Consider the following 72,089-nt stretch of genomic DNA (forward strand, 5'->3'; position numbering starts at 1 on the left):
TGTTTTTTCTCTTCAAACTGTTGTGTTTAATTTGTTAACCCAAGACGCACCTTTGTTGAATGATAACACAGCTTTAGAACAGGATACTCCTAGCGAGATCTGTTCTGAAGCCAGGTTATGATATGCACAACCCACCTACGCTTCAACAAGCAGACACTTTCAGTAGACTCAGCACGTGAAAATGAATACAGAAACAGCCTATGCCTCTCATATTTGTTGCAGATGTCCAAACTGGGATATGTGTCCTGCAATGTACATTTCTTTCTTAGGGTGCGCAGTGTATCCAATCGAAACTGCAGAGCCCAACTTCCATTATTCGCTCAAAAGGGTTTCTTACTGACTCACTATAATACATGTTTCAAATTTAAAATGATGGACATTATGCTCCCAAAATGCTCTTTGCTTTTAGTATTGGGTTCTATGAAGACATACTGTATTGCGTGACATGGCGGGGGACACGCCCCACGACTGAACTTCCCCCCACACCCCATAGCCCCGTACCTCCAAGGTTGTGAGAGTTCCGCCAGTAAATATTTTCCATTTCCAGCACTGTCTTGTCTCTATAAAAAGGTGACTCCCAATTTTTTCTTTTCGGGGGATCAATTTCTCAAAACGGGAGACCAATATACATTTTCTATAAAAAGGTGAGAAAAAGATTAGCCCTCTCTAGACCGGTTGAAGGTAGGGTTGGTGGTGCTTTAACATAGTTATCAGGTTAACCAATTAGCATATGAATCCATAATGGATACACTTATTTACGATGTATATACACATATCTTAGAATCAGGCACAGATCTTATTAAGTGCAAAAGTTTTCAATTTATTAATAACTCATTAAAACAACAAGAAAAAATCAAAAGGAAAAATAGAAAAGAAAAAGGAAAAAAGGGGGGATAAATTCCATACAATCATTAAAAAGATCACTCATACAGGAGTTGGTTTTACTAAATTAACATAGACTCTCAGATTGTTGACATGTTTCGGCCATTACAATTACATTAGACACTATCTCTATTGTCGCTTCCAGCATCAATTTTAGAGCCTTCTTCAGGACAGGCAGATTTCTTCAATTCGGTAGTAATACTGTCTTGTATCTCATAACTATTTTTCAGATTATCAACAATATGAGCAGTTTTGTTCCTTCTGGGCCATAATTGTCCAAAGGAATTGTGATTTTGACAGTTGGATACTCTATGTCACTTAGCACCCACAGTTTTACTCAGCTCTGGCGTTAAGTACGCCTTTCTTGTTCTTGTAAACAGTGTCTTCTAGATTTTACTCGGTTAACAGCACACTGCCGTAATCTAGCCTTGTTGTTTACAACTTGCCAATTCTTTCATCAGTCGACCGTGACAACTACAGGAGAAGAGCACAGACTCATGACGCTTCCCACCGTAAAACTGAGGAAAGAATTACCAAGCCGTAAACAACAAGGTTGGATTACGGCAGTGTGCTGTTAACCGTGCAAGCATAACTTGGCAAGGCGAAGCGTTTAACGCCAATCTGAGAAAGCCTGATGAAAACGGACCATAGTGCCCGTCTAATTGGAGAAATAAGTGCTGCGCGCTTGGCTAATCAGACATGTGAAGTACTAAAGACTGTCCACAATCAAGAAATAGTTTCGCCTGCGCACATAATAAAGCCTGACGAAAACAGACGTCACTTATGTCCCGATCCTAAGAAAGAAGTTAACCAAGTTATACAATACTGAACAGGGAAAAGTGACAAGTAAAATCTAGAAGACACAGTTTACGAGAACAATTAACGCCAGAGCTGAGTAAAACTGTGGGTGCTAAGTGACATAGAGTATCCCACTGTCCAAATCACAATTCCTTTGGACGAGTATGGCCCAGAAAGAACAAAACTGCTCATACCGTTTGTTGATAATCTGAAAAATAGTTATGGGGTACAAGACAGTATAAGTACCGAATTGAAGAAATCAGTCCATCCTGAAGAAGGCCCTAAAATTGATGTTGGAAGCAACACTAGAGATAGTGTCTAATGTAATTGTAATGGCCGAAACATGTCGTCAATCTGAAAAGACTGTGACACATTAAGAGTCTATGTTAATTTAGTAAAACCGACCCCTGTATGAATGATCTATTTAATGATTGTATGGAATGTATCCCCCTTTTTTTCTTTTTCTTTTCTATTTTTCCTTTAGATTTTTTCAGTTGGTTTTAATGAGTTATTAATAAATTGAAAACTTTTGCACTTAATAAGTTCTGTTTCTGGTTCTAAGATATGTGTATGTACATCGTAAATAAGTGTATCCACTATGGATTCATATGCTAATTGGTTAACGTGCTGACTATGTAAAGGCACCACCAACCCTACCTTCAACCGATATAGAGATGGGTAATCTTTTTCTCACCTTTTTTTAATAGAAAATGTATATTGGTCTCCCGTTTTGAGAAATAGATCCCCCGAAAAGAAAGAATTGGGAGTCCACCTTACAAAACATCAGCACTGTCTTGGCCTTCCATTTTTAGTTTGGTCTATTAAGTGTCGCTTGCGACACCTATAAGCTGAAAATCTTGCATTAGAGTACAGATAGGGAGAAATGGCATATGAGGAGGGACACAAAGCTTGTAGGTGTTGTTTTTTTTTATTTTCATTTATTTTATTACAAACTTTTGAAAAAAAAGGACAGACCTACAATATAAAAACAAACAGGTCACTCTAGTGCACAGTGACCTACCACTGCCACCGACTAATATACTATAGGCACCAAATCATAGCGCCTCCTTCTGAATTCTAAAACTGTATGGTTTCATCTATATTAATGATGGCAATATTCATGCTTCACGTTTCATTCACAATATTCGTTAATGGACTTCCAACAGTCTGCTTTCAAGGTGTTTCAAGAATTGCGTGAGTGCAATTATCAATTTTTTGTTTGAGCTACAATGCATTCTTGCTCACCATTCATCGGCACTTAATGTCGATGCCATGCTCAGTTCTTGATCGAGATACCTAGTTTTGTTTTGCCATGACCTAAAAATACAAAGATCTAAATGTTTCAAGGTTTCCTCTTCTTTATTACAAAACCGACATTTGGAGTCTCTTCCCAACAGCTTCTTTCTGTAGCCTTGGATTTCTCTCGTCTCATAGAGGTTTAGCCTGAATTTCAGGTAGTTCCGCCTTAAGTGCTTGCATGGGAACATTTCCATATAGTGTGGTACTCCATGAAGTTGCTTTGCTTCGGGGGGAGAGTTTCTCATGCATTTCTGGTATCTTCTCTTCTCATAGGTCTCGATCCAATCTAGTTCAAGCACTTTTCTTTTCACCAGAATCGGATTATTTATTAGTGTTTTTTCATCGGATCCTATATGGCACAAAATTTCCCTGCATATTTGTCTCCATTTTTGCATTGGGAGTTGGTTTCCCGTTGGACCATTGTAAGTTAGTATGTCGAATTGAGGAATGCACTTTCCGATTGTTTTGCTGCACAAAATCAGCGTATTCCATGTTATTCTCGTGTTCAAGGAAGACATTCTGACTTCGTATAGAACACAGGCAGTGGGACAGCTTTGGGAAATTTGAAGTATTTGCTTCCAAAACGTTCCTTCGCACTGGGCCCAGATCTTACTAGAGCAGCCAAACATGCATTCTGCCCCAAAGGTTAATGCTGGAATTACCTTGCTTTTATAGAAGTTTATCACAGCTTTATACGAGAATTGTCCATATCTTCTCTGTATCAAGGTCCCTTGTGCTGTTAATTGTTTAAACTTGCGTAGGATAAACGTTGCCATGGGCTTGTCTCTTATGCTTGGGCTGATGTATGTTCCCAAGTATTAAACAAAAGGTCACCTGGTTAATGCCTTGCTCTGCCCAGGCGGGTAATAGCATATATGAAAGAAAGTGAGCAAGGTCATGGGATACCTGACTGATAAATGAGAAAAGGACCCACTCCTATCGGGGTATCACTAACTCTTGACACAGAAGAATCTGGAAAGAATAAATGAAGTACTACAGTTGGAATTTAATGAAACTGTAGTATAGGTTGATAGATACACTTTACTGGGTTTTACACAAGATACAAAGGTATTTCCACAAATATGGTACAATAACCACTATGATGTAAAGCAAATGCTGATTGATTGCCGCGTATTAACAATGCATACCCATCCACTGAAAGATCCTTGGGAAGGATGCCAGTGGATTTAGTGAAGTGATAACATTTGGTAATCAACGAGAGCATATCTGAACAAAGTAGAGCTGAACAAGAACAACAAAGAACAATATAACGGTCTACACGTCTGTGTTTCGCCCAGAAGGTGAGCGAAATTAAGCTCTGATGGTATGGCCTTCATCAGGACAGGATATTCCAAACACGGGAAGTATCTTGTGGGGTCTGTGGAGATAAACAGACGGGGTGTATTAGGAGTGGGCACTAAACGTAAGTGTCTAGCACAGGTATGGGTATCAGTACAAAGGGCCGGTGCTTACCGGGACTTCGGTGCGCTGAGAATCAGCTAGAAGCAGTGTCTTGGGTACACTGTAGGATTTGTGAGATCCTGTAAATGGCCATTCCTGTAACAAAATGAAATGACAGAGGGGCTGTAAGAGTCCGCCCAATGAGGAAGTGCATCAGATGTAGCGATGGTGGGAGCAGGGCTTACCTTACTCACGCCTACAAATTCCCAAAAAACTGGGTAAGGCGGGCTGGCGTGTTGATTACGCGACAAAAACCGCAGGCTCAGGGGCTGCAGGAAAAGGAGAAAAGACACCAGGGGCTAAATAGGCGCGCTTTAGGTGAAAATCGATGCGCGGGTGGCATCGTGAGGCGTGGACGGTGTGAGGGGTCCACCCGGGGTTCTGATTAAGTATGTGGGCTGGCGGGCTGTGGAATATATGGGCCACACTATTCACAATAAGTAGGGCGTGTGAGGTGGAGCCCGCTTCTAAAGGTGAAAGGCAAGTGGTAAATAGGAGAGGTATCACAATGGTGACTAAAGGATACAACATAGGGTAGTGCTGCCCGAGTGAGGAGGACATGCAATCGCATCGAGGGTGAGGCGCCTGGCAGTACTAGAGTTACAGGTACTCACCGGCGGTGTCTGACAGGAAGGCTGCTACACGAAGCGTCGGCGTCCGCGGTCATTGGCTGTGTGCGGCGAATGAAAGCTAGCTGCTGGGGTGAAATAGTGCCGGCCGGCCGGCCATGTTGGGGTGCACGAAAAAGAGGTGTCTAATTGCTTGCCTGCATGGATGTGCGCCGCGGTGTCCAGTACTTGCTAAGGGGTGACCAGCCCCTATGGTGAAAAGAAATATGCATCCCACACTGGGGCTGAAGGAAATGAAGGGCCATGCCGGAAAAAATGTGCACGGCAGGCGCCAATATCTGAGCAACTTGCCGCTGTGTGGTAGGACCGTGTGCATGTAACGGTGCGTCGACTGCAATTGGCGAAATGTACCACAGAAAGTAATTCAAGGTACACAGCAACAATGCCCCAAAAGAGTGGTAGGGCATATTGAATTGGCAAATTTAGGATTACGCAGGCATATATTTAGAGCAAATCCAGCACCATATTAGCGGGTGTCCTGACATATGATTTCTAGGTTTCACACGTAAGAACAATCTTTGTTTACACATAACAACACTTGTGCATTTAGTGAAGATCACAATAATAAGTCCATTACATTACGTGGTCGACTAATGCTTGTGCCGCACTGCATTAAGTGATGAACACAATAATAAGCCCATTACATTACGTGGTCGACTAATGCATATGCCGCATTGCTCTGAGTACATTGGAATTGGCCCAGGAGAGGTCAGACCTGAGCGTGGCAGAGTGACTTAACAAAGCCTAGAGGCCACACAGTGATGAAGTGAAACAATGAGATTAAACATTTTTTTTTAGAGAAAATGTTTCCACTCGACACAGATGTTGAGACCTTTATGGACAGAGTTAAGTCTATGTACCCATTTCTGTTCCAGGTGGGTTAGAACTCTGTCGATGTCTCCTCCTCTGGTTGTGACAGTTACCTTCTGAATCACCAGCCATTTCAGGTCCATGTTGGTATGGTTTTTCTTGAGGAAATGGTCCACAAGAGGTTTATCGGGCACTTTGTTTTTGATGCATGATCGATGCTCACAAATTCTGGTTTTTACTGGTCGCATGGTTTTACCCACATAGATTAGTCCGCACGGGCAGGTAATAACATAGATAACCTGCTTAGTGTTACAATTAGTGTGATCTTGTAGGGTCCAATTGACATCATTATGATGGAAGGTTTTGGTGGTTTCTGTGAATTGGCAGACTGTACATTTGCCGCACTTTTAATGTCCTTGAACCGGAGGCAGATTCCACAGGGTGTTGGAGGACCTAGTTGGTTCAATGAAAGTGTGTACAAGGGATTCTTTGATATTCCGATTTTTCTTAAATGCAAACAGGGGTACTTTGTGCAACGAGCCTTCGTGTTTGATGATCGGCCAGTATTGCTTGATGGTTTTCTTGATGAGGTCGCTAAGTGGGCTGAACGTAGTGACACATACCAATCTGTCCAGTTCCTTTTTGGGTGTTTTCGTAAGACAAATAGTGCGGTCAGTATTGGAAGCCGGCTTTTTGGCATTTTTAATGGCCTTTTTCGGGTATCCTCTGTCGGTGAGTCTAGCTTGGAGATCCATCGCATGTTTGTCAAAAGTAATCCGTTGGGTACAATTTCTTCTGATGCGTAAGAATTGTCCATACGGTAAGTTGTACTTCATGCTCCCGGGATGGTAGCTGCCGAAGTGAAGCAAAGTGTTCCTGTCTGTAGCTTTGCGGAACAATTCCGTGTGGAGTTGATTCCCTGACCTATAGATGTGAAGATCTAGAAAATCAATTGCTTGGAAGTCCCAATGGATGGTAAATTTAATGTGTTGGTTACATTGATTTAGCCAACCATAGAAGGCGATGAGGTCTTCAGACTCGCCTTTCCAGATGAGTAGGACGTCGTCAATGTATCTCTTCCAGAGGACGATATGCTGTTGAAAGGGGTTGTTGGTGGAAGAAATGTTTTCAGTTTCGTAGTGGGCCATGTAAAGGTTCTCTATGTCGGGGGCGAACGTGGCGCCCATGCTGACCCCTTTGGTTTGTATGTAGAGTTGGTCTTTGAACAGGAAGACATTTTTGGTCATGGCCAGTCTGACACATTCCAAAATGAATTCGGTGGGTACAGCAGTGATGTTGGTTCTGGTGTCAAGGAAAAGTTTTAGTATTTCCAAGCTTTCAAGTTGAGGTATTGACGTGTACAATGATTCCACATCGAGGGTAGCAAGGATGTAGTTGGATTCCATATTGATCTCATTCAGCATGAGGATAGTGTCAGTACTATTCTTGAGGTATGACTCCATCTTGTAGACAAAAGGTTTGAGAAAGAAATCGGTATAGACCGATAGAGGTTCAAGTATTGAGTCGCACGCGGAGACGATAGGTCTTCCGGGAGGATTGGTCAGGTTTTTGTGCACCTTCGGTGGTATATAGAAGGCTGGAATGCGAGGGTGTTTTTTGTTCAAGAACCGATATTCCTCTTCGCAGATCCAGGATTCTTGAAGTGCGTGGTGAGTCAAGCTTAAGATTTCTTCCTGTAGTTCTTTACTGGGATCTCTTTGTAGCCGTGAGTATGCATTGACGTCACTCAGTAGCCGTAGACATTCTGTGTCATAGTTGGTGGTGTTTGAAATGACTATCCCTCCGCCCTTGCCGGCCGGCTTGATGGTAATAGCTAAGTTCTCTTTGAGTGAGGAGAGTGCCTTCCTTTCTTCTGGTAGGAGATTGTCTGGATAGTAGTTCTTTTGAGCAAGTCCTTTTCGTACAGCATTGGTGACCATTTTCTCATAGGTGTCAAATTCGCAAGGAATGGTGTGCGGTGGGGGCATGAAGGTGGATTTGATTTTTAGTCCGGTCGTGTTTTCTTTATCCTGTTGAGGGTTGTTTGGTCCGGCGTTGGAGGGTTCTGGCACATATACTTGGAAGAAATATTTGAGACGAATGTTTCGAAAAAAGCGCTTTAGTTAGACCTCTGTGTCGAATGGTTGGGCCTTCGCTGCCGGGATGAATGAAAGTCCTTTTTCGAGGAGGTTAGTCTCAGTGGTGGTCATTGTGTGGTCGGATAAGTTGAAAATGGGGATCCTCTCTGTTGTCCTCGGTTGTTGTACCACTGTCTGGTCCGCATTTGTTGGCCTTGTTGAGCTGGTCTCCGTTTCGGGCGTCCTCGTTGCATGCCTCTGTGAAAAAAAGGTTGCTGAGGGTATTGTTGCGGGTATTGTTGGTTTCCTGGGCCTCCACTGGTGCTACCGCCACTGCTCGACGAGCTTCCTGAGAAAGTGACACCGCAATTTCTTCTGTTGAACGGGCCTTGTTGTTGGATTTCTGTATAGTAGTTCTCTCGGAGGTAGGGATAGGTCTCGTCTTCGGCATAACTTTGCAGATCTTTTTTGAATTTTTGTGCTTTTCTTTCTAGGGTAATGACCTTAAATTTATCGATTTCAATCTCAAGTTTTTCAAGTTTTAGTTTGGCATCTTTTATGGTGGCGTCTTCTAGGAATTTCTTTTCAATTTCCAACAGTTCAGCTCCTTGCTTTTTACATTCCTCGTCTGCTGTGTCGATGACGAGAATCAACCAATCACGGCTGCATTTGTTGCCTACCCCGCTGAAATTTTTGTTGAACTTCGGGTTGTCGGTAAAGATCCATAGTATATTTTTCACTTGTAATCCGTCGGGTATTATGCCTGCTTTGAGGTACTCTAGCATGAATTTACCATGCATTTCGGTACGGAGACATTATTTATTTATTTATTTATTTATTTATTTATTTTTCAAGGACATTACAAGTGCGGCAAATGTACAGTCTGCCAATTCACAGAAACCACCAAAACCTTCCATCATAATGATGTCAATTGGACCCTACAAGATCACACTAATTGTAACACTAAGCAGGTTATCTATGTTATTACCTGCCCGTGCGGACTAATCTATGTGGGTAAAACCATGCGACCAGTAAAAACCAGAATTTGTGAGCATCGATCGTGCATCAAAAACAAAGTGCCCGATAAACCTCTTGTGGACCATTTCCTCAAAAAAAAACATACCAACATGGACCTGAAATGGCTGGTGATTCAGAAGGTAACTGCCACAACCAGAGGAGGAGACATCGACAGAGTTCTAACCCGCCTGGAACAGAAATGGGTACATAGACTTAACTCTGTCCATAAAGGTCTCAACATCTGTGTCGAGTGGAAACATTTTCTCTAAAAAAAAATGTTTAATCTCATTGTTTCACTTCATCACTGTGTGGCCTCTAGGCTTTGTTAAGTCACTCTGCCACGCTCAGGTCTGACCTCTCCTGGGCCAATTCCAATGTACTCAGAGCAATGCGGCATATGCATTAGTCGACCACGCAATGTAGTGGACTTATTATTGTGTTCATCACTTAATGCAGTGCGGCACAAGCATTAGTCGACCACGTAATGTAATGGACTTATTATTGTGATCTTCACTAAATGCACAAGTGTTGTTATGTGTAAACAAAGATTGTTCTTACGTGTGAAACCTAGAAATCATATGTCAGGACACCCGCTAATATGGTGCTGGATTTGCTCTAAATATATGCCTACGTAATCCTAAATTTGCCATTTCAATATGCCCTACCACTCTTTTGGGGCATTGTTGCTGTGTACCTTGAATTACTTTCTGTGGTACATTTCGCCAATTGCAGTCGACGCACCGTTACATGCACACGGTCCTACCACACAGCGGCAAGTTGCTCAGATATTGGCGCCTGCCGTGCACATTTTTTCCGGCATGGCCCTTCATTTCCTTCAGCCCCAGTGTGGGATGCATATTTCTTTTCACCATAGGGGCTGGTCACCCCTTAGCAAGTACTGGACACCGCGGCGCACATCCATGCAGGCAAGAAATTAGACACCTCTTTTTCGTGTACCCCAACATGGCCGCCCAGCACTATTTCACCCCAGCGGCTAGCTTTCATTCACCGCACACAGCCAGTGACCGCGGACGTCGACGCTTCGTGTAGCAGCCTTCCTGTCAGACACCGCCGGTGAGTACCTGTAACTCTAGTACTGCCAGGCGCCTCACCCTCGATGCGATTGCATGTCCTCCTCACTCGGGCAGCACTACCCTATGTTGTATCCTTTAGTCACCATTGTGATACCTCTCCTATTTACCACTTGCCTTTTACCTTTAGAAGCGGGCTCCACCTCACGCGCCCTACTTATCGTGAATAGTGCGGGCCATATATGCCACAGCCCGCCAGCCCACATACTTAATCAGACCCCCGAATGGAACCCTCACACCGTCCACGCCGCACGATGCCACCCGCGCATTGATTTTCACCTGAAGCGTGCCTATTGAGCCCCTGGTGTCTTTTCTCCTTTTCCCGCAGCCCCTAAGCCTGCGGTTTTTGTCGCGTAATCAACACGCCAGCCCGCCTTACCCAATTTTTCAAGAATTTGCAGGCGTGAGTAAGGTAAGCCCTGCTCCCACCATCGCTACATCTGATTGCACTTCCTCATTGGGCGGACTCTTACAGCCCCTCTGTCATTTACTTTTGTTACAGGAATGGCCATTTACAGGATCTCAGAAATCCTACAGTGTACTCAAGACACTGCTTCTAGCTGATTCTCAGCACACCGAATTACCGGTAAGCACCGGCCCTTTGTACTGATTCCCATACCTGTGCTAGACACTTACGTGTAGTGCCCACTCCTAATACACCCCGTCTGTTTATCTCCACAGACCCCACAAGATACTTCCCGTGTTTGGAATATCCTGTCCTGATGAAGGCCATACCATCAGAGCTTAATTTCGCTGACCTTCTGGCCGAAACACAGTCGTGTAGACCGTTATATTGTTCTTTGTTGTTCTTGTTCAACTCTACTTTGTTCAGATGTCCTCTCGTTGATTACCAAATGTTATCACTTCACTAAATCCACTGGCATCCTTCCCAAGGATCTTTCAGTGGATGGGTATGCATTGTTAATACGCGGCAATCAATCAGCATTTGCTTTATATCATAGTGGTTATTGTACCATATTTGTGGAAATACCTTTGTATCTTGTGTAAAACCCAGTCAAGTGTATCTATCAACCTATACTACAGTTTCATTAAATTCCAACTGTAGTACTTCATTTATTCTTTCCAGATTCTTCTGTGTCAAGAGTTAGTGATACCCCGATAGGAGTGGGTCCTTTTCTCATTTATCAGTCAGGTATCCCATGACCTTGCTCACTTTCTTTCATATATGTTCCCAAGTATTTACAAGAGTCCGCTTGCCTTAGGCTGTGGTCTTCCAGGGTCCAGTTAAATTTCTTCTTTTTTGAGGACCTGCCCTTCAGATTTTCAAGGATCAAAATTTCTGATTTTTCTGAATTGATTTCTAGCCCTATTTCGTCAATGTATGTTTTCAGGGCATTTATTTTATGTTGCAACCCTATTGGGGTTAAGTCCAGTAGAACTATATCATCCACGTAGAGTATCCAACTTATATGCTTGCCGTTCAACTTTGGTGGTACTGATCTCACTCCATCTATCGCTTCTCCGACCTCCGAGATATAGAAGTTGAACAACGTGGCACCTAAGGGGCACCTATGTTTTACGCCACGGGCCGTTGGAATTGCCTTGGAGAGATGACCATCGTTATCTAGGCGGATCTTCACTTTTGTGTCAGAATATAGTTCTTTAATGGCCAAGATTAAACTTACTGGACAGCCCCTTTTTAATAGTTTTGCCAATAGGATTTCTCGATCCACGCCATCAAAGGCGTGGGCTAGGTCAATGAAAGCTAGGTAGGTTTTTTGGCCATTATCAATGGCTTCTATTTTTATCATGTTCAGCAAAAACAGGTTCAGGCTACACCCCACTCCTTTTACAAAGCCTGTTTGTCTTTCCTCCATGGCCTTTTCTGAGTGTACCCAGTTGGATAGTTTCTTCAGGAGCAAACAAGCAAAGATTTTTCCCACCACGTCTAGCAGGGCGATCGGCCGATAGTTAGTTGGCTCCGTTCGGCACCCTTTTTTGAATATTGGAACTATGATCCCTTCCTTCCACGTGGCGGGAATTCTAGCCTCCGGTTTTATGTTCTGTAACAAAATGTAACAGAATTCCGACATTCGTCTAGGTTGCTCTTCAGCATGTAATTTGACAAGCCATCGGGCCCTGCAGCTCGCGAAGAACTACAATTTTGCATGCATTTCTTAATCTCCTCTAATTCAAAAGTTAAGTCCCATGATTGTTGAGTGGGGAGTTGTTGGCTGCCAGACTATGTTTTCTTCTCAAAAAGTTGGTTATAGTGAGCGACCTACTGAGTTTCATTAACCATGTTCTTCATCACGGCTCGCATTGGATTTTCAAATTCGTTGATTACTGACCAGAAACTTCTGGCGTTCTTTTGTGCTAGTGCCTTTAAGATGAATTCGGCCTCAGTCTGTTCCATTATGAATCTGTATGATTTCAACCAATTTTTATAAGCTTTTTTGAGTGACTTTATGCCTTGATTTTGGTTTCCTCTATTTTCCCTTTTTATTTTCCTGCTATTTTTACGTAGTTCTCGTTTCTTTTGAGCCACTTGGTCATTAAATATATGCTTCCTGTATAGCGGTTTTCCCTGGCCGGCTCCCTTCATCCTATAAATCTCCATGAAGTCTTTGTATTCCGTCACCGGAGCCATGGCACTTCCCAGCTGAGGTCTTATTTGGCCAGCTAAGGACATTATGGGCCTCATTACGATTTTGGCGGTAGCAATGCCGCTATTGGCGGCATGGCTGCTGCCAAAATGGGGTCCGGGTTCCCAGAATGGGGAATTACCGGGCCATTCCGAGTTCGGAGGGCCCGGTAATTCCTCCCTCCAGGAACCCAGGCCTGGACCTTCCCCATTCCCATTTCAGCCCCCATAGGGCTGAATGGGAATGGGGGAGGGAGAAAACAACGGGCCAATTACGAGCGGCCCGTTGTTTGCTCCCTCTTCCCCTCTTACCGGGCCCCTTGAGGTGAGCTTGTAATGAGGAGGAACAGGTTTAACAGGTCCGCCTCCTTTAGCGGGTCCCGTTAACCCGTTCTGCCTCACTTGTAATGAGGCCCTATGTCTTGATTATTCATTCGTAGACGGGTCCTTCTAGATTTGAGTGCAATGTATTGGTTCCACACTTGATTGGTTAAGAACTTCCCTTGATTCCATGTGAGCCTTAATAAATGATGGTCACTTTGAGGTGTATTTGAGACTTTTAGGGTAGTGATCTCAGCGGACATCGTTTCAGACATAAATAAATAGTCAATTATTGATCTTTGAATTCCCCTCTCCCACGTGGCAGCTGGGGGCATGTCGCCACTTATATTCCCGTTCAACATGTTCATTGACCGATCACTCATTTTGTCCAGCCATCTTTGCGCCATTTTTAAATCTTTCTTTGATGAGTTTACTTTTTTTGTTTTGGATGTACTGATCTCAATGAATTTCAGGATAAAATCTCCACAGATCACAATGTGGCAAGTGGCGGCTCAACCTGCACAAGATCCACCAGATCTAGCAATTCGTCCATTAGTGTTTTATGATTAGGATCTAAGTGGTTCCAATACAAGTTGAAGATATGCACCTCCTTTGCCAGTTGGTTTATCGAGCTAACGGCCTCTACTTTTGCATATTATATGTAAGGCGAGTGGTTCTTGTTTGTTTTGGTACAAAAACTACTCGTTCTCTTTACTAGGATTAGCTGGCCTGACATGGCACGACTTTTCTTTGGAACCACTACAGGATTCATTGCAGCCTCGAAATCCTTCTATACAGGGACAATGTGTCAGCCATGTCTCCTGGAAACATATTATATCACAAGATCGAAGCTCTTCAGCCGGCTGCGCTATTAAGTGGGCATGAACACAAGTGTTCCAGGATGCAAAAGAAATTACTGTATTGTCCTTTTGGCATTAGCTTTCCTCAGGGCAGTTTATGGCCTTTGCTAACCAAGACCAGCTACATTCAGCATCGCTGTTGGATCTCGTTTTTGTTGTTGATCCACTTGCTGCTGTAGAGGCTACTGAGTTTATTACAGTAATCTTAAATTTGTTTATATCCGGGTCGGTGCTTGGCGCGGCGACCACCTTCATGGCTTTCTTGGATTCTGATGCGATCACTATTGCCTTGTCCATTTGTCTACTCAGTTGGTTAGACTTCTGATGCGCTACAGTTGTAGGGGAAGGTATTAGGACATTGTCGACTTCGTACACTTAGAAACCCTCATCCATTATCGATCTTTCACTCATCATGATTTTCTGAACAACTTTCAGTGAGGCGATATGTAGCAGAGCTCGGGCTTGACCAGAGTTATCGATAAATTCGACTCTTTCGATTTCACTACTTTTCACCGCCTTTAGGGCAGGTATTACTTTGAAGAGCTGTAATATCAAGTGTCGATTTATGGGTGAATTGTGCTTTTTTTACCTCAATTCTTTCTATCAGGATTCTGTAGTTCAGAATTGTGGCCATTGCTCGCTGGTCTAAGCATTCCTCGCCCAATACCACATTTCTCGCATTCTTTTTTTGGTTCATTGCTAGGTCTTGAGCTCTTGGGCTGGATTGCAAGCTATCTTCGTTCTGCCATTTTTCGCATGTTGGTGTTGGCGCAGAAGCCTTATTCATTATTTGGTTTGAATGCTCTAGTTACTTTTTTTCTAGAGTTCGCTTTAATTTTTCTTCCATTGTGTAGAATCTTTTTGCCTCAGAGCTGAGGCATTTAGAATCACTATTAAGAGCCTCAATTGCTTTCACAGGTGACTCTATTATCCTTATTACTCTTTTGATCAAGTTTTGGTCTTTTGAGGCAGCGCCCAAAGAGGCAGAAGGTTCCATGTCAATCTCTTTCTCCACCTCATGATCGTCTTGACTCTTCCTTTGAGTTTTTTGTTTTATCTATATTTTCAGGCGGCATACTATATGTAGACAGATTCATCAGGTCCGGGGAGGCGAGTTCTTCATCGCTACTCACGTCAACCACTTGATTTGTATCTAAAGTTGGTGCTACCTCATTTGGTTTGGGAGAGCTACTCTTCTTTTGCTCTTTTTGGATACTCTTTAAAGGTGTTTCCTTATTTCTTTGTCCATTATTAATTGTAACGCTTAGCGCTTTTAGGTTTCAGAAAAAGTTTGCTGAGATTTTTGCATTTTTCTTTTTTGGAGCAACCATATTTTTTGTCTTCTGTTTACATTTCCCTTGCTTGACGACTTCATCAGCCAGTTTCTTGTTTTTTTTTAATCTGTTTGACGACTCCGGTTTTTCGAAGATCTCAAACCATTCCTGCTCATTCGACTTATCCTTATCTGAGGGAGGTTTAGTTTCGAGTTAATTTTTTTAATTTCCCTCGGCATGAGTGTTTGGGGTCAGTAGTGGAACAGATGACGTTTGGCTAACAGGAGAGGAGCTGGAAGACTGTGCGAACTCGATGATCTCACAATCTACAGGAATGCAAGGTATACTCACTGAGGCCCATCCCTTATCTGTTCTCAACGTTAGCGCTTCTTGTGGCTGGGCCACCACCTTGTGACTGTCGATGTTGCTACTTTTCTTGGCTTGATCCATCATATTTTCGTTGAGGCTGATGCTCTTATTGGGACCTAGTTCGAAGTTCGCTGCTTGTTGTGAAGATTCACTTAGTTCCCTTCTTGTAACTTGCAGGCTCATGAGCACAGTCTTTTGTCCCAACAGTACTTATATCTTTTGAGGATTTGTTGGGTCAATCTGGATTGATGAGTGAAGGGTCTGCCCCCATTCATTATGGCCTTTCGATTCACGAGCGCTCATTCTACGACCTTGTTCCTTGTTTAGGACACTCAAGGCTTGTTTTGACACTTCTGCAAAGAGTCGTTTGTCCTCGGTGTTGCTTTTGAGCGCTTCTTTCAGAATGGATGATGAAAAGCGCATCATTGGATTTTGAGCCACCATGTCTGCCAGATCCCCTTCCAGTTTTATCATTTTGGCGTTAAGTAAGGCAATCAGAGTATTTTGATCTTTGCAGGACTCATTTAATTGTTCGTATAGCTTTGTTAGGGGAGCCACTGCGATCGTCGTCGCCGACATTAGAATAGGGCGTAGGCTATTACCCACTTTTTCGATTACCATGGCACTAGTTGCGGGCAGTTCACGTCCTTTATACAAATGACGCTGTGTGCCTTTATCTTTCCTATTTCGGAAGACTGTGCTTTCTGAGTCAGATTCGGTGATGGTTGCACATGACGTTGACTCAAGCTGAGGGCGCCCGTCTACCTCAGCCTGTTGATGGATACAGGCCTGTGATGCTCCATTCACCGTTGGCACACCAGATACAGCTCGTTTCTGTGAGTGGCTAAACTCGCTCTCTGAAATTACATCCTTTCGGGACCTTTTCTTGCTATCAGATGCTCGCCTGTCTTGGGACCTTTGGTAGGTCAGACTTTCATTAGGGCGGTTGGCATTATCTAATTGCCATCTTTCCACCGTGGGCATCTTCTCATGGTTCATTGGCCTGGATCCATTATCGATCGGCGGCCTCCCCAGTTTTGCATTCATCTGTGACAGTTCTCTTATCGCGATGGAGTTCCGGTGTGCATGAGTTGGACTCTGGCCCGGCTTATTACATATTTGATCTATGGAAGTTGCCGGGACCCAGGTTACGCCTGCTGTTATTTCCTTTATTGGGGCTTTTTTGTGGGACATATTTGTGTTCAGCCCCAGATTGTTGTTGCACCTATTTGGTAAGGGAGGCACTTGTGATGGCAGGCTCGGTGTCCAGGGCCAAGTGTACTGCACTGGGCAGCCCTCAACCCCCTTCTCATTAACTCATCTCACAGGGTCCACACTTTGCTGTTTTACGGGCAACATGTCATGTTCGCTCATCTCATTCATCCCTGTCGTCACTACAGTTGAGTGGCTTGCCATAGCATCACGGTCCTGATCCGCAGGAGACTGGACGAGCGAATGGCACTTCTTCTCTAGTCGCTTGTGACCAGGGTACTCAGCTTCATCACTGCGATTGTTGATAGACACCACATTTGTAGGGTAAGAAGATTGCTTTGCTTTTTCTACGGTCTTCCATGCTAACAATTTCAGCGTGTTTACCTTTTATTTCTCGTGGACTAGAGCTGAGGCGTGCACCATTGCTTGCGTTGTACGCTTTCCAACACTTGGGGGGTCACTATACCCTGTCAAGACTTTACCCTTTGGGTGCCAGTCTGGGCGCTTTGCCATGCTCTCCTTTGCTGATGGAGCACCTAGTTTGTTTACTGACTTTGTTCTCATATTTTTGTCCGGGCTGGGTTCCTCCCCTCCTCCAACGTTCGACTCATGCTTTTTGCCCCAATTTTCGCTCTCCACCGATGCAGCAAACTCTCCCAACAGCCTTGATGGCAGCACGTCCCCGCTTGTATAGTCTGGATCCTGGGTGCCCGCTGGGTGCCCCAGATCTTGCTGACCCACAAAGGCAAGTTCAGCAGAGGGTGGGGGGCGCCAGGGGCAGACATTCCGCTGCTCGCAGGCAGAGTAAGTCGGCTCTCATTTATACTCTGACTGCAAGGCAGGAACGGGGGTAAGTCTATTTTATCAAGGACCTCACGGGCTGTTCCGCATCCAAGCCTGCAGTCGTTCAAGCACACCGCACAACCCGTGCTGAACCGACTGTGGTCAGACGACACCAAGCTCACCTCTTCAGCCCCCACCCTCGCCCTCACAGAGTTCATAGGCTGAGTAGTGTGGGCTCCCCCCCCTGGTCTATGAACCTAACACCTGTCCCTGAGATAGACAATGAAATGATATTCCAGGCGTTTTTTGCTTTGTGGAAAAATTGTGGCCGTAGGCCTTTTTTATTTTCTACAAAAAATAATGCCATACAATAAACATGACAGCCACATATCATTATCAATCGCTTTTGGGCACCTCGTGTCCAGTGGTTATGGATGCCGAGCTTTTCCTTAGGCTAATTTTCGTTGCCCTGTGGCATCCCTTCCTGGACACGTGCCGCCACGCCTGAGCGGGTGTTGCTAAAACCCGCTCAGATCCCCCCAAAAAGCGAACTATTTGCATCCCCGTGCTGCTAATGCTTGAAAGATGTTGTCCGTAAATCTGCCCAACCCTTTGTTGGATAAGTGCACCCCGTCCTGATGGAACCACTCGGGGTCATTTTGAGACAGCCCATGTTTTATGAAGTGTAACCCCGTGCTCCTACAATATTTCCCTACAGCTTTGTTTAGCTTTTTCCGTGCCGTCTCAATGGCCTGCCGTCTGCGTGCCCCATACCAAATTCTGCGGGTAGTTATTTCGGACATGAACATTTCGGTATTCCACCTACAGTGGGCTATTGCCCTTAATGACTCGCATATGCTGCGCATCAGCCCGCCCCTAATGGTATACTAACCTCGCTTTTTGCCTGGCCCTCCCCATCTATCGTGTTACGGGCCATTAGTTCCCCTGCCCTGAAAGCCCCATGGTATGACTCGGCCCAGCTTTCCTTTCTCCCTTTGGCCAATGCCTCTTCCCAACATTCACCCCTTTTTGCCGAAATTACACCCACATCCTGCACTCCTGTTTCCACCACTGCATTTTTTACCTGCTTCCCGTACTGCTTACCTGTTTTGTACATTAGGGCGTTCCTTGCTCGCTTGTTTATGAACCGCCCTGTATCCTTTTTCCCTTTTGAGTTAACCTTTGTAGTCAACCGTACTTTCCTTTCCAGGTTTTTAATGGACTTTTCTTTTTCCTTTTGGCCAATGCCTCTTCCAAACCTTCACACACTTTCTCTGCCGCAATTAGTATTTTTTAGAATATATATATATATATATATAGTTTTTTTTTTTTAGTTTTTTTTTTTTTACCTTGCACTCCCCTGCGTTCTTGCTTTTCCTTTTAGCGTTAACCTTGTAGTTAACCGTTCTTATCATTCCAGAGCTTTTCGTGGACATTTCCACTTTTCCTTTTCCCTTTGGCCAATGCCCTTACCAAGCATTCACACCTTTTCTCAGCCGAAAATTAATGTAAAATGGTTTTTTTTTTTTTTTTATTTTTTTTTTTACTTTTTGAGTTAACCTTATAGTCAACCGTTCTTCCCTTTTCAGAGTTTTTGATGGGACCCATGCCTTCTTTGGCGTGGGCGTTTTTCTCCTTTCTGGTGCCCGGCCTTAGATCCCTGTACCTCTCGCCACTGAAAATGCGCCAAGGTGACATCTACACTTTTTAATACAACTGGGCATGATGCACTCCCTTTACTTGACCCGTGCACCACTGCCATGTTATCCGACTGCACCGCTATTTCTTTTTTATTCAGCACCTCTCCCGCTGCACATAATGCTACCCAGCTAGGAAACAATTCCCGCCTGCGTGTTATTCCTAGCTCATGTAGCCTCCTGCCCTGCTTTTGGTCATTTCTCCGTGCATCACTCTCACCCTAGTGTTGCGCCGACGCCAAGTCCCCTAATGCTTCTTTAAAAACCACTTTGCCTTGTTCTATGACCCTTCCCGCCGTATTTAGCTTTTCGGCTAATGCTTGCAGTTCTGTCACGGTGGCCTTGTTCCTCCCTTTTAGCAGACTGCCCCTTGCCGGACTGAACCTCCCCTCTATCCATGTGCCATGAGCTGGCACGCCCCTTATGTAGACATATGCCCCTGAAATATTCCTCCTCCCCTTGCATACCTAGCCATTTCTGTGATTCCTTTTTCCTGATCAACTCTTCTTTTACTACGTTCAATATGTCAGGTTAAAAAAGTCCCATCCCATATCCGGAAAGCAATCCATTTCTCATCTAAACTCGTGCTCCTCTTCATTCCATACATCCCCCCCGCATGCCTTGTATACTTTTAACGCCCTCTGCTGATATGCTACCACTGCTATCCCGTCCTCTGGGAATTTCTGTAATATAATGGTGGGCATTTGTCTGGAAGGCAGTCATCCAGCTGTCGAAGCTCTTTATTACTGTTGCCCTCCTCAGTACACCTTTCTCGTCCTCTTTTATATCTTCTATTGACCCATTCATCACTCTTCTTAGCAGAGAATAAATGTCAACCAACTCTTTTCTCCATATTTTTATTTTTATTTTATATATATATATTTTTTTTCCCTTTACCTTGTCGTTTATATACCATCCCCTTGCCTTCGTAGACCTGCCCTGTGGGTCCTTTCTCATTGTTGGTCTGCCGTATTTAGTTATGAGAGGTCCCCTTTGTCTGCTTTAACTGCAGCTGTTACCACTGTTGGTGCCACACCCTGCGGTGGGTTCCCTGCCACTGGTACTGCTGTTGCTCCTATAGGTCATATTGGCTGTGGATTGGTACCTTGCGGTACCCCTCCTGAGTTTGGCACTATTGGTGCCCCCTGAAGTGTTGGGGCCGGTGTCCCTCTGGGTTCCGACCCTGCCTCCCCCTCCTTGTTTACGACACCTTTCCATTTATCCCATGCCTTCCAATGATCCCCTTCCTCATTATCGCTGCTCTCTGTTTCGGATGATGAAGCCCCTTGCCCACTAACTCTTTGTTCTCTAAGGTGGATTTCAGATTATTTGGGGTGTTCTGAGACCCTTGTTATTCTATTTGTAATCACGTCTGTAATCGTTTTGGCAGTATTGCTTTCTATAATATCCTCCCGCACTTTGCTCCCTGGTGTCCCATTTCTCCTTTAAAACCTTAAATATGTACAGGTTGAAGTTTTCCTCATTCCAACCTAAATCTGGGAAGCAAACCATTTCTTTCTTAAATTCGTGGTCCTATTCTTTCCATACTTCCCCCCCTAAATGCTTTGTACCTTCGATACTCTCTGCTGGCATGTCACCAACGGTACCCCGTCCTCTGGGTATTTTTGCAGTATAATAGTGGACATTATTTGAAAAATCGCCATCCATTTATCAAAAACTCTTTGGTACCTTAATAAGCCTTTCTCATCCTCCCTCTATTGATGCATTCTGTCCTCTCTTCTGGCATTCTAGCAGGGCAAGTCTGATGCTCTACCGACTGAGCTATCCGGGCCCTTCAAAAAAAAAAAAAAAAAAATATCTATGAACTCTTTTCTCCCTATTTTCTCCTTTACCTTCTCCCTAATGTGCCATGACTGTGCCTTCATGGACCGGCCTTGGGTGTCCTTACCAACCGTGGGCCTACCATACTGGGTCACCCTCCTTTCCTGCTGTGCCAGTGAGTGGCCCTGCTGGGACTATGACTGTCCCCTGTATTGGTACATGGGTGCACCCTGCGGGTGTCACCGGTAAGCTGGGGTTCATCCCCTGGTGCTGGCTCCGACCTCGCTGTCCCGTTACTCCCTTTACCACCCCCTTGTGCCGTCGGGGGTATGTTGCTCTGCCACCCTCTCTGTGCCTCGTATTGCCTACTCCGAAAATTCTGCTCCCTTGATCTGTCATATGGAGTCTCGTATCTCCTGTTGTACCTATACTCGTTACTATAATCATTCTGAACATATTGTTTCCTATAATAGCTCTACCATGCTTGTGCCTTTAAGGACCGACCCTGCACATCCTTGCCTATCGTTGGTCTGCCATACTTAGTCATAACTGAGGTAGGCTCTGTTATTTCACTACGGGCGGCTCTGTCGTAGTTACTGCTGCATTGGCAGGTGACCCCTGGGGACCCGTATTTTGTGGAAGCCCCTGTGGTATTGGATCCCCGCTGTCTGTTGGCCCTTGACCTCCTGCCCCCTGACCTACCCCTGCCTTATCCGCTTTCTGCTTTTCTTTACTTATTACCCCTTTTGTTTTCACCCATGCCTGCAGGTGATCCCTCTCTTCATCTTCACTACTATCAGATGCCACATTTTTGTACTCCTTCATTCTCCCTTTGTTGGCTCTGGGCGACTTACCCTGAGCCGTGATACCTGCATTTAACACTTTCACCATTTTGTTAATATTGTTATTCCATTTTTACGATACCTTTCATGGTTCCTTTCTTCCGTTTTATCTTAGGGCTCTTGTGGCTCCCTTGAGATCTCTCTTAACCTCTTTGGCCTTGTGGTACTGCAGCTTCTTCGTCGCTGCCAGCGGATTCCTCAAGCAGCAGAGGCGACATTGCCCTAGCCCTTTCTTCCGACTGTACCACATTCATTACCCACTGCGCTCCATATTCCTTCTCAGCCTTTTTTGGCCCATGCACTGAATTCCTGTGCTCTTCTTGCTCTTTTCCTCTGCCATTTTTCGTTTCCGCCTCTTGCTTTTCCTTCTAGTTTATTGCCTTTGGGTCTCTTCAATATATGTTGAGTTTGGCCCTGCCGGGATTCGAACCTGAGCTCAACCGGCTCTGCACAGGACTCTGTGAGTGCTCCATAATCTGTGCTATTGGACGGGAAGGCTTAGTTTGGCCCTGCCGGGATTCGAACCTGCCTCTGCAGTCTCTGCACAGAGGCCTAAGCGAGTGCTCTACTCGTTGTGCTATCGGCACCAAACGAGAATGACTTGCACCACGGGTCTCTCAGCTGTGCTACCGTGACTGCAAACGATACACCATGTAAAAAGGATTTTTTTATTTTTTTTATTTTATTTTTTTATTTTTTTTAAATGCCCCGGATGTTCCGGACGTTGGATTCGAACTCAGGTCCCCAGCATTCAAAGACCAAGCCCTTAGCAGTTGAGCCACTGGTGGCTGTTCGCTTTGCACGTAGTGCGGCCGCTCTGCGACTTTAAATGTTGGCCCCGTCCCTTATCCGTAACGATTTTTTCCTTTCTCGGCTTGTGTGTCTGCCCGCTCCGAGCTGGCGCCCTTGAGCGCGCTACGTGTTCAGCGCTTCGCTGGCGTCCTGGCTTGCAGCTGCTTCCGTGAGTCGAGTCGCTCTCCCCGCGTCCACACTCTGCCGGCGATCTGCTTATGGAGCAGGGCCAGCTCCCGAGATGCCTCCGACGCGATACACCTCCGCGCTGGTCGTGCTCTTCTCCCGCAGTCCTCAGGATACGTCGTACTGCTTCACCACCGGTGACTGCTCGCCGCGAAGATGACGCCTCCTGAAAAAGAGAAGGGAACAGAAACGGTAAGCCCGCAGAGGCTAACAACGCTTCCTTATCCCTTTCCCCAGGTCCGAGGAGCCTACCCGAGTGAGGTGAGCTCCGGACCTACTTGTGACTCCTTGGGGATTTACGGGGGTATTTATCCCCCGCTGTACCTTTGAAGTGTTGCTGGGGGCCGGGCTTCTTTCTTCCTCCCCCTATTGTTTTTCTTTCACACCTTTTGGTGCGTTTCCCTGGTACGTCGAGGGTGGGGGCGCCGCTTTGTCTGCCCCTCCCTCTTTGTTTCCCGCGTTCGTTTCCCCCACCCTGTGCCTAACCCCCCAGGCCCCCCATCGTGTCATACTCTGTATGCCACGGGGCCTGGGGCATAGAGTCCACCTCACCCAGACCATTAGCCGTATAAACACTTACTTCTGTTAGACGGCTCGGGTCTGTGCGACTGCTCGCAGCTTCTTGGGCGACTTGTGGGGCGGAGACTGAAGGCATTTCGCTCAGGGGCGGGCACAGTCTTTTTCCTGATAAGATCTCGGAGCGCTCCGCTCGTCTAAGTTGCGCTCGCGACAGCGGGATCCCTGTTCTTCCGGTCATGGTAGTGGAAGCCTGCTTGTCCCCTACGACTCCACAGCACCACAGGAAACACACTCCTGCCACACTCTGCTATGCTCTGCGTGTGACAGGGGGTTTTAGCAATAAAGCTCCGCTTCTGCAGTAGAGCTGGAAGAGACACTCCTGGATCACAGAGTAGCACACAGGAAACACACTCCTGCCACACTCCGCTTGTAGGTGTTGTTTGGTTATTTGCCCATCCATTGACTGGCCATGTTAATTTCGATGGCCATGCCCACCCACTTCCTGCCCCTCCCTCCAAAACACCTCATCATGGGAACTCTTTGAGCTCACTTTGATCAAGCCTTACCATCAGACGTTGCCCTTGAAGGGCTGGCAGTGTTTTTTCAAAGCAGTCTTGAGAGTTAATGTCTCAATTGGAGCTGTAAACACACTGCTGGTGTAATAAAAATGTCTAAACCAGGTCTGCCTTTAAGCACTCGATTTATAAGCCCTCCAATGAAGTCCTGTTAAAAACAAACATTGGCAAAGCCAACCATTTTGTTTCAGTATAAGTATTAGGCACTTGCCAGGCACTGCTATTAGGATGGCCAGATAATCATACCATTTTGCACCTGTGACTATCAATGGTCAGTGAATATCATTACGACTGTGCTTGGCAAGTGCATTTCCCAAGCCTGCACAAAACCCAAACTGTTGGCATTGCCAATGCTTTTTAAGCTTTGCCTGCTAGTGTGACATGCACATGTTTTCCAGGGCTCAAGTCGAGGAGACGTATGCTGTTTTGACGAATGAAGAAACAAGGGTGCTCATTTCAGATAGTGGTTGGCCCACTTCAAGTGGTGCCCAAGGGACCAATCAAGGTCATCAGGATTATGGGCAGGAGCTTATGAATGCCTATCTATTTAAAGAGTGAAACATGTCAGGATTTTCCACACCTTTTGTACTGGCAGAAACTGATCAGAGAAAGGACAAGGGACAGTGCAGTATTACTCTGGCAGAAAGTGATCAGAGAAGGGGCAGGGACAGTGCAATATTACTCTGGCAGAAAGTGATCAGAGAAGGGGCAGGGACAGTCCAGTATTACTCTTGCAGAAACCGATCAGGGAAGGGGCAGGGACAGTGCAGTATTACTCTGGCAGAAACCGATCAGAGAAGGGGCAGGAACAGTGCAGTATTACTCTGGCAGAAACTGTTCAGAGAAGGGACAGTGCAGTATTAATCTGGCCGAAAATGATCAGAGAAGGGGTAGGAACAGTGCAGTATTACTCTTACAGAAACTGATCAGAGAAGGGACAGTGCAGTATTACTCTTGCAGAAACTGATCAGAGAAGGGGCAGGGACAGTGCAGTATTACTCTGGCAGAAACCGATCAGAGAATGGGCAGGGACAGTGCAGTATTACTCTGGCAGAAACCGATCAGAGAAGAGACTGTGCAGTATTACTCTTGCAGAAACCGATCAGGAAGGGGCAGGGACAGTGCAGTATTACTCTGGCAGAAACCGACTAGCGAAGTGGCAGGGACAGTGCAGAATTACTCTGGCAGAAAACGATCAGGGAAGGGGCAGGGACAGTGCAGTATTACTCTGGCAGAAACTGTTCAGAGAAGGGGCAGGGACAGTGCATTATTACTCTGGCATAAACTGAACAGAGAAGGGGCAGGGACAGTGCAGTATTACTCTGGCAGAAACTGATCAGAGAAGGGGCAGGGACAGTGCAGTATTACTCTGGCAGAAACCAATCAGAAAAGGGGCAGGGGCAGTGCAGTATTTCTCTTGCAGAAACTGATCAGAGAAGGGGCAGGGAGCAGCAGTGCAGCATTACTCTTGCAGAAACTGATCAGAGAAGGGGCAGAGACAGTGCAGTATTACTCTGGCAGAAACCGATCAGAGAAGGGGCAGGGACAGTGCAGTATTAATCTGGCAGAAACCAATCAGAGAAGGTGCAGGGACAGTGCAGTATTAATCTGGCCGAAACTGATCAGAGAAGGGGCAGGGAAAGTGCAGTATTACTGTCAGAAACCAATCAGAGAAGGGGCATGGACAGTGCAGTATTACTCTGGCAGAAACTGATCAGAGAAGGGGCAGGGACAGTGCAGTATTACTCTGGCAGAAACTGATCAGAGAAGGGACAGTGCAGCATTACTCTGGCAGAAACTGATCAGAGAAGGGGCAGGGACAGTTCAGTATTACTCTGGCAGAAACCGATCAGGGCAGAGGCAGTGCAGTATTACTCTTGCAGAAACTGATCAGAGAAGGGGCAAGGACAGTGCAGTATTACTCTGGCAGAAACCAATCAGAGAATGGGCAGGTACAGTGCAGTATTACTCTGGCAAAAACCGATCAGAGAAGGGACAGTGCAGTATTACTCTTGCAGAAACCAATCAGAGAAGGGGCAGGGACAGTGCAGTATTACTCTGGCAGAAACCGATCAGAGAAGGGGCAGGGACAGTGAGTATTACTCTGGCAGAAACCGATCAGAGAAGGGGCAGGGACAGTGCAGTATTACTCTGGCAGAAACCGATCAGAGAAGAGACAGTGCAGTATTACTCTTGCAGAAACCGATCAGAGAAGGGGCAGGGACAGTGCAGTATTACTCTGGTAGAAACTGATCAGAAAAGGGGCAGGGACAGTGCAGTATTACTCTGGCAGAAACTGATCAGAGAAGGGGCAGGGACAGTGCAGTATTACTCTGGCAGAAACTGTTCAGAGAAGGGACAGTGCAGTATTACTCTGGCAGAAACCGATCAGAGAAGGGCCAGAGACAGTGCAGTATTACTCTTACAGAAACTGATCATTGCAGGGGCAGGGACAGTGCAGTATTACTCTGGCAGAAACCGATAAGAGAAGGGGAGGGACAGTGAAGTATTACTCTGGCAGAAACCGACTAGAGAAGGGGCAGGGACAATGCAGAATTACTCTGGCAGAAACCGATCAGAGAAGGGGCAGGGACAATGCAGTATTACTCTGTCAGAAACTGATCAGAGAAGGGACGGGGACAGTGCAGTATTACTCTGGCAGAAACCGATCAGGGCAGGGGCAGTGCAGTAATACTCTTGCAGAAACAAATCAGAGAAGAGGCAGGGACAGTGCAGTATTACTCTGGCAGAAACTGATCAGAGAAGGGGCAGGGACAGTGCAGTATTACTCTGGTAGAAACCGATCAGGGCAGGGACAGTGCAGTATTACTCTGGCAGAAACCGATCAGGGCAGGGGCAGTGCAGTATTACTCTTGCAGAAACCGATCAGAGAAGGCGCAGGGAGGGACAGTGCAGTATTACTCTTGCAGAAACTGATCAGAGAAGGGGCAAGGACAGTGCAGTATTACTCTGGCAGAAATCGATCAGAGAAGGGGCAGGGACAGTGCAGTATTACTCTTGCAGAAAGTGATCAGAGAAGGGGCAGGGACAGTGCAGTATTACTCTGGCAGAAAGTGATCAGAGAAGGGGCAGGGACAGTGCAGTATTACTCTGGCAGAAACCAATCAGAAAAGGGGCAGGGGCAGTGCAGTATTACTCTGGCAGAAACCAATCAGAGAAGGGGCAGGGACAGTGCAGTATTACTCTGGCAGAAACCAATCAGAGAAGGGGTAGGGACAGTGCCGTATTAATCCGGCCGAAACTGATCAGAGAAGGGGCAGGGACAGTGCAGTATTACTGTCAGAAACCGATCAGAGAAGGGGCAGGGACAGTGCAGTATTAGTCTGGCAGAAACCGATCAGAGAAGGGGCAGGGAGGGACAGTGCAGTATTACTCTTGCAGAAACCGATCAGAGAAGGGGCAGAGACAGTGCAGTATTACTCTGGCAGAAACCAATCAGAGAAGGGGCAGGGACAGTGCCGTATTAATCCGGCCGAAACTGATCAGAGAAGGGGCAGGGACAGTGCAGTATTACTCTGGTAGAAACCGATCAGGGCAGGGACAGTGCAGTATTACTCTGGCAGAAACCGATCAGGGCAGGGGCAGTGCAGTATTACTCTTGCAGAAACCGATCAGAGAAGGCGCAGGGAGGGACAGTGCAGTATTACTCTTGCAGAAACTGATCAGAGAAGGGGCAAGGACAGTGCAGTATTACTCTGGCAGAAATCGATCAGAGAAGGGGCAGGGACAGTGCAGTATTACTCTTGCAGAAAGTGATCAGAGAAGGGGCAGGGACAGTGCAGTATTACTCTGGCAGAAAGTGATCAGAGAAGGGGCAGGGACAGTGCAGTATTACTCTGGCAGAAACCAATCAGAAAAGGGGCAGGGGCAGTGCAGTATTACTCTGGCAGAAACCAATCAGAGAAGGGGCAGGGACAGTGCAGTATTACTCTGGCAGAAACCAATCAGAGAAGGGGTAGGGACAGTGCCGTATTAATCCGGCCGAAACTGATCAGAGAAGGGGCAGGGACAGTGCAGTATTACTGTCAGAAACCGATCAGAGAAGGGGCAGGGACAGTGCAGTATTAGTCTGGCAGAAACCGATCAGAGAAGGGGCAGGGAGGGACAGTGCAGTATTACTCTTGCAGAAACCGATCAGAGAAGGGGCAGAGACAGTGCAGTATTACTCTGGCAGAAACCAATCAGAGAAGGGGCAGGGACAGTGCCGTATTAATCCGGCCGAAACTGATCAGAGAAGGGGCAGGGACAGTGCAGTATTACTCTTACAGAAACTGATCATTGCAGGGGCAGGGACAGTGCAGTATTACTCTGGCAGAAACCGATAAGAGAAGGGGAGGGACATTGAAGTATTACTCTGGCAGAAACCGACTAGAGAAGGGGCAGGGACAATGCAGAATTACTCTGGCAGAAACCGATCAGAGAAGGGGCAGGGACAATGCAGTATTACTCTGTCAGAAACCAATCAGAGAAGGGGTAGGGACAGTGCCGTATTAATCCGGCCGAAACTGATCAGAGAAGGGGCAGGGACAGTGCAGTATTACTCTGGCAGAAACCGATCAGGGCAGGGGCAGTGCAGTAATACTCTTGCAGAAACCAATCAGAGAAGAGGCAGGGACAGTGCAGTATTACTCTGGCAGAAACCGATCAGAGAAGGGGCAGGGACAGTGCAGTATTGCTCTGGCAGAAACTGATCAGAGAAGGGGCAGGGACAGTGCAGTATTACTCTGGTAGAAACCGATCAGGGCAGGGACAGTGCAGTATTACTCTGGCAGAAACCGATCAGGGTAGGGGCAGTGCAGTATTACTCTTGCAGAAACCGATCAGAGAAGGCGCAGGGAGGGACAGTGCAGTATTAGTCTTGCAGAAACCGATCAGAGAAGGGGCAGGGACAGTGCAGTATTACTCTGTCAGAAACTGATCAGAGAAGGGGCAGGGACAGTGCAGTATTACTCTGGCAGAAACCGATCAGGGTAGGGGCAGTGCAGTATTACGCTGGCAGAACCCAATCAGAGAAGGGGCAGGGACAGTGCAGTATTACTCTGGCAGAAACTGATCAGAGAAGGGGCAGGGACAGTGCAGTATTACTCTGGCAGAAACCGATCAGGGTAGGGGCAGTGCAGTATTACTCTTGCAGAAACCGATCAGAGAAGGCGCAGGGAGGGACAGTGCAGTATTACTCTTGCAGAAACTGATCAGAGAAGGGGCAGGGACAGTGCAGTATTACTCTGGCAGAAATCGATCAGAGAAGGGGCAGGGACAGTGCAGTATTACTCTGGCAAAAACCGATCAGAGAAGGGACGGTGCAGTATTAGTCTTGCAGAAACCGATCAGAGAAGGGGCAGGGACAGTGCAAAATTACTCTGGCAGAAACCGATCGGAGAAGGGGCAGGGACAGTGCAGTATTACTCTGGCAGAAACTGTTCAGAGAAGGGACAGTGCAGTATTAATCTGGCCGAAAATGATCAGAGAAGGGGTAGGAACAGTGCAGTATTACTCTGGCAGAAACTGATCAGAGAATGGACAGTGCAGTATTAATCTGGCAGAAACCGATCAGAGAAGGGGCAGAGACAGTGCAGTATTACTCTTACAGAAACTGATCACAGAAGGGACAGTGCAGTATTACTCTTGCAGAAACTGATCAGAGAAGGGGCAGGGACAGTGCAGTATTACTCTGGCAGAAACCGATCAGAGAAGGGGCAGGGACAGTGCAGTATTACTCTGGCAGAAACCGATCAGAGAAGAGACTGTGCAGTATTACTCTTGCAGAAACCGATCAGGAAGGGGCAGGGACAGTGCAGTATTACTCTGGCATAAACTGAACAGAGAAGGGGCAGGGACAGTGCAGTATTACTCTAGCAGAAACTGATCAGAGAAGGGGCAGGGACAGTGCAGTATTGCTCTGGCAGAAACCAACCAGAAAAGGGGCAGGGGCAGTACAGTATTACTCTTGCAGAAACCGATCAGAGAAGGGGCAGGGAGGGGCAGTGCAGTATTACTCTTGCAAAAACTGATCAGAGAAGGGGCAGACACAGTGCAGTATTACTCTGGCAGAAACCGATCAGAGAAGGGGCAGGGACAGTGCAGTATCACTCTGGCAGAAACCGATCAGAGAAGGGGCAGGAACAGTGCAGTATTAATCTGGCCGAAACTGATCAGAGAAGGGGCAGGGACAGTGCAGTATTACTGTCAGAAACCGATCAGAGAAGGGGCAGGGACAGTGCAGTATTACTCTGGCAGAAACTGATCAGAGAAGGGGCAGGGACAGTGCAGTATTACTCTGGCAGAAACAAATCAGAGAAGGGGCAGAGACAGTGCCTTATTAATCCGGCCGAAACTGATCAGAGAAGGGGCAGGGACAGTTCAGTATTACTCTGGCAGAAACCGATCAGGGCAGAGGCAGTGCAGTATTACTCTTGCAGAAACCGATCAGAGAAGGGGCAGGGAGGGACAGTGCAGTATTACTCTTGCAGAAACTGATCAGAGAAGGGGCAGGGACAGTGCAGTATTACTCTGGCAGAAACCGATCAGAGAAGGGGCAGGGACAGTGCAGTATTACTCTGGCAAAAACCGATCAGAGAAGGGACAGTGCAGTATTACTCTTGCAGAAACCGATCAGAGAAGGGGTAGGGACAGTGCAGTATTACTCTGGCAGAAACTGATCAGAGAAGGGGCAGGGACAGTGCAGTATTACTCTGGCAGAAACCGATCAGAGATGGGGCAGGGACAGTGCAGTATTACTCTGGCAGAAACTGTTCAGAGAAGGGACAGTGCAGTATTACTCTGGCAGAAACAGATCAGAGAAGGGGCAGAGACAGTGCAGTATTACTGTTACAGAAACTGATCATTGAAGGGGCAGGGACAGTGCAGTATTACTCTGGCAGAAACCGATAAGAGAAGGGGCAGGGACAGTGAAGTATTACTCTGGCAGAAACCGACTAGAGAAGGAGCAGGGACAATGCAGAATTACTCTGGCAGAAACCAATCAGAGAAGGGGCAGGGACAGTGCAGTATTACTCTGGAAGAAACCGACTAGAGAAGTGGCAGGGACAGTGCAGAATTACTCTGGCAGAAACCGATCAGGGAAGGTGCAGGGACAGTGCAGTATTACTCTGGCATAAACTGAACAGAGAAGGGGCAGGGACAGTGCAGTATTACTCTGGCAGAAACTGATCAGAGAAGGGGCAAGGACAGTGCAGTATTACTCTGGCAGAAACCGACTAGAGAAGTGGCAGGGACAGTGCAGAATTACTCTGGCAGAAACCGATCAGGGAAGGGGCAGGGACTATGCAGTATTACTCTGGCATAAACTGAACATAGAAGGGGCAGGCACAGTGCAGTATTACTCTGGCAGAAACTGATCAGAGAAGGGGCAGGCACAGTGCAGTATTACTCTGGCAGAAACTGATCAGAGAAGGGGCAGGGACAGTGCAGTATTACTCTGGCAGAAACTGATCAGAGAAGGGGCAGGGCAGTATTACTATTGCAGAAACCGATCAGAGAAGGGGCAGGGACAGTGCAGTATCACTCTGGCAGAACCCAATCAGAGAAGGGGCAGGGACAGTGCAGTATTACTCTGGCAGAAACTGATCAGAGAAGGGGCAGGGACAGTGCAGTATTACTCTGGCAGAAACCGATCAGGGTAGGGGCAGTGCAGTATTACTCTTGCAGAAACCGATCAGAGAAGGCGCAGGGAGGGACAGTGCAGTATTACTCTTGCAGAAACTGATCAGAGAAGGGGCAGGGACAGTGCAGTATTTCTCTGGCAGAAACTGATCAGAGAAGGGGCAGGGACAGTGCAGTATTACTCTGGCAGAAACCGATCAGGGTAGGGGCAGTGCAGTATTACTCTTGCAGAAACCGATCAGAGAAGGCGCAGGGAGGGACAGTGCAGTATTACTCTTGCAGAAACTGATCAGAGAAGGGGCAGGGACAGTGCAGTATTTCTCTGGCAGAAACTGATCAGAGAAGGGGCAGGGACAGTGCAGTATTACTCTGGCAGAAATCGATCAGAGAAGGGGCAGGGACAGTGCAGTATTACTCTGGCAAAAAACGATCAGAGAAGGGACGTTGCAGTATTAGTCTTGCAGAAACCGATCAGAGAAGGGGCAGGGACAGTGCAAAATTACTCTGGCAGAAACCGATCGGAGAAGGGGCAGGGACAGTGCAGTATTACTCTGGCAGAAACTGTTCAGAGAAGGGACAGTGCAGTATTAATCTGGCCAAAAATGATCAGAGAAGGGGTAGGAACAGTGCAGTATTACTCTGGCAGAAACCGATCAGAGAAGGGGCAGGGACAGTGCAGTATTACTCTGGCAGAAACCGATCAGAGAAGAGGCAGAGACAGTGCAGTATTACTCTTACAGAAACTGATCAGAGAAGGGACAGTGCAGTATTACTCTTGCAGAAACTGATCAGAGAAGGGGCAGGGACAGTGCAGTATTAATCTGGCAGAAACCGATCAGAGAAGGGGCAGAGACAGTGCAGTATTACTCTTACAGAAACTGATCAGAGAAGGGACAGTGCAGTATTACTCTTGCAGAAACTGATCAGAGAAGGGGCAGGGACAGTGCAGTATTACTCTGGCAGAAACCGATCAGAGAAGGGGCAGGGACAGTGCAGTATTACTCTGGCAGAAACCGATCAGAGAAGAGACTGTGCAGTATTACTCTTGCAGAAACCGATCAGGAAGGGGCAGGGACAGTGCAGTATTACTCTGGCAGAAACTGACTAGTGAAGTGGCAGGGACAGTGCAGAATTACTCTGGCAGAAACCGATCAGGGAAGGGGCAGGGACAGTGCAGTATTACTCTGGCAGAAACTGATCAGAGAAGGGGCAGGGACAGTGCAGTATTACTCTGGCATAAACTGAACAGAGAAGGGGCAGGGACAGTGCAGTATTACTCTAGCAGAAACTGATCAGAGAAGGGGCAGGGACAGTGCAGTATTGCTCTGGCAGAAACCAATCAGAAAAGGGGCAGGGGCAGTACAGTATTACTCTTGCAGAAACCGATCAGAGAAGGGGCAGGGAGGGGCAGTGCAGTATTACTCTTGCAAAAACTGATCAGAGAAGGGGCAGACACAGTGCAGTATTACTCTGGTAGAAACCGATCAGGGCAGGGGCAGTGCAGTATTACTATTGCAGAAACCGATCAGAGAAGGGGCAGGGACAGTGCAGTATCACTCTGGCAGAACCCAATCAGAGAAGGGGCAGGGACAGTGCAGTATTACTCTGGCAGAAACTGATCAGAGAAGGGGCAGGGACAGTGCAGTATTACTCTGGCAGAAACCGATCAGGGTAGGGGCAGTGCAGTATTACTCTTGCAGAAACCGATCAGAGAAGGCGCAGGGAGGGACAGTGCAGTATTACTCTTGCAGAAACTGATCAGAGAAGGGGCAGGGACAGTGCAGTATTACTCTGGCAGAAATCGATCAGAGAAGGGGCAGGGACAGTGCAGTATTACTCTGGCAAAAACCGATCAGAGAAGGGACGGTGCAGTATTAGTCTTGCAGAAACCGATCAGAGAAGGGGCAGGGACAGTGCAAAATTACTCTGGCAGAAACCGATCGGAGAAGGGGCAGGGACAGTGCAGTATTACTCTGGCAGAAACTGTTCAGAGAAGGGACAGTGCAGTATTAATCTGGCCAAAAATGATCAGAGAAGGGGCAGAGACAGTGCAGTATTACTCTTACAGAAACTGATCAGAGAAGGGACAGTGCAGTATTACTCTTGCAGAAACTGATCAGAGAAGGGGCAGGGACAGTGCAGTATTACTCTGGCAGAAACCGATCAGAGAAGGGGCAGGGACAGTGCAGTATTACTCTGGCAGAAACCGATCAGAGAAGAGACTGTGCAGTATTACTCTTGCAGAAACCGATCAGGAAGGGGCAGGGACAGTGCAGTTTTACTCTGGCAGAAACTGACTAGTGAAGTGGCAGGGACAGTGCAGAATTACTCTGGCAGAAACCGATCAGGGAAGGGGCAGGGACAGTGCAGTATTACTCTGGCAGAAACTGATCAGAAAAGGGGCAGGGACAGTGCAGTATTACTCTGGCATAAACTGAACAGAGAAGGGGCAGGGACAGTGCAGTATTGCTCTGGCAGAAACCAATCAGAAAAGGGGCAGGGGCAGTACAGTATTACTCTTGCAGAAACCGATCAGAGAAGGGGCAGGGAGGGACAGTGCAGTATTACTCTTGCAGAAACTGATCAGAGAAGGGGCAGGGACAGTGCAGTATTACTCTGGCAGAAACCGATCAGAGAAGGGGCAGGGACAGTGCAGTATTACTCTGGCAAAAACCGATCAGAGAAGGGACAGTGCAGTATTACTCTTGCAGAAACCGATCAGAGAAGGGGTAGGGACAGTGCAGTATTACTCTGGCAGAAACTGATCAGAGAAGGGGCAGGGACAGTGCAGTATTACTCTGGCAGAAACCGATCAGAGATGGGGCAGGGACAGTGCAGTATTACTCTGGCAGAAACTGTTCAGAGAAGGGACAGTGCAGTATTACTCTGGCAGAAACAGATCAGAGAAGGGGCAGAGACAGTGCAGTATTACTCTTACAGAAACTGATCATTGAAGGGGCAGGGACAGTGCAGTATTACTCTGGCAGAAACCGATAAGAGAAGGGGCAGGGACAGTGAAGTATTACTCTGGCAGAAACCGACAAGAGAAGGAGCAGGGACAATGCAGAATTACTCTGGCAGAAACCAATCAGAGAAGGGGCAGGGACAGTGCAGTATTACTCTGGAAGAAACCGACTAGAGAAGTGGCAGGGACAGTGCAGAATTACTCTGGCAGAAACCGATCAGGGAAGGTGCAGGGACAGTGCAGTATTACTCTGGCATAAACTGAACAGAGAAGGGGCAGGGACAGTGCAGTATTACTCTGGCAGAAACTGATCAGAGAAGGGGCAAGGACAGTGCAGTATTACTCTGGCAGAAACCGACTAGAGAAGTGGCAGGGACAGTGCAGAATTACTCTGGCAGAAACCGATCAGGGAAGGGGCAGGGACTATGCAGTATTACTCTGGCATGAACTGAACATAGAAGGGGCAGGCAAGTGCAGTATTACTCTGGCAGAAACTGATCAGAGAAGGGGCAGGGACAGTGCAGTATTACTCTGGCAGAAACTGATCAGAGAAGGGGCAGGGACAGTGCAGTATTACTCTGGTAGAAACCGATCAGGGCAGGGGCAGTGCAGTATTACTATTGCAGAAACCGATCAGAGAAGGGGCAGGGACAGTGCAGTATTACTCTGGCAGAAACCGACTAGAGAAGTGGCAGGGACAGTGCAGAATTACTCTGGCAGAAACCGATCAGGGAAGGGGCAGGGACTATGCAGTATTACTCTGGCATGAACTGAACATAGAAGGGGCAGGCAAGTGCAGTATTACTCTGGCAGAAACTGATCAGAGAAGGGGCAGGGACAGTGCAGTATTACTCTGGCAGAAACTGATCAGAGAAGGGGCAGGGACAGTGCAGTATTACTCTGGTAGAAACCGATCAGGGCAGGGGCAGTGCAGTATTACTATTGCAGAAACCGATCAGAGAAGGGGCAGGGACAGTGCAGTATCACTCTGGCAGAACCCAATCAGAGAAGGGGCAGGGACAGTGCAGTATTACTCTGGCAGAAACTGATCAGAGAAGGGGCAGGGACAGTGCAGTATTACTCTGGCAGAAACCGATCAGGGTAGGGGCAGTGCAGTATTACTCTAGCAGAAACCGATCAGAGAAGGCGCAGGGAGGGACAGTGCAGTATTACTCTTGCAGAAACTGATCAGAGAAGGGGCAGGGACAGTGCAGTATTACTCTGGCAGAAATCGATCAGAGAAGGGGCAGGGACAGTGCAGTATTACTCTGGCAAAAACCGATCAGAGAAGGGACGGTGCAGTATTAGTCTTGCAGAAACCGATCAGAGAAGGGGCAGGGACAGTGCAAAATTACTCTGGCAGAAACCGATCGGAGAAGGGGCAGGGACAGTGCAGTATTACTCTGGCAGAAACTGTTCAGAGAAGGGACAGTGCAGTATTAATCTGGCCGAAAATGATCAGAGAAGGGGTAGGAACAGTGCAGTATTACTCTGGCAGAAACTGATCAGAGAAGGGACAGTGCAGTATTAATCTGGCAGAAACCGATCAGAGAAGGGGCAGAGACAGTGCAGTATTACTCTTACAGAAACTGACCAGAGAAGGGACAGTGCAGTATTACTCTTGCAGAAACTGATCAGAGAAGGGGCAGGGACAGTGCAGTATTACTCTGGCAGAAACCGATAGAGAAGGGGCAGGGACAGTGCAGTATTACTCTGGCAGAAACCGATCAGAGAAGAGACTGTGCAGTATTACTCTTGCAGAAACCGATCAGGAAGGGGCAGGGACAGTGCAGTATTACTCTGGCAGAAACTGACTAGTGAAGTGGCAGGGACAGTGCAGAATTACTCTGGCAGAAACCGATCAGGGAAGGGGCAGGGACAGTGCAGTATTACTCTGGCAGAAACTGATCAGAAAAGGGGCAGGGACAGTGCAGTATTACTCTGGCATAAACTGAACAGAGAAGGGGCAGGGACAGTGCAGTATTGCTCTGGCAGAAACCAATCAGAAAAGGGGCAGGGGCAGTACAGTATTACTCTTGCAGAAACCGATCAGAGAAGGGGCAGGGAGGGACAGTGCAGTATTACTCTTGCAGAAACTGATCAGAGAAGGGGCAGGGACAGTGCAGTATTACTCTGGCAGAAACCGATCAGAGAAGGGGCAGGGACAGTGCAGTATTACTCTGGCAAAAACCGATCAGAGAAGGGACAGTGCAGTATTACTCTTGCAGAAACCGATCAGAGAAGGGGTAGGGACAGTGCAGTATTACTCTGGCAGAAACTGATCAGAGAAGGGGCAGGGACAGTGCAGTATTACTCTGGCAGAAACCGATCAGAGATGGGGCAGGGACAGTGCAGTATTACTCTGGCAGAAACTGTTCAGAGAAGGGACAGTGCAGTATTACTCTGGCAGAAACAGATCAGAGAAGGGGCAGAGACAGTGCAGTATTACTCTTACAGAAACTGATCATTGAAGGGGCAGGGACAGTGCAGTATTACTCTGGCAGAAACCGATAAGAGAAGGGGCAGGGACAGTGCAGTATTACTCTGGCAGAAACTGACTAGAGAAGGAGCAGGGACAATGCAGAATTACTCTGGCAGAAACCAATCAGAGAAGGGGCAGGGACAGTGCAGTATTACTCTGGAAGAAACCGACTAGAGAAGTGGCAGGGACAGTGCAGAATTACTCTGGCAGAAACCGATCAGGGAAGGTGCAGGGACAGTGCAGTATTACTCTGGCATAAACTGAACAGAGAAGGGGCAGGGACAGTGCAGTATTACTCTGGCAGAAACTGATCAGAGAAGGGGCAAGGACAGTGCAGTATTACTCTGGCAGAAACCGACTAGAGAAGTGGCAGGGACAGTGCAGAATTACTCTGGCAGAAACCGATCAGGGAAGGGGCAGGGACTATGCAGTATTACTCTGGCATGAACTGAACATAGAAGGGGCAGGCACAGTGCAGTATTACTCTGGCAGAAACTGATCAGAGAAGGGGCATGGACAGTGCAGTATTACTCTGGCAGAAACTGATCAGAGAAGGGGCAGGGACAGTGCAGTATTACTCTGGTAGAAACCGATCAGGGCAGGGGCAGTTCAGTATTACTATTGCAGAAACCGATCAGAGAAGGGGCAGGGACAGTGCAGTATCACTCTGGCAGAACCCAATCAGAGAAGTGGCAGGGACAGTGCAGTATTACTCTGGCAGAAACTGATCAGAGAAGGGGCAGGGACAGTGCAGTATTACTCTGGCAGAAACCGATCAGGGTAGGGGCAGTGCAGTATTACTCTTGCAGAAACCGATCAGAGAAGGCGCAGGGAGGGACAGTGCAGTATTACTCTTGCAGAAACTGATCAGAGAAGGGGCAGGGACAGTGCAGTATTACTCTGGCAGAAATCGATCAGAGAAGGGGCAGGGACAGTGCAGTATTACTCTGGCAAAAACCGATCAGAGAAGGGACGGTGCAGTATTAGTCTTGCAGAATCCGATCAGAGAAGGGGCAGGGACAGTGCAAAATTACTCTGGCAGAAACCGATCGGAGAAGGGGCAGGGACAGTGCAGTATTACTCTGGCAGAAACTGTTCAGAGAAGGGGTAGGAACAGTGCAGTATTACTCTGGCAGAAACTGATCAGAGAAGGGACAGTGCAGTATTCATCTGGCAGAAACCGATCAGAGAAGGGGCAGAGACAGTGCAGTATTACTCTTACAGAAACTGATCAGAGAAGGGACAGTGCAGTATTACTCTTGCAGAAACTGATCAGAGAAGGGGCAGGGACAGTGCAGTATTACTCTGGCAGAAACCGATCAGAGAAGGGGCAGGGACAGTGCAGTATTACTCTGGCAGAAACCGATCAGAGAAGAGACTGTGCAGTATTACTCTTGCAGAAACCGATCAGGAAGGGGCAGGGACAGTGCAGTATTACTCTGGCAGAAACTGACTAGTGAAGTGGCAGGGACAGTGCAGAATTACTCTGGCAGAAACCGATCAGGGAAGGGGCAGGGACAGTGCAGTATTACTCTGGCAGAAACTGATCAGAGAAGGAGCAGGGACAGTGCAGTATTACTCTGGCATAAACTGAACAGAGAAGGGGCAGGGACAGTGCAGTATTACTCTAGCAGAAACTGATCAGAGAAGGGGCAGGGACAGTGCAGTATTACTCTTGCAGAAACCGATCAGAGAAGGGGCAGGGAGGGGCAGTGCAGTATTACTCTTGCAAAAACTGATCAGAGAAGGGGCAGACACAGTGCAGTATTACTCTGGCAGAAACCGATCAGAGAAGGGGCAGGGACAGTGCAGTATTACTCTGGCAGAAACCGATCAGAGAAGGGGCAGGAACAGTGCAGTATTAATCTGGCCGAAACTGATCAGAGAAGGGGCAGGGACAGTGCAGTATTACTGTCAGAAACCGATCAGAGAAGGGGCAGGGACAGTGCAGTATTACTCTGGCAGAAACTGATCAGAGAAGGGGCAGGGACAGTGCAAAATTACTCTGGCAGAAACCGATCGGAGAAGGGGCAGGGACAGTGCAGTATTACTCTGGCAGAAACTGTTCAGAGAAGGGACAGTGCAGTATTAATCTGGCCGAAAATGATCAGAGAAGGGGTAGGAACAGTGCAGTATTACTCTGGCAGAAACTGATCAGAGAAGGGACAGGGACAATGCAGTATTACTCTGTCAGAAACCAATCAGAGAAGGGGTAGGGACAGTGCCGTATTAATCCGGCCGAAACTGATCAGAGAAGGGGCAGGGACAGTGCAGTATTACTCTGGCAGAAACCGATCAGGGCAGGGGCAGTGCAGTAATACTCTTGCAGAAACCAATCAGAGAAGAGGCAGGGACAGTGCAGTATTACTCTGGCAGAAACCGATCAGAGAAGGGGCAGGGACAGTGCAGTATTGCTCTGGCAGAAACTGATCAGAGAAGGGGCAGGGACAGTGCAGTATTACTCTGGTAGAAACCAATCAGGGCAGGGACAGTGCAGTATTACTCTGGCAGAAACCGATCAGGGTAGGGGCAGTGCAGTATTACTCTTGCAGAAACCGATCAGAGAAGGCGCAGGGAGGGACAGTGCAGTATTAGTCTTGCAGAAACCGATCAGAGAAGGGGCAGGGACAGTGCAGTATTACTCTGTCAGAAACTGATCAGAGAAGGGGCAGGGACAGTGCAGTATTACTCTGGCAGAAACCGATCAGGGTAGGGGCAGTGCAGTATTACGCTGGCAGAACCCAATCAGAGAAGGGGCAGGGACAGTGCAGTATTACTCTGGCAGAAACTGATCAGAGAAGGGGCAGGGACAGTGCAGTATTACTCTGGCAGAAACCGATCAGGGTAGGGGCAGTGCAGTATTACTCTTGCAGAAACCGATCAGAGAAGGCGCAGGGAGGGACAGTGCAGTATTACTCTTGCAGAAACTGATCAGAGAAGGGGCAGGGACAGTGCAGTATTACTCTGGCAGAAATCGATCAGAGAAGGGGCAGGGACAGTGCAGTATTACTCTGGCAAAAACCGATCAGAGAAGGGACGGTGCAGTATTAGTCTTGCAGAAACCGATCAGAGAAGGGGCAGGGACAGTGCAAAATTACTCTGGCAGAAACCGATCGGAGAAGGGGCAGGGACAGTGCAGTATTACTCTGGCAGAAACTGTTCAGAGAAGGGACAGTGCAGTATTAATCTGGCCGAAAATGATCAGAGAAGGGGTAGGAACAGTGCAGTATTACTCTGGCAGAAACTGATCAGAGAATGGACAGTGCAGTATTAATCTGGCAGAAACCGATCAGAGAAGGGGCAGAGACAGTGCAGTATTACTCTTACAGAAACTGATCACAGAAGGGACAGTGCAGTATTACTCTTGCAGAAACTGATCAGAGAAGGGGCAGGGACAGTGCAGTATTACTCTGGCAGAAACCGATCAGAGAAGGGGCAGGGACAGTGCAGTATTACTCTGGCAGAAACCGATCAGAGAAGAGACTGTGCAGTATTACTCTTGCAGAAACCGATCAGGAAGGGGCAGGGACAGTGCAGTATTACTCTGGCATAAACTGAACAGAGAAGGGGCAGGGACAGTGCAGTATTACTCTAGCAGAAACTGATCAGAGAAGGGGCAGGGACAGTGCAGTATTGCTCTGGCAGAAACCAACCAGAAAAGGGGCAGGGGCAGTACAGTATTACTCTTGCAGAAACCGATCAGAGAAGGGGCAGGGAGGGGCAGTGCAGTATTACTCTTGCAAAAACTGATCAGAGAAGGGGCAGACACAGTGCAGTATTACTCTGGCAGAAACCGATCAGAGAAGGGGCAGGGACAGTGCAGTATCACTCTGGCAGAAACCGATCAGAGAAGGGGCAGGAACAGTGCAGTATTAATCTGGCCGAAACTGATCAGAGAAGGGGCAGGGACAGTGCAGTATTACTGTCAGAAACCGATCAGAGAAGGGGCAGGGACAGTGCAGTATTACTCTGGCAGAAACTGATCAGAGAAGGGGCAGGGACAGTGCAGTATTACTCTGGCAGAAACAAATCAGAGAAGGGGCAGAGACAGTGCCTTATTAATCCGGCCGAAACTGATCAGAGAAGGGGCAGGGACAGTTCAGTATTACTCTGGCAGAAACCGATCAGGGCAGAGGCAGTGCAGTATTACTCTTGCAGAAACCGATCAGAGAAGGGGCAGGGAGGGACAGTGCAGTATTACTCTTGCAGAAACTGATCAGAGAAGGGGCAGGGACAGTGCAGTATTACTCTGGCAGAAACCGATCAGAGAAGGGGCAGGGACAGTGCAGTATTACTCTGGCAAAAACCGATCAGAGAAGGGACAGTGCAGTATTACTCTTGCAGAAACCGATCAGAGAAGGGGTAGGGACAGTGCAGTATTACTTTGGCAGAAACTGATCAGAGAAGGGGCAGGGACAGTGCAGTATTACTCTGGCAGAAACCGATCAGAGATGGGGCAGGGACAGTGCAGTATTACTCTGGCAGAAACTGTTCAGAGAAGGGACAGTGCAGTATTACTCTGGCAGAAACAGATCAGAGAAGGGGCAGAGACAGTGCAGTATTACTGTTACAGAAACTGATCATTGAAGGGGCAGGGACAGTGCAGTATTACTCTGGCAGAAACCGATAAGAGAAGGGGCAGGGACAGTGAAGTATTACTCTGGCAGAAACCGACTAGAGAAGGAGCAGGGACAATGCAGAATTACTCTGGCAGAAACCAATCAGAGAAGGGGCAGGGACAGTGCAGTATTACTCTGGAAGAAACCGACTAGAGAAGTGGCAGGGACAGTGCAGAATTACTCTGGCAGAAACCGATCAGGGAAGGTGCAGGGACAGTGCAGTATTACTCTGGCATAAACTGAACAGAGAAGGGGCAGGGACAGTGCAGTATTACTCTGGCAGAAACTGATCAGAGAAGGGGCAAGGACAGTGCAGTATTACTCTGGCAGAAACCGACTAGAGAAGTGGCAGGGACAGTGCAGAATTACTCTGGCAGAAACCGATCAGGGAAGGGGCAGGGACTATGCAGTATTACTCTGGCATAAACTGAACATAGAAGGGGCAGGCACAGTGCAGTATTACTCTGGCAGAAACTGATCAGAGAAGGGGCAGGCACAGTGCAGTATTACTCTGGCAGAAACTGATCAGAGAAGGGGCAGGGACAGTGCAGTATTACTCTGGCAGAAACTGATCAGAGAAGGGGCAGGGCAGTATTACTATTGCAGAAACCGATCAGAGAAGGGGCAGGGACAGTGCAGTATCACTCTGGCAGAACCCAATCAGAGAAGGGGCAGGGACAGTGCAGTATTACTCTGGCAGAAACTGATCAGAGAAGGGGCAGGGACAGTGCAGTATTACTCTGGCAGAAACCGATCAGGGTAGGGGCAGTGCAGTATTACTCTTGCAGAAACCGATCAGAGAAGGCGCAGGGAGGGACAGTGCAGTATTACTCTTGCAGAAACTGATCAGAGAAGGGGCAGGGACAGTGCAGTATTTCTCTGGCAGAAACTGATCAGAGAAGGGGCAGGGACAGTGCAGTATTACTCTGGCAGAAACCGATCAGGGTAGGGGCAGTGCAGTATTACTCTTGCAGAAACCGATCAGAGAAGGCGCAGGGAGGGACAGTGCAGTATTACTCTTGCAGAAACTGATCAGAGAAGGGGCAGGGACAGTGCAGTATTTCTCTGGCAGAAACTGATCAGAGAAGGGGCAGGGACAGTGCAGTATTACTCTGGCAGAAATCGATCAGAGAAGGGGCAGGGACAGTGCAGTATTACTCTGGCAAAAAACGATCAGAGAAGGGACGTTGCAGTATTAGTCTTGCAGAAACCGATCAGAGAAGGGGCAGGGACAGTGCAAAATTACTCTGGCAGAAACCGATCGGAGAAGGGGCAGGGACAGTGCAGTATTACTCTGGCAGAAACTGTTCAGAGAAGGGACAGTGCAGTATTAATCTGGCCAAAAATGATCAGAGAAGGGGTAGGAACAGTGCAGTATTACTCTGGCAGAAACCGATCAGAGAAGGGGCAGGGACAGTGCAGTATTACTCTGGCAGAAACCGATCAGAGAAGAGGCAGAGACAGTGCAGTATTACTCTTACAGAAACTGATCAGAGAAGGGACAGTGCAGTATTACTCTTGCAGAAACTGATCAGAGAAGGGGCAGGGACAGTGCAGTATTAATCTGGCAGAAACCGATCAGAGAAGGGGCAGAGACAGTGCAGTATTACTCTTACAGAAACTGATCAGAGAAGGGACAGTGCAGTATTACTCTTGCAGAAACTGATCAGAGAAGGGGCAGGGACAGTGCAGTATTACTCTGGCAGAAACCGATCAGAGAAGGGGCAGGGACAGTGCAGTATTACTCTGGCAGAAACCGATCAGAGAAGAGACTGTGCAGTATTACTCTTGCAGAAACCGATCAGGAAGGGGCAGGGACAGTGCAGTATTACTCTGGCAGAAACTGACTAGTGAAGTGGCAGGGACAGTGCAGAATTACTCTGGCAGAAACCGATCAGGGAAGGGGCAGGGACAGTGCAGTATTACTCTGGCAGAAACTGATCAGAGAAGGGGCAGGGACAGTGCAGTATTACTCTGGCATAAACTGAACAGAGAAGGGGCAGGGACAGTGCAGTATTACTCTAGCAGAAACTGATCAGAGAAGGGGCAGGGACAGTGCAGTATTGCTCTGGCAGAAACCAATCAGAAAAGGGGCAGGGGCAGTACAGTATTACTCTTGCAGAAACCGATCAGAGAAGGGGCAGGGAGGGGCAGTGCAGTATTACTCTTGCAAAAACTGATCAGAGAAGGGGCAGACACAGTGCAGTATTACTCTGGTAGAAACCGATCAGGGCAGGGGCAGTGCAGTATTACTATTGCAGAAACCGATCAGAGAAGGGGCAGGGACAGTGCAGTATCACTCTGGCAGAACCCAATCAGAGAAGGGGCAGGGACAGTGCAGTATTACTCTGGCAGAAACTGATCAGAGAAGGGGCAGGGACAGTGCAGTATTACTCTGGCAGAAACCGATCAGGGTAGGGGCAGTGCAGTATTACTCTTGCAGAAACCGATCAGAGAAGGCGCAGGGAGGGACAGTGCAGTATTACTCTTGCAGAAACTGATCAGAGAAGGGGCAGGGACAGTGCAGTATTACTCTGGCAGAAATCGATCAGAGAAGGGGCAGGGACAGTGCAGTATTACTCTGGCAAAAACCGATCAGAGAAGGGACGGTGCAGTATTAGTCTTGCAGAAACCGATCAGAGAAGGGGCAGGGACAGTGCAAAATTACTCTGGCAGAAACCGATCGGAGAAGGGGCAGGGACAGTGCAGTATTACTCTGGCAGAAACTGTTCAGAGAAGGGACAGTGCAGTATTAATCTGGCCAAAAATGATCAGAGAAGGGGCAGAGACAGTGCAGTATTACTCTTACAGAAACTGATCAGAGAAGGGACAGTGCAGTATTACTCTTGCAGAAACTGATCAGAGAAGGGGCAGGGACAGTGCAGTATTACTCTGGCAGAAACCGATCAGAGAAGGGGCAGGGACAGTGCAGTATTACTCTGGCAGAAACCGATCAGAGAAGAGACTGTGCAGTATTACTCTTGCAGAAACCGATCAGGAAGGGGCAGGGACAGTGCAGTTTTACTCTGGCAGAAACTGACTAGTGAAGTGGCAGGGACAGTGCAGAATTACTCTGGCAGAAACCGATCAGGGAAGGGGCAGGGACAGTGCAGTATTACTCTGGCAGAAACTGATCAGAAAAGGGGCAGGGACAGTGCAGTATTACTCTGGCATAAACTGAACAGAGAAGGGGCAGGGACAGTGCAGTATTGCTCTGGCAGAAACCAATCAGAAAAGGGGCAGGGGCAGTACAGTATTACTCTTGCAGAAACCGATCAGAGAAGGGGCAGGGAGGGACAGTGCAGTATTACTCTTGCAGAAACTGATCAGAGAAGGGGCAGGGACAGTGCAGTATTACTCTGGCAGAAACCGATCAGAGAAGGGGCAGGGACAGTGCAGTATTACTCTGGCAAAAACCGATCAGAGAAGGGACAGTGCAGTATTACTCTTGCAGAAACCGATCAGAGAAGGGGTAGGGACAGTGCAGTATTACTCTGGCAGAAACTGATCAGAGAAGGGGCAGGGACAGTGCAGTATTACTCTGGCAGAAACCGATCAGAGATGGGGCAGGGACAGTGCAGTATTACTCTGGCAGAAACTGTTCAGAGAAGGGACAGTGCAGTATTACTCTGGCAGAAACAGATCAGAGAAGGGGCAGAGACAGTGCAGTATTACTCTTACAGAAACTGATCATTGAAGGGGCAGGGACAGTGCAGTATTACTCTGGCAGAAACCGATAAGAGAAGGGGCAGGGACAGTGAAGTATTACTCTGGCAGAAACCGACAAGAGAAGGAGCAGGGACAATGCAGAATTACTCTGGCAGAAACCAATCAGAGAAGGGGCAGGGACAGTGCAGTATTACTCTGGAAGAAACCGACTAGAGAAGTGGCAGGGACAGTGCAGAATTACTCTGGCAGAAACCGATCAGGGAAGGTGCAGGGACAGTGCAGTATTACTCTGGCATAAACTGAACAGAGAAGGGGCAGGGACAGTGCAGTATTACTCTGGCAGAAACTGATCAGAGAAGGGGCAAGGACAGTGCAGTATTACTCTGGCAGAAACCGACTAGAGAAGTGGCAGGGACAGTGCAGAATTACTCTGGCAGAAACCGATCAGGGAAGGGGCAGGGACTATGCAGTATTACTCTGGCATGAACTGAACATAGAAGGGGCAGGCAAGTGCAGTATTACTCTGGCAGAAACTGATCAGAGAAGGGGCAGGGACAGTGCAGTATTACTCTGGCAGAAACTGATCAGAGAAGGGGCAGGGACAGTGCAGTATTACTCTGGTAGAAACCGATCAGGGCAGGGGCAGTGCAGTATTACTATTGCAGAAACCGATCAGAGAAGGGGCAGGGACAGTGCAGTATTACTCTGGCAGAAACCGACTAGAGAAGTGGCAGGGACAGTGCAGAATTACTCTGGCAGAAACCGATCAGGGAAGGGGCAGGGACTATGCAGTATTACTCTGGCATGAACTGAACATAGAAGGGGCAGGCAAGTGCAGTATTACTCTGGCAGAAACTGATCAGAGAAGGGGCAGGGACAGTGCAGTATTACTCTGGCAGAAACTGATCAGAGAAGGGGCAGGGACAGTGCAGTATTACTCTGGTAGAAACCGATCAGGGCAGGGGCAGTGCAGTATTACTATTGCAGAAACCGATCAGAGAAGGGGCAGGGACAGTGCAGTATCACTCTGGCAGAACCCAATCAGAGAAGGGGCAGGGACAGTGCAGTATTACTCTGGCAGAAACTGATCAGAGAAGGGGCAGGGACAGTGCAGTATTACTCTGGCAGAAACCGATCAGGGTAGGGGCAGTGCAGTATTACTCTAGCAGAAACCGATCAGAGAAGGCGCAGGGAGGGACAGTGCAGTATTACTCTTGCAGAAACTGATCAGAGAAGGGGCAGGGACAGTGCAGTATTACTCTGGCAGAAATCGATCAGAGAAGGGGCAGGGACAGTGCAGTATTACTCTGGCAAAAACCGATCAGAGAAGGGACGGTGCAGTATTAGTCTTGCAGAAACCGATCAGAGAAGGGGCAGGGACAGTGCAAAATTACTCTGGCAGAAACCGATCGGAGAAGGGGCAGGGACAGTGCAGTATTACTCTGGCAGAAACTGTTCAGAGAAGGGACAGTGCAGTATTAATCTGGCCGAAAATGATCAGAGAAGGGGTAGGAACAGTGCAGTATTACTCTGGCAGAAACTGATCAGAGAAGGGACAGTGCAGTATTAATCTGGCAGAAACCGATCAGAGAAGGGGCAGAGACAGTGCAGTATTACTCTTACAGAAACTGACCAGAGAAGGGACAGTGCAGTATTACTCTTGCAGAAACTGATCAGAGAAGGGGCAGGGACAGTGCAGTATTACTCTGGCAGAAACCGATAGAGAAGGGGCAGGGACAGTGCAGTATTACTCTGGCAGAAACCGATCAGAGAAGAGACTGTGCAGTATTACTCTTGCAGAAACCGATCAGGAAGGGGCAGGGACAGTGCAGTATTACTCTGGCAGAAACTGACTAGTGAAGTGGCAGGGACAGTGCAGAATTACTCTGGCAGAAACCGATCAGGGAAGGGGCAGGGACAGTGCAGTATTACTCTGGCAGAAACTGATCAGAAAAGGGGCAGGGACAGTGCAGTATTACTCTGGCATAAACTGAACAGAGAAGGGGCAGGGACAGTGCAGTATTGCTCTGGCAGAAACCAATCAGAAAAGGGGCAGGGGCAGTACAGTATTACTCTTGCAGAAACCGATCAGAGAAGGGGCAGGGAGGGACAGTGCAGTATTACTCTTGCAGAAACTGATCAGAGAAGGGGCAGGGACAGTGCAGTATTACTCTGGCAGAAACCGATCAGAGAAGGGGCAGGGACAGTGCAGTATTACTCTGGCAAAAACCGATCAGAGAAGGGACAGTGCAGTATTACTCTTGCAGAAACCGATCAGAGAAGGGGTAGGGACAGTGCAGTATTACTCTGGCAGAAACTGATCAGAGAAGGGGCAGGGACAGTGCAGTATTACTCTGGCAGAAACCGATCAGAGATGGGGCAGGGACAGTGCAGTATTACTCTGGCAGAAACTGTTCAGAGAAGGGACAGTGCAGTATTACTCTGGCAGAAACAGATCAGAGAAGGGGCAGAGACAGTGCAGTATTACTCTTACAGAAACTGATCATTGAAGGGGCAGGGACAGTGCAGTATTACTCTGGCAGAAACCGATAAGAGAAGGGGCAGGGACAGTGCAGTATTACTCTGGCAGAAACTGACTAGAGAAGGAGCAGGGACAATGCAGAATTACTCTGGCAGAAACCAATCAGAGAAGGGGCAGGGACAGTGCAGTATTACTCTGGAAGAAACCGACTAGAGAAGTGGCAGGGACAGTGCAGAATTACTCTGGCAGAAACCGATCAGGGAAGGTGCAGGGACAGTGCAGTATTACTCTGGCATAAACTGAACAGAGAAGGGGCAGGGACAGTGCAGTATTACTCTGGCAGAAACTGATCAGAGAAGGGGCAAGGACAGTGCAGTATTACTCTGGCAGAAACCGACTAGAGAAGTGGCAGGGACAGTGCAGAATTACTCTGGCAGAAACCGATCAGGGAAGGGGCAGGGACTATGCAGTATTACTCTGGCATGAACTGAACATAGAAGGGGCAGGCACAGTGCAGTATTACTCTGGCAGAAACTGATCAGAGAAGGGGCATGGACAGTGCAGTATTACTCTGGCAGAAACTGATCAGAGAAGGGGCAGGGACAGTGCAGTATTACTCTGGTAGAAACCGATCAGGGCAGGGGCAGTTCAGTATTACTATTGCAGAAACCGATCAGAGAAGGGGCAGGGACAGTGCAGTATCACTCTGGCAGAACCCAATCAGAGAAGTGGCAGGGACAGTGCAGTATTACTCTGGCAGAAACTGATCAGAGAAGGGGCAGGGACAGTGCAGTATTACTCTGGCAGAAACCGATCAGGGTAGGGGCAGTGCAGTATTACTCTTGCAGAAACCGATCAGAGAAGGCGCAGGGAGGGACAGTGCAGTATTACTCTTGCAGAAACTGATCAGAGAAGGGGCAGGGACAGTGCAGTATTACTCTGGCAGAAATCGATCAGAGAAGGGGCAGGGACAGTGCAGTATTACTCTGGCAAAAACCGATCAGAGAAGGGACGGTGCAGTATTAGTCTTGCAGAATCCGATCAGAGAAGGGGCAGGGACAGTGCAAAATTACTCTGGCAGAAACCGATCGGAGAAGGGGCAGGGACAGTGCAGTATTACTCTGGCAGAAACTGTTCAGAGAAGGGGTAGGAACAGTGCAGTATTACTCTGGCAGAAACTGATCAGAGAAGGGACAGTGCAGTATTCATCTGGCAGAAACCGATCAGAGAAGGGGCAGAGACAGTGCAGTATTACTCTTACAGAAACTGATCAGAGAAGGGACAGTGCAGTATTACTCTTGCAGAAACTGATCAGAGAAGGGGCAGGGACAGTGCAGTATTACTCTGGCAGAAACCGATCAGAGAAGGGGCAGGGACAGTGCAGTATTACTCTGGCAGAAACCGATCAGAGAAGAGACTGTGCAGTATTACTCTTGCAGAAACCGATCAGGAAGGGGCAGGGACAGTGCAGTATTACTCTGGCAGAAACTGACTAGTGAAGTGGCAGGGACAGTGCAGAATTACTCTGGCAGAAACCGATCAGGGAAGGGGCAGGGACAGTGCAGTATTACTCTGGCAGAAACTGATCAGAGAAGGAGCAGGGACAGTGCAGTATTACTCTGGCATAAACTGAACAGAGAAGGGGCAGGGACAGTGCAGTATTACTCTAGCAGAAACTGATCAGAGAAGGGGCAGGGACAGTGCAGTATTACTCTTGCAGAAACCGATCAGAGAAGGGGCAGGGAGGGGCAGTGCAGTATTACTCTTGCAAAAACTGATCAGAGAAGGGGCAGACACAGTGCAGTATTACTCTGGCAGAAACCGATCAGAGAAGGGGCAGGGACAGTGCAGTATTACTCTGGCAGAAACCGATCAGAGAAGGGGCAGGAACAGTGCAGTATTAATCTGGCCGAAACTGATCAGAGAAGGGGCAGGGACAGTGCAGTATTACTGTCAGAAACCGATCAGAGAAGGGGCAGGGACAGTGCAGTATTACTCTGGCAGAAACTGATCAGAGAAGGGGCAAGGACAGTGCAAAATTACTCTGGCAGAAACCGATCGGAGAAGGGGCAGGGACAGTGCAGTATTACTCTGGCAGAAACTGTTCAGAGAAGGGACAGTGCAGTATTAATCTGGCCGAAAATGATCAGAGAAGGGGTAGGAACAGTGCAGTATTACTCTGGCAGAAACTGATCAGAGAAGGGACAGTGCAGTATTAATCTGGCAGAAACCGATCAGAGAAGGGGCAGAGACAGTGCAGTATTACTCTTACAGAAACTGACCAGAGAAGGGACAGTGCAGTATTACTCTTGCAGAAACTGATCAGAGAAGGGGCAGGGACAGTGCAGTATTACTCTGGCAGAAACCGATAGAGAAGGGGCAGGGACAGTGCAGTATTACTCTGGCAGAAACCGATCAGAGAAGAGACTGTGCAGTATTACTCTTGCAGAAACCGATCAGGAAGGGGCAGGGACAGTGCAGTATTACTCTGGCAGAAACTGACTAGTGAAGTGGCAGGGACAGTGCAGAATTACTCTGGCAGAAACCGATCAGGGAAGGGGCAGGGACAGTGCAGTATTACTCTGGCAGAAACTGATCAGAAAAGGGGCAGGGACAGTGCAGTATTACTCTGGCATAAACTGAACAGAGAAGGGGCAGGGACAGTGCAGTATTGCTCTGGCAGAAACCAATCAGAAAAGGGGCAGGGGCAGTACAGTATTACTCTTGCAGAAACCGATCAGAGAAGGGGCAGGGAGGGACAGTGCAGTATTACTCTTGCAGAAACTGATCAGAGAAGGGGCAGGGACAGTGCAGTATTACTCTGGCAGAAACCGATCAGAGAAGGGGCAGGGACAGTGCAGTATTACTCTGGCAAAAACCGATCAGAGAAGGGACAGTGCAGTATTACTCTTGCAGAAACCGATCAGAGAAGGGGTAGGGACAGTGCAGTATTACTCTGGCAGAAACTGATCAGAGAAGGGGCAGGGACAGTGCAGTATTACTCTGGCAGAAACCGATCAGAGATGGGGCAGGGACAGTGCAGTATTACTCTGGCAGAAACTGTTCAGAGAAGGGACAGTGCAGTATTACTCTGGCAGAAACAGATCAGAGAAGGGGCAGAGACAGTGCAGTATTACTCTTACAGAAACTGATCATTGAAGGGGCAGGGACAGTGCAGTATTACTCTGGCAGAAACCGATAAGAGAAGGGGCAGGGACAGTGCAGTATTACTCTGGCAGAAACTGACTAGAGAAGGAGCAGGGACAATGCAGAATTACTCTGGCAGAAACCAATCAGAGAAGGGGCAGGGACAGTGCAGTATTACTCTGGAAGAAACCGACTAGAGAAGTGGCAGGGACAGTGCAGAATTACTCTGGCAGAAACCGATCAGGGAAGGTGCAGGGACAGTGCAGTATTACTCTGGCATAAACTGAACAGAGAAGGGGCAGGGACAGTGCAGTATTACTCTGGCAGAAACTGATCAGAGAAGGGGCAAGGACAGTGCAGTATTACTCTGGCAGAAACCGACTAGAGAAGTGGCAGGGACAGTGCAGAATTACTCTGGCAGAAACCGGTCAGGGAAGGGGCAGGGACTATGCAGTATTACTCTGGCATGAACTGAACATAGAAGGGGCAGGCACAGTGCAGTATTACTCTGGCAGAAACTGATCAGAGAAGGGGCATGGACAGTGCAGTATTACTCTGGCAGAAACTGATCAGAGAAGGGGCAGGGACAGTGCAGTATTACTCTGGTAGAAACCGATCAGGGCAGGGGCAGTTCAGTATTACTATTGCAGAAACCGATCAGAGAAGGGGCAGGGACAGTGCAGTATCACTCTGGCAGAACCCAATCAGAGAAGTGGCAGGGACAGTGCAGTATTACTCTGGCAGAAACTGATCAGAGAAGGGGCAGGGACAGTGCAGTATTACTCTGGCAGAAACCGATCAGGGTAGGGGCAGTGCAGTATTACTCTTGCAGAAACCGATCAGAGAAGGCGCAGGGAGGGACAGTGCAGTATTACTCTTGCAGAAACTGATCAGAGAAGGGGCAGGGACAGTGCAGTATTACTCTGGCAGAAATCGATCAGAGAAGGGGCAGGGACAGTGCAGTATTACTCTGGCAAAAACCGATCAGAGAAGGGACGGTGCAGTATTAGTCTTGCAGAATCCGATCAGAGAAGGGGCAGGGACAGTGCAAAATTACTCTGGCAGAAACCGATCGGAGAAGGGGCAGGGACAGTGCAGTATTACTCTGGCAGAAACTGTTCAGAGAAGGGGTAGGAACAGTGCAGTATTACTCTGGCAGAAACTGATCAGAGAAGGGACAGTGCAGTATTCATCTGGCAGAAACCGATCAGAGAAGGGGCAGAGACAGTGCAGTATTACTCTTACAGAAACTGATCAGAGAAGGGACAGTGCAGTATTACTCTTGCAGAAACTGATCAGAGAAGGGGCAGGGACAGTGCAGTATTACTCTGGCAGAAACCGATCAGAGAAGGGGCAGGGACAGTGCAGTATTACTCTGGCAGAAACCGATCAGAGAAGAGACTGTGCAGTATTACTCTTGCAGAAACCGATCAGGAAGGGGCAGGGACAGTGCAGTATTACTCTGGCAGAAACTGACTAGTGAAGTGGCAGGGACAGTGCAGAATTACTCTGGCAGAAACCGATCAGGGAAGGGGCAGGGACAGTGCAGTATTACTCTGGCAGAAACTGATCAGAGAAGGAGCAGGGACAGTGCAGTATTACTCTGGCATAAACTGAACAGAGAAGGGGCAGGGACAGTGCAGTATTACTCTAGCAGAAACTGATCAGAGAAGGGGCAGGGACAGTGCAGTATTACTCTTGCAGAAACCGATCAGAGAAGGGGCAGGGAGGGGCAGTGCAGTATTACTCTTGCAAAAACTGATCAGAGAAGGGGCAGACACAGTGCAGTATTACTCTGGCAGAAACCGATCAGAGAAGGGGCAGGGACAGTGCAGTATTACTCTGGCAGAAACCGATCAGAGAAGGGGCAGGAACAGTGCAGTATTAATCTGGCCGAAACTGATCAGAGAAGGGGCAGGGACAGTGCAGTATTACTGTCAGAAACCGATCAGAGAAGGGGCAGGGACAGTGCAGTATTACTCTGGCAGAAACTGATCAGAGAAGGGGCAGGGACAGTGCAGTATTACTCTGGCAGAAACAAATCAGAGAAGGGGCAGAGACAGTGCCTTATTAATCCGGCCGAAACTGATCAGAGAAGGGGCAGGGACAGTTCAGTATTACTCTGGCAGAAACCGATCAGGGCAGAGGCAGTGCAGTATTACTCTTGCAGAAACCGATCAGAGAAGGGGCAGGGAGGGACAGTGCAGTATTACTCTTGCAGAAACTGATCAGAGAAGGGGCAGGGACAGTGCAGTATTACTCTGGCAGAAACCGATCAGAGAAGGGGCAGGGACAGTGCAGTATTACTCTGGCAAAAACCGATCAGAGAAGGGACAGTGCAGTATTACTCTTGCAGAAACCGATCAGAGAAGGGGTAGGGACAGTGCAGTATTACTCTGGCAGAAACTGATCAGAGAAGGGGCAGGGACAGTGCAGTATTACTCTTGCAGAAACCGATCAGAGATGGGGCAGGGACAGTGCAGTATTACTCTGGCAGAAACTGTTCAGAGAAGGGACAGTGCAGTATTACTCTGGCAGAAACAGATCAGAGAAGGGGCAGAGACAGTGCAGTATTACTCTTACAGAAACTGATCATTGAAGGGACAGGGACAGTGCAGTATTACTCTGGCAGAAACCGATAAGAGAAGGGGCAGGGACAGTGAAGTATTACTCTGGCAGAAACCGACTAGAGAAGGAGCAGGGACAATGCAGAATTACTCTGGCAGAAACCAATCAGAGAAGGGGCAGGGACAGTGCAGTATTACTCTGGCAGAAACTGTTCAGAGAAGGGACAGTGCAGTATTACTCTGGCAGAAACAGATCAGAGAAGGGGCAGAGACAGTGCAGTATTACTCTTACAGAAACTGATCATTGAAGGGGCAGGGACAGTGCAGTATTACTCTGGCAGAAACCGATAAGAGAAGGGGCAGGGACAGTGCAGTATTACTCTGGAAGAAACCGACTAGAGAAGTGGCAGGGACAGTGCAGAATTACTCTGGCAGAAACCGATCAGGGAAGGTGCAGGGACAGTGCAGTATTACTCTGGCATAAACTGAACAGAGAAGGGGCAGGGACAGTGCAGTATTACTCTGGCAGAAACTGATCAGAGAAGGGGCAAGGACAGTGCAGTATTACTCTGGCAGAAACCGACTAGAGAAGTGGCAGGGACAGTGCAGAATTACTCTGGCAGAAACCGATCAGGGAAGGGGCAGGGACTATGCAGTATTACTCTGCATGAACTGAACATAGAAGGGGCAGGCACAGTGCAGTATTACTCTGGCAGAAACTGATCAGAGAAGGGGCAGGGACAGTGCAGTATTACTCTGGCAGAAACTGATCAGAGAAGGGGCAGGGACAGTGCAGTATTACTCTGGTAGAAACCGATCAGGGCAGGGGCAGTGCAGTATTAATATTGCAGAACCCAATCAGAGAAGGGGCAGGGACAGTGCAGTATTACTCTGGCAGAAACTGATCAGAGAAGGGGCAGGGACAGTGCAGTATTACTCTGGCAGAAACCGATCAGGGTAGGGGCAGTGCAGTATTACTCTTGCAGAAACCGATCAGAGAAGGCGCAGGGAGGGACAGTGCAGTATTACTCTTGCAGAAACTGATCAGAGAAGGGGCAGGGACAGTGCAGTATTACTCTGGCAGAAATCGATCAGAGAAGGGGCAGGGACAGTGCAGTATTACTCTGGCAAAAACCGATCAGAGAAGGGACGGTGCAGTATTAGTCTTGCAGAAACCGATCAGAGAAGGGGCAGGGACAGTGCAAAATTACTCTGGCAGAAACCGATCGGAGAAGGGGCAGGGACAGTGCAGTATTACTCTGGCAGAAACTGTTCAGAGAAGGGACAGTGCAGTATTAATCTGGCCGAAAATGATCAGAGAAGGGGTAGGAACAGTGCAGTATTACTCTGGCAGAAACTGATCAGAGAAGGGACAGTGCAGTATTAATCTGGCAGAAACCGATCAGAGAAGGGGCAGAGACAGTGCAGTATTACTCTGGCAGAAACTGATCAGAGAAGGGGCATGGACAGTGCAGTATTACTCTGGCAGAAACTGATCAGAGAAGGGGCAGGGACAGTGCAGTATTACTCTGGTAGAAACCGATCAGGGCAGGGGCAGTTCAGTATTACTATTGCAGAAACCGATCAGAGAAGGGGCAGGGACAGTGCAGTATCACTCTGGCAGAACCCAATCAGAGAAGTGGCAGGGACAGTGCAGTATTACTCTGGCAGAAACTGATCAGAGAAGGGGCAGGGACAGTGCAGTATTACTCTGGCAGAAACCGATCAGGGTAGGGGCAGTGCAGTATTACTCTTGCAGAAACCGATCAGAGAAGGCGCAGGGAGGGACAGTGCAGTATTACTCTTGCAGAAACTGATCAGAGAAGGGGCAGGGACAGTGCAGTATTACTCTGGCAGAAATCGATCAGAGAAGGGGCAGGGACAGTGCAGTATTACTCTGGCAAAAACCGATCAGAGAAGGGACGGTGCAGTATTAGTCTTGCAGAATCCGATCAGAGAAGGGGCAGGGACAGTGCAAAATTACTCTGGCAGAAACCGATCGGAGAAGGGGCAGGGACAGTGCAGTATTACTCTGGCAGAAACTGTTCAGAGAAGGGGTAGGAACAGTGCAGTATTACTCTGGCAGAAACTGATCAGAGAAGGGACAGTGCAGTATTCATCTGGCAGAAACCGATCAGAGAAGGGGCAGAGACAGTGCAGTATTACTCTTACAGAAACTGATCAGAGAAGGGACAGTGCAGTATTACTCTTGCAGAAACTGATCAGAGAAGGGGCAGGGACAGTGCAGTATTACTCTGGCAGAAACCGATCAGAGAAGGGGCAGGGACAGTGCAGTATTACTCTGGCAGAAACCGATCAGAGAAGAGACTGTGCAGTATTACTCTTGCAGAAACCGATCAGGAAGGGGCAGGGACAGTGCAGTATTACTCTGGCAGAAACTGACTAGTGAAGTGGCAGGGACAGTGCAGAATTACTCTGGCAGAAACCGATCAGGGAAGGGGCAGGGACAGTGCAGTATTACTCTGGCAGAAACTGATCAGAGAAGGAGCAGGGACAGTGCAGTATTACTCTGGCATAAACTGAACAGAGAAGGGGCAGGGACAGTGCAGTATTACTCTAGCAGAAACTGATCAGAGAAGGGGCAGGGACAGTGCAGTATTACTCTTGCAGAAACCGATCAGAGAAGGGGCAGGGAGGGGCAGTGCAGTATTACTCTTGCAAAAACTGATCAGAGAAGGGGCAGACACAGTGCAGTATTACTCTGGCAGAAACCGATCAGAGAAGGGGCAGGGACAGTGCAGTATTACTCTGGCAGAAACCGATCAGAGAAGGGGCAGGAACAGTGCAGTATTAATCTGGCCGAAACTGATCAGAGAAGGGGCAGGGACAGTGCAGTATTACTGTCAGAAACCGATCAGAGAAGGGGCAGGGACAGTGCAGTATTACTCTGGCAGAAACTGATCAGAGAAGGGGCAGGGACAGTGCAGTATTACTCTGGCAGAAACAAATCAGAGAAGGGGCAGAGACAGTGCCTTATTAATCCGGCCGAAACTGATCAGAGAAGGGGCAGGGACAGTTCAGTATTACTCTGGCAGAAACCGATCAGGGCAGAGGCAGTGCAGTATTACTCTTGCAGAAACCGATCAGAGAAGGGGCAGGGAGGGACAGTGCAGTATTACTCTTGCAGAAACTGATCAGAGAAGGGGCAGGGACAGTGCAGTATTACTCTGGCAGAAACCGATCAGAGAAGGGGCAGGGACAGTGCAGTATTACTCTGGCAAAAACCGATCAGAGAAGGGACAGTGCAGTATTACTCTTGCAGAAACCGATCAGAGAAGGGGTAGGGACAGTGCAGTATTACTCTGGCAGAAACTGATCAGAGAAGGGGCAGGGACAGTGCAGTATTACTCTTGCAGAAACCGATCAGAGATGGGGCAGGGACAGTGCAGTATTACTCTGGCAGAAACTGTTCAGAGAAGGGACAGTGCAGTATTACTCTGGCAGAAACAGATCAGAGAAGGGGCAGAGACAGTGCAGTATTACTCTTACAGAAACTGATCATTGAAGGGACAGGGACAGTGCAGTATTACTCTGGCTGAAACCGATAAGAGAAGGGGCAGGGACAGTGAAGTATTACTCTGGCAGAAACCGACTAGAGAAGGAGCAGGGACAATGCAGAATTACTCTGGCAGAAACCAATCAGAGAAGGGGCAGGGACAGTGCAGTATTACTCTGGCAGAAACTGTTCAGAGAAGGGACAGTGCAGTATTACTCTGGCAGAAACAGATCAGAGAAGGGGCAGAGACAGTGCAGTATTACTCTTACAGAAACTGATCATTGAAGGGGCAGGGACAGTGCAGTATTACTCTGGCAGAAACCGATAAGAGAAGGGGCAGGGACAGTGCAGTATTACTCTGGAAGAAACCGACTAGAGAAGTGGCAGGGACAGTGCAGAATTACTCTGGCAGAAACCGATCAGGGAAGGTGCAGGGACAGTGCAGTATTACTCTGGCATAAACTGAACAGAGAAGGGGCAGGGACAGTGCAGTATTACTCTGGCAGAAACTGATCAGAGAAGGGGCAAGGACAGTGCAGTATTACTCTGGCAGAAACCGACTAGAGAAGTGGCAGGGACAGTGCAGAATTACTCTGGCAGAAACCGATCAGGGAAGGGGCAGGGACTATGCAGTATTACTCTGCATGAACTGAACATAGAAGGGGCAGGCACAGTGCAGTATTACTCTGGCAGAAACTGATCAGAGAAGGGGCAGGGACAGTGCAGTATTACTCTGGCAGAAACTGATCAGAGAAGGGGCAGGGACAGTGCAGTATTACTCTGGTAGAAACCGATCAGGGCAGGGGCAGTGCAGTATTAATATTGCAGAACCCAATCAGAGAAGGGGCAGGGACAGTGCAGTATTACTCTGGCAGAAACTGATCAGAGAAGGGGCAGGGACAGTGCAGTATTACTCTGGCAGAAACCGATCAGGGTAGGGGCAGTGCAGTATTACTCTTGCAGAAACCGATCAGAGAAGGCGCAGGGAGGGACAGTGCAGTATTACTCTTGCAGAAACTGATCAGAGAAGGGGCAGGGACAGTGCAGTATTACTCTGGCAGAAATCGATCAGAGAAGGGGCAGGGACAGTGCAGTATTACTCTGGCAAAAACCGATCAGAGAAGGGACGGTGCAGTATTAGTCTTGCAGAAACCGATCAGAGAAGGGGCAGGGACAGTGCAAAATTACTCTGGCAGAAACCGATCGGAGAAGGGGCAGGGACAGTGCAGTATTACTCTGGCAGAAACTGTTCAGAGAAGGGACAGTGCAGTATTAATCTGGCCGAAAATGATCAGAGAAGGGGTAGGAACAGTGCAGTATTACTCTGGCAGAAACTGATCAGAGAAGGGACAGTGCAGTATTAATCTGGCAGAAACCGATCAGAGAAGGGGCAGAGACAGTGCAGTATTACTCTTACAGAAACTGATCAGAGAAGGGACAGTGCAGTATTACTCTTGCAGAAACTGATCAGAGAAGGGGCAGGGACAGTGCAGTATTACTCTGGCAGAAACCGATCAGAGAAGGGGCAGGGACAGTGCAGTATTACTCTGGCAGAAACCGATCAGAGAAGAGACTGTGCAGTATTACTCTTGCAGAAACCGATCAGGAAGGGGCAGGGACAGTGCAGTATTACTCTGGCAGAAACTGATCAGAGAAGGGGCAGGGACAGTGCAGTATTACTCTGGCATAAACTGAACAGAGAAGGGGCAGGGACAGTGCAGTATTACTCTAGCAGAAACTGATCAGAGAAGGGGCAGGGACAGTGCAGTATTGCTCTGGCAGAAACCAATCAGAAAAGGGGCAGGGGCAGTACAGTATTACTCTTGCAGAAACCGATCAGAGAAGGGGCAGGGAGGGGCAGTGCAGTATTACTCTTGCAAAAACTGATCAGAGAAGGGGCAGACACAGTGCAGTATTACTCTGGCAGAAACCGATCAGAGAAGGGGCAGGGACAGTGCAGTATTACTCTGGCAGAAACCGATCAGAGAAGGGGTAGGGACAGTGCAGTATTACTCTGGCAGAAACTGATCAGAGAAGGGGCAGGGACAGTGCAGTATTACTCTGGCAGAAACCGATCAGAGATGGGGCAGGGACAGTGCAGTATTACTCTGGCAGAAACTGTTCAGAGAAGGGACAGTGCAGTATTACTCTGGCAGAAACAGATCAGAGAAGGGGCAGAGACAGTGCAGTATTACTCTTACAGAAACTGATCATTGAAGGGGCAGGGACAGTGCAGTATTACTCTGGCAGAAACCGATAAGAGAAGGGGCAGGGACAGTGAAGTATTACTCTGGCAGAAACCGACTAGAGAAGGAGCAGGGACAATGCAGAATTACTCTGGCAGAAACCGATCAGGGAAGGTGCAGGGAGAGTGCAGTATTACTCTGGCATAAACTGAACAGAGAAGGGGCAGGGACAGTGCAGTATTACTCTGGCAGAAACCGACTAGAGAAGTGGCAGGGACAGTGCAGAATTACTCTGGCAGAAACCGATCAGGGAAGATGCAGGGAGAGTGCAGTATTACTCTGGCATAAACTGAACAGAGAAGGGGCAGGGACAGTGCAGTATTACTCTGGCAGAAACTGATCAGAGAAGGGGCAAGGACAGTGCAGTATTACTCTGGCAGAAACCGACTAGAGAAGGGGCAGGGACAGTGCAGAATTACTCTGGCAGAAACCGATCAGGGAAGGGGCAGGGACTATGCAGTATTACTCTGGCATAAACTGAACATAGAAGGGGCAGGCACAGTGCAGTATTACTCTGGCAGAAACTGATCAGAGAAGGGGCAGGGACAGTGCAGTATTACTCTGGCAGAAACCGACTAGAGAAGTGGTAGGGACAGTGCAGAATTACTCTCCCCCACACAAACTTTTTTAGGACTAGTGTCCTAATGCATGCTTTGTCGATCACAGGACACATTTTCCAACATTACAGCAAGTAAAGAAAGCTATGAAATGGCGGTGTCCTCTAGTTTTCCTGTTCAACCGCAGGCCACCCAGTACTCCTTTTTCTTTCCATTCTGGGACATTAATTGTGCTTGTCCCTTTCTAACTTTAGGACTACATGTCCCAGAATTCAAAGAAATACCCAGCAGCAAATAACCCCCTCAAGCATGCCTTCGGCCAACTTGCGAGCTTTCAAAATGCATGCTGCGAACTGAAATGAAGAGTGACATTGGAGCACACATATTTAAATACGTTTACAAGAAAATACTCAGAAATCTGTTTTACGTATGGATTTTTATAACCTCTACATTGGTCTATACTGCTTGCTTTTTCCGACCTGCGTTTTGTTTTTTCTATAAGACATGCATTCACATCCTTGCTAGTAGGATAGCTCTGTGCATTCATGCAACATGCCCCTTTCAGTAATGGGGCATTTTAGCATGCATACCCAGCATGTTAAACTCTCACCTTTGACATCTGTGTAGGATGTGATGTTCAGGTGCACATCTTAGTGCAGCCAACTGTGCCCTTCTTATGTCTTAGGATAACATCGGTTGTCATTAGATTGGTAATCAGCATATATTGCTTATTGTCACGGAAGATCCCAAACGTGAAATCAATTGCACACCCCTTAACCCACTAAGTAAAGCAAGCCTGCATCCAGACTATGCTACCCAAACCTAGCAGTGCCCTGCCACCCATGCTACCCATTCTGCGAGTGCCCTGCCACCCGCTCTGACCCACGAAAGCCTTGCACCCCCCAGGTCCAGACACACAAACACCACTCCCTCCCCCCTGTGAGCCGAAAGGCTACACAACCTGTGCTCCAGAACGTCCCGGCATCCCGTTGATCTCCAACTGTTCTCCTACCCTATCACAGCCAACCTCAGGCTGCTTAGGCTTTCCAAGCGAACCTCGCAACCACCACCACCTGAACACCTTCCCCCTAGCATGAGTCCACATGCCAACCCAACGCCTCTTACTGCTCAATACAAACCCCTTAACTGTGCACTTAGACAACATGAAATCCATGGGCGCCCACGCTATAGAAGCTCATGACCTCATCATCGACAACCAGATTGACCTAATGGTCATCACAGAATATTGGCTGCATATTGCCTCCAGCCCTATGCTCAGGCTTGCTATTCCCCCCAACCACTCGATCCACAGAACCGATTGTGCCAATGCCATTGGTTGCAGAGTTGCTGTCATCTACTAATCCGACCTCCATATCCGTACCATTTTTCTGCCTCCCACTGAGCGATACGAAACGCTATTACTTAAACTTAAGACTAGTCCCCAGACATCTTTCACAATTATATAGCCCAACCGACAACCTCATGCCTCTAACTCACCTAACTCTGAAATCTCCCTCCTCATAACACCCTCCCTCAAACCAGTCAACAAATGCATAATTTTCGGTGACTTTAACTTGGGTTTCAATTATCCCACTGATCATAAAGCTACCACTGTGGTCCAAGCCCTCAATGACATGAACTTCTCACAACTTATCTCTTCCCCCAACCACATGAAAGGGCGCACCCATGACTGTATACTAACAACCAACTCGACCATCGACATATCTCTCATCAGCCCATTTCCTTGGTCCGAACACCGTCTGATCGAATTTCAACGACACCACTCGAATCCCGTGAACAACAACCACCGACCACCACCCATCCAAATCCTAGCGAGAAGCACTCTGAAGCTCACTCATGAAACTCTCAAACCCACCTTAGTCACTCTCATTGAAATACGGCCTCCCAAACGCGACTCTCGCCAGCCACTACCATTCTAGCCTCCTTGTCATGTTAGATCAACATGCACCCTTCAAAAACAAATATCTGCAACCTTTCAAACTCACGAACATGTGGTTCACAGATGAACTAGTTCTGCTTCTCAGACAGAAAAGAGCCATTGAACATCTACATAAGAAACTTCCACACCCTAAAATGCCTCCCTAGTTGCCACCACGTCTAAGACCGACAAGGCTGCTATTTTTGCGACTAAAGCTGCCTCCTATGACAACAGAATGAGCACGGCAAGCTCCAACATCAAAGAACTCTTTGCCATCTTGCGTAAATTAGAAAACCTGAGTGGCCCAACCTCCTAAATTCAGCCTGGCAAAGCGTGGTGCACCACTATTCAAACTGCTCTAACTACCAATCTACTCTGTATCGAAATAGCGACCAATTAAGGCGTACTTACTGCCAAACCTAAGCGCCTGTCCACCATAATACCGGACATGCCTAGCCACCCACGTTCCCTGCGGAGCCAGTCCCTAGCATATCCTTTCACCCTGTAACCCAAACATCTGTTCTGAATACCATCCAGGCCCTCAAACCCTCCAACTGCAAAGGAGATACCTGCCCTGCTAACATCATAAACTCAACGCCCCCAGCCTCACCCCCATCATCACAGAATGTGTTAACTCCTCATTCAACTTATGCAAAATGAAAGCAGCCTGTTTGATCTCCTTACTAAAAAAAATCTCCCTGGACCTGACAGTAGCTACCAATTATAGGCCCATCACCACCGTAACCCTCCCTGCTCAAAATCCCGCACTGCATTGCTTACTTACAATGCCAGAAATTCCTATAACAACACTCACCTCCTTGGTGTCATCTGGTTTCAACGGAAACACGGTACTGAAACAGCCCATATCAATCTAAAAATGCATCTTGACAGTATTAGAGATGCTGGCAACGTGGCCCTCCTACTCCTCTTAGGCTTCTCCTCTGCATTTGATCTCGTGGACCACGACCTACTCTGCTAAAACCTTTCTGGGATCTACCACTTCTCACCCGAGGCAGTCCAATGGATCAAATCCTTCCTAAGTGACCATACCTCCAGAGCCTCCATTGACAACAACTCAGTGACCCCATCGCTGTCACTCTTGGTGTCCCACAAGGCTCTTGCCTTTTCCTGACCCTCTACACCACCTACACTAAAACCCTCTTTGATATACTCGACACCCTAGGCATCACCTACACCAACTTTGTGGCCGACACGCAAAATTCTCATCCCCCTTTCTGGCAAATACACTAATGACTCTAACACCATTAACAAAGTCTTCTGTATCATTCAGTCTTGGATGGCTACCCATATACTTTGCCTCAATGATGAGAAGGCAGAGGAATTCATTGTAGGCTCACCCGCTCGCTTAGAAACCCTTGGCCCCTCCCATGCCTCCTTCATCATTGACATCTCCACCATTTCTGTCCTCAAACATGCCAAAACCCTGAGGGTCTACCTTGACACAGAACTTACCATAACGAAGCATGTCAACGCTGTTGCCTCTTCAACCTCCCACACCCCCAGACGTATCTCATTAAGCAGAAGATTCCTGAGCCCCAACTGCCTCACGCTCTCCATAGCCATTATCCTGAGCAAACTGGACTACTGTAATGGCTTATTCAAGGGCACATCTGCGTCCAATGTAGCCTTGGGGCGGCTCTGGGCTTCCACAAATCGGACCACATTTCTGCAACTCTAAGAGAACTACATTGGCTACCAATAATAGCACAGATTGACTTCAAAACCTTGACGATAGCGCATCGCGCTATCTACAATGAAAACCCCATATACTTGAACCACTGCCTCACAAAGAAAGAGCATTGTCGCTCACTTGCTCTTCCAACCAGTTTACCCTAGCTGTCCCACGCTTTCAACTATCCAGAGCAGGAGGGGTGAGTTTCAGCACCACAGCCCCCGCCCTGTGGAACTCTTTAACTCCACACTTAAGAAATGAGCCCTCCTACCCAGCATTCAAGAGACTGTTGAAAAAGTTATTATTCATTAAGTATGACTAACACTTTAAGCATGAACCGTCTCCTACTTTGCCCTGACTACGTCTTACTAACTCAATGATCTGTAAAGCTTTATTCTGTTACTACCCTGTACAAACGCCATGATACATGTGGGTCTTGGTGTTACACAAACTTAAAAATAAAATACATAAATAAAAATAGAACAGAGAAGGGGCAGGGACAGTGCAGTATCACTCTGGCAGAACCCAATCAGAGAAGGGGCAGGGACAGTGCAGTATTACTCTGGCAGAAACTGATCAGAGAAGGGGCAGGGACAGTGCAGTATTACTCTGGCAGAAACCGATCAGGGTAGGGGCAGTGCAGTATTACTCTTGCAGAAACCGATCAGAGAAGGCGCAGGGAGGGACAGTGCAGTATTACTCTTGCAGAAACCGATCAGGGAAAGGGCAGGGACAGTGCAGTATTACTCTGGCAGAAATCGATCAGAGAAGGGGCAGGGACAGTGCAGTATTACTCTGGCAAAAACCGATCAGAGAAGGGACGGTGCAGTATTAGTCTTGCAGAAACCGATCAGAGAAGGGGCAGGGACAGTGCAAAATTACTCTGGCAGAAACCGATCGGAGAAGGGGCAGGGACAGTGCAGTATTACTCTGGCAGAAACTGTTCAGAGAAGGGACAGTGCAGTATTAATCTGGCCGAAAATGATCAGAGAAGGGGTAGGAACAGTGCAGTATTACTCTGGCAGAAACCGATCAGAGAAGGGGCAGGGACAGTGCAGTATTACTCTGGCAGAAACCGATCAGAGAAGGGGCAGAGACAGTGCAGTATTACTCTTACAGAAACTGATCAGAGAAGGGACAGTGCAGTATTACTCTTGCAGAAACTGATCAGAGAAGGGGCAGGGACAGTGCAGTATTAATCTGGCAGAAACCGATCAGAGAAGGGGCAGAGACAGTGCAGTATTACTCTTACAGAAACTGATCAGAGAAGGGACAGTGCAGTATTACTCTTGCAGAAACTGATCAGAGAAGGGGCAGGGACAGTGCAGTATTACTCTGGCAGAAACCGATCAGAGAAGGGGCAGGGACAGTGCAGTATTACTCTGGCAGAAACCGATCAGAGAAGAGACTGTGCAGTATTACTCTTGCAGAAACCGATCAGGAAGGGGCAGGGACAGTGCAGTATTACTCTGGCAGAAACTGACTAGTGAAGTGGCAGGGACAGTGCAGAATTACTCTGGCAGAAACCGATCAGGGAAGGGGCAGGGACAGTGCAGTATTACTCTGGCAGAAACTGATCAGAGAAGGGGCAGGGACAGTGCAGTATTACTCTGGCATAAACTGAACAGAGAAGGGGCAGGGACAGTGCAGTATTACTCTAGCAGAAACTGATCAGAGAAGGGGCAGGGACAGTGCAGTATTGCTCTGGCAGAAACCAATCAGAAAAGGGGCAGGGGCAGTACAGTATTACTCTTGCAGAAACCGATCAGAGAAGGGGCAGGGAGGGGCAGTGCAGTATTACTCTTGCAAAAACTGATCAGAGAAGGGGCAGACACAGTGCAGTATTACTCTGGTAGAAACCGATCAGGGCAGGGGCAGTGCAGTATTACTATTGCAGAAACCGATCAGAGAAGGGGCAGGGACAGTGCAGTATCACTCTGGCAGAACCCAATCAGAGAAGTGGCAGGGACAGGGCAGTATTACTCTGGCAGAAACTGATCAGAGAAGGGGCAGGGACAGTGCAGTATTACTCTGGCAGAAACCGATCAGGGTAGGGGCAGTGCAGTATTACTCTTGCAGAAACCGATCAGAGAAGGCGCAGGGAGGGACAGTGCAGTATTACTCTTGCGGAAACTGATCAGAGAAGGGGCAGGGACAGTGCAGTATTACTCTGGCAGAAATCGATCAGAGAAGGGGCAGGGACAGTGCAGTATTACTCTGGCAAAAACCGATCAGAGAAGGGACGGTGCAGTATTAGTCTTGCAGAAACCGATCAGAGAAGGGGCAGGGACAGTGCAAAATTACTCTGGCAGAAACCGATCGGAGAAGGGGTAGGAACAGTGCAGTATTACTCTGGCAGAAACTGTTCAGAGAAGGGACAGTGCAGTATTAATCTGGCAGAAACCGATCAGAGAAGGGGCAGAGACAGTGCAGTATTACTCTTACAGAAACTGATCAGAGAAGGGACAGTGCAGTATTACTCTTGCAGAAACTGATCAGAGAAGGGGCAGGGACAGTGCAGTATTACTCTGGCAGAAACCGATCAGAGAAGGGGCAGGGACAGTGCAGTATTACTCTGGCAGAAACCGATCAGAGATGAGACTGTGCAGTATTACTCTTGCAGAAAACGATCAGGAAGGGGCAGGGACAGTGCAGTGTTACTCTGGCAGAAACTGACTAGTGAAGTGGCAGGGACAGTGCAGAATTACTCTGGCAGAAACCGATCAGGGAAGGGGCAGGGACAGTGCAGTATTACTCTGGCAGAAACTGATCAGAAAAGGGGCAGGGACAGTGCAGTATTACTCTGGCATAAACTGAACAGACAAGGGGCAGGGACAGTGCAGTATTGCTCTGGCAGAAACCAATCAGAAAAGGGGCAGGGACAGTGCAGTATTACTCTTGCAGAAACTGATCAGAGAAGGGGCAGGGACAGTGCAGTATTACTCTGGCAGAAACCGATCAGAGAAGGGGCAGGGACAGTGCAGTATTACTCTGGCAAAAACCGATCAGAGAAGGGACAGTGCAGTATTACTCTTGCAGAAACCGATCAGAGAAGGGGTAGGGACAGTGCAGTATTACTCTGGCAGAAACTGATCAGAGAAGGGGCAGGGACAGTGCAGTATTACTCTGGCAGAAACCGATCAGAGATGGGGCAGGGACAGTGCAGTATTACTCTGGCAGAAACTGTTCAGAGAAGGGACAGTGCAGTATTACTCTGGCAGAAACAGATCAGAGAAGGGGCAGAGACAGTGCAGTATTACTCTTACAGAAACTGATCATTGAAGGGGCAGGGACAGTGCAGTATTACTCTGGCAGAAACCGATAAGAGAAGGGGCAGGGACAGTGAAGTATTACTCTGGCAGAAACCGACTAGAGAAGGAGCAGGGACAATGCAGAATTACTCTGGCAGAAACCAATCAGAGAAGGGGCAGGGACAGTGCAGTATTACTCTGGAAGAAACCGACTAGAGAAGTGGCAGGGACAGTGCAGAATTACTCTGGCAGAAACCGATCAGGGAAGGTGCAGGGACAGTGCAGTATTACTCTGGCATAAACTGAACAGAGAAGGGGCAGGGACAGTGCAGTATTACTCTGGCAGAAACTGATCAGAGAAGGGGCAAGGACAGTGCAGTATTACTCTGGCAGAAACCGACTATTGAAGTGGCAGGGACAGTGCAGAATTACTCTGGCAGAAACCGATCAGGGAAGGGGCAGGGACTATGCAGTATTACTCTGGCATGAACTGAACATAGAAGGGGCAGGCACAGTGCAGTATTACTCTGGCAGAAACTGATCAGAGAAGGGGCAGGGACAGTGCAGTATTACTCTGGCAGAAACTGATCAGAGAAGGGGCAGGGACAGTGCAGTATTACTCTGGTAGAAACCGATCAGGGCAGGGGCAGTGCAGTATTACTATTGCAGAAACCGATCAGAGAAGGGGCAGGGACAGTGCAGTATCACTCTGGCAGAACCCAATCAGAGAAGGGGCAGGGACAGTGCAGTATTACTCTGGCAGAAACTGATCAGAGAAGGGGCAGGGACAGTGCAGTATTACTCTGGCAGAAACCGATCAGGGTAGGGGCAGTGCAGTATTACTCTTGCAGAAACCGATCAGAGAAGGCGCAGGGAGGGACAGTGCAGTATTACTCTTGCAGAAACTGATCAGAGAAGGGGCAGGGACAGTGCAGTATTACTCTGGCAGAAATCGATCAGAGAAGGGGCAGGGACAGTGCAGTATTACTCTGGCAAAAACCGATTAGAGAAGGGACGGTGCAGTATTAGTCTTACAGAAACCGATCAGAGAAGGGGCAAGGACAGTGCAAAATTACTCTGGCAGAAACCGATCGGAGAAGGGGCAGGGACAGTGCAGTATTACTCTGGCAGAAACTGTTCAGAGAAGGGACAGTGCAGTATTAATCTGGCCGAAAATGATCAGAGAAGGGGTAGGAACAGTGCAGTATTACTCTGGCAGAAACTGATCAGAGAAGGGACAGTGCAGTATTACTCTTACAGAAACTGATCAGAGAAGGGACAGTGCAGTATTACTCTTGCAGAAACTGATCAGAGAAGGGGCAGGGACAGTGCAGTATTACTCTGGCAGAAACTGACTAGTGAAGTGGCAGGGACAGTGCAGAATTACTCTGGCAGAAACCGATCAGGGAAGGGGCAGGGACAGTGCAGTATTACTCTGGCAGAAACTGATCAGAGAAGGGGCAGGGACAGTGCAGTATTACTCTGGCATAAACTGAACAGAGAAGGGGCAGGGACAGTGCAGTATTACTCTAGCAGAAACTGATCAGAGAAGGGGCAGGGACAGTGCAGTATTACTCTTGCAGAAACCGATCAGAGAAGGGGCAGGGAGGGGCAGTGCAGTATTACTCTTGCAAAAACTGATCAGAGAAGGGGCAGGGACAGTGCAGTATTACTCTGGCAGAAACCGATCAGAGAAGGGGCAGGAACAGTGCAGTATTAATCTGGCCGAAACTGATCAGAGAAGGGGCAGGGACAGTGCAGTATTACTGTCAGAAACCGATCAGAGAAGGGGCAGGGACAGTGCAGTATTACTCTGGCAGAAACTGATCAGAGAAGGGGCAGGGACAGTGCAGTATTACTCTGGCAGAAACAAATCAGAGAAGGGGCAGAGACAGTGCCTTATTAATCCGGCCGAAACTGATCAGAGAAGGGGCAGGGACAGTTCAGTATTACTCTGGCAGAAACCGATCAGGGCAGAGGCAGTGCAGTATTACTCTTGCAGAAACCGATCAGAGAAGGGGCAGGGAGGGACAGTGCAGTATTACTCTTGCAGAAACTGATCAGAGAAGGGGCAGGGACAGTGCAGTATTACTCTGGCAGAAACCGATCAGAGAAGGGGCAGGGACAGTGCAGTATTACTCTGGCAAAAACCGATCAGAGAAGGGACAGTGCAGTATTACTCTTGCAGAAACCGATCAGAGAAGGGGTAGGGACAGTGCAGTATTACTCTGGCAGAAACTGATCAGAGAAGGGGCAGGGACAGTGCAGTATTACTCTGGCAGAAACCGATCAGAGATGGGGCAGGGACAGTGCAGTATTACTCTGGCAGAAACTGTTCAGAGAAGGGACAGTGCAGTATTACTCTGGCAGAAACAGATCAGAGAAGGGGCAGAGACAGTGCAGTATTACTCTTACAGAAACTGATCATTGAAGGGACAGGGACAGTGCAGTATTACTCTGGCAGAAACCGATAAGAGAAGGGGCAGGGACAGTGAAGTATTACTCTGGCAGAAACCGACTAGAGAAGGAGCAGGGACAATGCAGAATTACTCTGGCAGAAACCAATCAGAGAAGGGGCAGGGACAGTGCAGTATTACTCTGGCAGAAACTGTTCAGAGAAGGGACAGTGCAGTATTACTCTGGCAGAAACAGATCAGAGAAGGGGCAGAGACAGTGCAGTATTACTCTTACAGAAACTGATCATTGAAGGGGCAGGGACAGTGCAGTATTACTCTGGCAGAAACCGATAAGAGAAGGGGCAGGGACAGTGAAGTATTACTCTGGCAGAAACCGACTAGAGAAGGAGCAGGGACAATGCAGAATTACTCTGGCAGAAACCAATCAGAGAAGGGGCAGGGACAGTGCAGTATTACTCTGGAAGAAACCGACTAGAGAAGTGGCAGGGACAGTGCAGAATTACTCTGGCAGAAACCGATCAGGGAAGGTGCAGGGACAGTGCAGTATTACTCTGGCATAAACTGAACAGAGAAGGGGCAGGGACAGTGCAGTATTACTCTGGCAGAAACTGATTAGAGAAGGGGCAAGGACAGTGCAGTATTACTCTGGCAGACACCGACTAGAGAAGTGGCAGGGACAGTGCAGAATTACTCTGGCAGAAACCGATCAGGGAAGGGGCAGGGACTATGCAGTATTACTCTGGCATGAACTGAACATAGAAGGGGCAGGCACAGTGCAGTATTACTCTGGCAGAAACTGATCAGAGAAGGGGCAGGGACAGTGCAGTATTTCTCTGGCAGAAACTGATCAGAGAAGGGGCAGGGACAGTGCAGTATTACTCTGGCAGAAACCGATCAGGGTAGGGGCAGTGCAGTATTACTCTTGCAGAAACCGATCAGAGAAGGCGCAGGGAGGGACAGTGCAGTATTACTCTTGCAGAAACTGATCAGAGAAGGGGCAGGGACAGTGCAGTATTACTCTGGCAGAAATCGATCAGAGAAGGGGCAGGGACAGTGCAGTATTACTCTGGCAAAAACCGATCAGAGAAGGGACGGTGCAGTATTAGTCTTGCAGAAACCGATCAGAGAAGGGGCAGGGACAGTGCAAAATTACTCTGGCAGAAACCGATCGGAGAAGGGGCAGGGACAGTGCAGTATTACTCTGGCAGAAACTGTTCAGAGAAGGGACAGTGCAGTATTAATCTGGCCGAAAATGATCAGAGAAGGGGTAGGAACAGTGCAGTATTACTCTGGCAGAAACTGATCAGAGAAGGGACAGTGCAGTATTAATCTGGCAGAAACCGATCAGAGAAGGGGCAGAGACAGTGCAGTATTACTCTTACAGAAACTGATCAGAGAAGGGACAGTGCAGTATTACTCTTGCAGAAACTGATCAGAGAAGGGGCAGGGACAGTGCAGTATTACTCTGGCAGAAACCGATCAGAGAAGGGGCAGGGACAGTGCAGTATTACTCTGGCAGAAACCGATCAGAGAAGAGACTGTGCAGTATTACTCTTGCAGAAACCGATCAGGAAGGGGCAGGGACAGTGCAGTATTACTCTGGCAGAAACTGACTAGTGAAGTGGCAGGGACAGTGCAGAATTACTCTGGCAGAAACCGATCAGGGAAGGGGCAGGGACAGTGCAGTATTACTCTGGCAGAAACTGATCAGAGAAGGGGCAGGGACAGTGCAGTATTACTCTGGCATAAACTGAACAGAGAAGGGGCAGGGACAGTGCAGTATTACTCTAGCAGAAACTGATCAGAGAAGGGGCAGGGACAGTGCAGTATTGCTCTGGCAGAAACCAATCAGAAAAGGGGCAGGGGCAGTACAGTATTACTCTTGCAGAAACCGATCAGAGAAGGGGCAGGGAGGGGCAGTGCAGTATTACTCTTGCAAAAACTGATCAGAGAAGGGGCAGACACAGTGCAGTATTACTCTGGCAGAAACCGATCAGAGAAGGGGCAGGGACAGTGCAGTATTACTCTGGCAGAAACCGATCAGAGAAGGGGCAGGAACAGTGCAGTATTAATCTGGCCGAAACTGATCAGAGAAGGGGCAGGGACAGTGCAGTATTACTGTCAGAAACCGATCAGAGAAGGGGCAGGGACAGTGCAGTATTACTCTGGCAGAAACTGATCAGAGAAGGGGCAGGGACAGTGCAGTATTACTCTGGCAGAAACAAATCAGAGAAGGGGCAGAGACAGTGCCTTATTAATCCGGCCGAAACTGATCAGAGAAGGGGCAGGGACAGTTCAGTATTACTCTGGCAGAAACCGATCAGGGCAGAGGCAGTGCAGTATTACTCTGGCAGAAACCGATCAGAGAAGGGGCAGGAACAGTGCAGTATTAATCTGGCCGAAACTGATCAGAGAAGGGGCAGGGACAGTGCAGTATTACTGTCAGAAACCGATCAGAGAAGGGGCAGGGACAGTGCAGTATTACTCTGGCAGAAACTGATCAGAGAAGGGGCAGGGACAGTGCAGTATTACTCTGGCAGAAACAAATCAGAGAAGGGGCAGAGACAGTGCCTTATTAATCCGGCCGAAACTGATCAGAGAAGGGGCAGGGACAGTTCAGTATTACTCTGGCAGAAACAGATCAGGGCAGAGGCAGTGCAGTATTACTCTTGCAGAAACCGATCAGAGAAGGGGCAGGGAGGGACAGTGCAGTATTACTCTTGCAGAAACTGATCAGAGAAGGGGCAGGGACAGTGCAGTATTACTCTGGCAGAAACCGATCAGAGAAGGGGCAGGGACAGTGCAGTATTACTCTGGCAAAAACCGATCAGAGAAGGGACAGTGCAGTATTACTCTTGCAGAAACCGATCAGAGAAGGGGTAGGGACAGTGCAGTATTACTCTGGCAGAAACTGATCAGAGAAGGGGCAGGGACAGTGCAGTATTACTCTGGCAGAAACCGATCAGAGATGGGGCAGGGACAGTGCAGTATTACTCTGGCAGAAACAGATCA

The sequence above is a fragment of the Ambystoma mexicanum genome, chromosome 11, assembly GCF_040938575.1.
Source record: "Ambystoma mexicanum isolate Mex_15411 chromosome 11, UKY_AmexF1_1, whole genome shotgun sequence".
In the NCBI taxonomy this organism is placed as follows: Eukaryota; Metazoa; Chordata; class Amphibia; order Caudata; family Ambystomatidae; genus Ambystoma; species Ambystoma mexicanum.